Consider the following 55,508-nt stretch of genomic DNA (forward strand, 5'->3'; position numbering starts at 1 on the left):
TGTGATCCTGAGCTTTGCCCCAAAGAAACAGCATGACATTTAGTGTTGGTACGCGCATCTAGATACAGTGAAAAGCTTGTCTTGCATCCACTCACACAGATTAATTCATTACACAGTGCATTAAGGTGGAACAAGGGAGATCATTAGTGATGCACAACAAAGTCCAACAGCTACAGAGAAAGTGCACTGTGAGGTGCATATAATGACGGGGTAGGTTGTGAGACCAAGTATCTGTCTAATCATAGCAGGGAACCGCTCGATAGTCATATCACACTGGGGAGAGGAGAACATATCTGGGGTGGATGAGGTCTTTGATTATGTTAAATAATAACACAAAATGCTGGCAGAACTCAGCAGGCCAGACAGCATCTATGGGAGGAGGTAGTGACGACGTTTCGAGCCGAAACCCTTCATCAGGAGTGAAGTAACATGGGATGGTCGAGGGGGAATAAGAGGTGGGGGGGGGGGAGGGATGAAGCAGAGAGCTGGGAAGTGATAGGCTGGAGGGAAATGGGCTGGGGGAAGGTGGAGAATTATGGGAAATAAAAGAGAAAGAAAGGTAGGGCTGGGGGGAGGTTATAGTGAGGGGGGGGGGGGAGAGAGAAAGAAAACCAGACTAAAATTATAGATAGGGTTGGGGTAAGGGGGGGCAGGGGTATCAACGGAGGTCTGTGAGTTGGATGTTCATGCCGGCAGGTAGGAGGCTACCTAGGTGGGAGATAAGGTATTGCTCCATCGACCTGCGTGTGGCCTCATCTTGACGGTAGAGGAGGCCGTGGACAGACATGTCGGAGTGGTGCTTTACTGAGGCAGAGCGGTTTAGTCAAGAGTCCATAGAGGGACACCAACCTAACTAATTCCATCTGCCTATGTGGTCCCATCATTTCTTCTCTATTCCCGTGTCTGTCTAAAAGCCTCATAAGCATTGCTCTTGCATCTGCTTCTGCCGACTTCCCTGGCAGCGTGCTGCGGGCACCAAGCTTTCCTTGTATATAAATATCTGTCCAGTAAATATATCACACATCTCACTTATCATCCCCCCCCCTCCCCTTAACACCCCGGTTCCCGAGCATTTGCCAATTCCAGCCTGGGGATCGAGGTTCTGACTGTCTCTGAGGTGAAACCTCAGCCCCGAATGCTCCCAAGACAATAATCCAAGTTGGCCCAGCCTCTCCTTATTGACTCCAATCCAAGCAACGACGGAATCAGAATTATTATGACTAATATATATCGTGAAACTTCTTGTTTTGCAGCAGCAAGGCAGAGCAGGACTAGTTATTACAATTAGCCACAAAAAAATAAATAGTGTAAAAGTGAAATGGGACATTCTCCATCCACTTCTAAAGCCTTTACATCCTCCTCCAGTGTGGCGACCTGAACGACACACGATGTCTCAAATGTGTCCAAACCAAAGTTTTGTACAGCGCCGGATGACATGCCAGTTCTGATACCTGGTGCCAGACCGGTGGTGGCCAGCATGCTGTTAGACACTCTTTGCCACCCATCCACTTTCAGGGAGCCACGGACTTGCAAAGAACTGAAGCACTGACATGAGAGAGAGTAAGTTGCCATGAGATTATTAGAGCTAGCATCGCCTCAATCGGCCGAGTGTTGAAGGGATGGAAAATACGAAGTGAGTTTGGTGTGCAGCATCAACTCTCTGAGATGTTTCTTTTTCCCGATGAGAGTTCAGCTTCTACATTTTTAAAAATATTCCTGCCAGCCCACCTCCATCACTGGCTGTTGGTGAAGTGGGTTTTAGAATGATCGGGGGTACAGACACGGCCAGAGATTGCACTCCCTTAAGTGCTTTGTCCCTGGTGCTGCTGAATCCTGACAGGCAATGACGTTAGTTGGGACTGAAACCAAACAAAAGGGACTGAGTTCAGCTCCCAGTAAGTGAAAACCTCTGATTCTGTGTTTGAATGGACTATATGGTTTTATTTTGGCTAGTAATATTGTATAGTATAATAATATGTATTGTATAACAATATAATATTGTATTGTATAGTAACACACTTTTGCACACATCACTCTTGTTCTTCAAACCATAGTGATACACGTATCCTGGCCACTCTTTAATTAACTCTGTCTTTAATGCTTCTCTAGGATTTCCTCTCCACTTAAAGGTAAGACTCAACTTTTCCAGTCTCTCCAGTAACGCATGTCCCACATCCGTTGAATGCTTTTGGAGCCCTGAGGATAAATTCCCAAGTTTGCATCCACCCGCGGTAGAGGATTTGTAAGAATCATGTGGAAGGTGTCATATCAAACAGTGAAGGAATATCGCACTGTGAAAATTAGGCTCAACTTTTCTGCTGAAGATTCTGGAGTTGTCCTCAAATCTGAAACCATTCTGCAGAGATGAGACTGCTTACCGCACAGAACCGAAGGATATGTCTAAGAACATAATGCACAATGGCCACTGTATTTGGCACACCAGTACACCTGCTCATTAATACAAATATCCATTCAGCCAAACACGTAACAGCAATTCAATGCATCAAAAACATTCCGACATGGTCAAGAAGTTCAGTTGTTGTTCAGACCAAACGTCTGAATGGGGAAGAAATGTGATCTAAGTGACCTTGACCATGGAATAATTGTTGGTGCCAGATGGGGTGGTTTGAGTATTTCAGAAACTGCTGATCTCCTGGAATTTCCAATGCACAACAGTCTCTAGAGTTTACAGAGAATTGTGCAAAAAGCTAACAAACAACAGAAAAAGATCTCCTGTGGGCAAAAATGATTTGTTGATGAGAGAGGGCAGAGGAGAATGGCCAGACTGGTTCGAGCTGACAGGAAGGCAACAGTAACTGAAATAACCACACATTACAGCAGCACTGTGCTGGAGAGCATCTAATACAAGCAAGGATGCAATGCTAAGGATTTATTTGGCACAGGTGAGGCCTCCGTTATCGTTGAGAGCAGATTTGGTCCCTTAATCTAAGAAGGGAGGAGCTGACATTGGAGAGAGTTCAGAGGAGGTTCACAAGAATGAAAGGATTATCGTACGAGGAGTGATTGATGACTCTTGGACTTCACTCACTAGAATTTAGAAGAATGAAAGGGGATCTCATTGAAACCTGTCAAGTGTTGAAAGGCCTAGACAGAGCGGATGTGGGGAGGATATTTGCTGTGATGGGGATGTCTTGGTCCAGATGCCTCAGAATGGTGCGGAGGTGGTGGGGATCAGTTAGGATGGAGATGAGGAGGAATTTTTTAGCCATTGGAGGAGGATCTGTGGAATCCATTGCCACAGCTGGCTGTGGACGCCGAGTCATTGGGTGTTTTTGAGACAGAGGTTGATAGGTTGACGTGCTGACCCACCAACATTCACAGACAGTCCGCCAACTCCAGGACAAATCTCCAGTCTCCAAGCTTCAGCCGTCGACCTTTGGGCTATTGACCCCAAAGTGGCCGATGACAGGACCCCAAGCCTGAACGTGGACTCGGACTCTGGGCTCGCTGACTGACGAACCCTAAGGATTCCTGCTTGCATGGACATCTGATCCTGGGACACACCACTGGGGACAGATGTCCATTGTCACCTGTCCACATCACTGGAAGATGCAGTAGAGACCTGGACTAAGAATGGCTTCTGACGCACATCCCCATCAATGGATTTTAAATATGGAATGTGGGGCAGAGTCCTCTAACTCCTCCACATCCTTCCCCCTCAGCCCTCTCCTGAACTCTAACTCCTCCACATCCTTCCCCCTCAGCCCTCTCCTGACCTCTAACTCCTCCACATCCTTCCCCCTCAGCCCTCTCCTGAACTCTAACTCCTCCACATCCTTCCCCCTCAACCCTCACCTGACCTCTACCTCCTCCACATCCTTCCCCCTCAACCCTCACCTGACCTCTACCTCCTCCACATCCTTCCCCCTCAGCCCTCACCTGACCTCTAACTCCTCCACATCCTTCCCCCTCAGCCCTCTCCTGACCTCTAACTCCTCCATATCCTTGCCCCTCAAACATGGTCAGACCTCTAGCTCTCCCCAATCACCCTAATTTGAACGTGAACTTCCCCAAACTGTCCATATCAGCTTAAACTTTTTTTTTGAGTGAAAGTGCGCCGTGATCTCGGCGGAGACGGCAGCTCGACGCCATTTCGGGTTACTCCGCCAGCCTGGCGGCGGCGATGTCTGAAGGTCGTTTTACAGCTGGTTCCGCGGTCTGCTTCACTAGTCCGTCTGCACCTCACCCGTTAAATTAATATCTTTCCGGGGAAAGAGCAGAGGATTCTCTCGCTGGATGTCCAAAATTTGACGTTTGAATATCCTTGTCTTTCGATGACTTGCAGTAGAAGATTACAAAAATCAGGTCTGAATCGGGAACAGGAATTCCGGGCGGTTTTCCCGGCCTCCTCGGTCGGCTGCATCCGTCCCGTCACGAGATGAGTGTTTTAAGCGCAATTCCGAAGAAAGGGGGAAATGGACCCGACAAATTAGCCTGAAACATTAGCGTTGTGTTGAGAGGTGACATAAAAGATATCTGATGCCACTAAACGAACTCTCTCTCTCTGACAGTTTCAGGAAAAGGACCCGGAGGATTACTCTCAGCACCTGCTGATTTTTGCCAGTCAAGATCACAAATAATATTAATCCGATGTTAAATATTGAAGCTTTACGAGTATAAACTATCAAACAGCATAAACGTAGTTAAGCCACGGGATGATTTGAGCATCTGAGGAACTCCTCAAAGGCAGTTTTAAAAATTGGTTGCCACGGGGACAAAGCCTATCCCGAAGTCATCGCGGCCGAGCACAGAGCTTCGCTCCCAGGAGAGCTGAACGCCTTCTGTACTCGCCCTGACCGTCAATTCACGGAGCTCCCAAGTCGCCCGATGACCGCGTGATTTCAGTCTCTGAAGCCACGCGAGAGCAGCCTCCGGGAGGGGGATCCCACGGGCAGCATGCGGCCCAGAAGGGGTACCTGGCCGGGTACGGACAAGCGGCTGGAGTGCTCGCCAATGCCTTTAACCTCTCGCCCCGGCAACCTGAGGCACCCAGCTGCTTCAAGTAGGCTTCAATTGTACCGGTGTCGAAGAAGAGGTGGAACCTGCCGCAATCGCCATCGTCCGGTAGCGCTTACACCCTCTGTGATGAAGTAATTTGGGAGGTTGGAGATGGAACATATCAACTCCTGCCTGAGAAGCGAATTGGATCCTCTTCAGGATCTCCCGGTTGCCACCCACTTCAATTCTGCTTCACATTCCCATTCGGATATGTCCATACGTGGCCTCCTCTACTGCCACGCTGAGGCCAAACTCAGGTTGCAACACCTCATCTACCGTCTGGGTAGTCTCCAGCACCTTGGCATGAACATTGAATTCTCCAACTTCCGGTAATTCCCTCCCTCACCCTTCCCCCATCCCAGTTTCACTCCGCCCCAGAAGGCAGTGGAGGCCAAGTCTCTGGATGCATTCAAGAGAGAGTTAGATAGAGTTATAGATAGCGGGGTCAAGGGATATGGGGAGAGGGCAGGAACGGGGTACTGATTGTGTATGATCAGCCATGATCACAGTGAATGGCGGTGCTGGCTAGAAGGGCTGAATGGCCTACGCATGCACCTATTGTCTATTGCCCCCTCCTCCAGCAGCCTATCACCTCTCTCATGATTCTGCCTTCTTCTACTACCCATAGTGTTTTCCCCTAAACATTCCTTCTGCACCTCTCCTGCCTATCCCCACCCTGCTTCCCCTCCCCCACCCCTTGATCTTTCCTCTGATTGGTTTTTCAACTGGCACCTTCCACCCTCCCCCCACCTTCTTTATGGGGTCCCTGCCCCCTTCCCTCTTCAGTCCTGACGAAGGGTCTCGGCCCGAAACGTTGACTGCTCGTTTCCACGGATGCTGCCCGACCTGCTGAGTTCCTCCAGTTTTTGTACGTCTTGATTTGACCACAGCATCTGCAGTGTACTTTGTGTCGGTTTGTCTACCGGAGCAACGAGTCAACAGCAGACGCCATTTCATTCGCTCTTCGCTCAACCCTGGAAGATCTGGACACAAAGATGCATATATCAGGGTGCTCCTCATTGGCTGAAGCTCTGCACCCAATACCACCCCCCGCTCAGAACTAACCAATAAACTCATGACATCCTTGTCCAATCGGATGCTGGATTTCCTACATGCAGGCCGCAGTCATTTCGGATTGGCAACTGCATCCTCTCCGCGATCTGCACCAGTACAGCGGCACCACGAGGCTGTGCGTTTCGTGCTCCGTTTTACCCGCTGTATACCTACGTCTGTGAGGCTGAGGACGGCTCCAATGTCACATTTAAGTTTTATGTCACTGGCCGAGTCAAAGGTGGTGACGGATCAGCAGGGAGACTGAAAATCTGGCAGAGTCCGGTCCGCTGACTCCTCATTTTCTGTTAATTTCCTTTTCCCCGTGTTCTACCTGGATCCTTGATGAGGGCATCTGATGCTCATCCGAACCGGCAACTTAAAAACTCCGGCTCACATCTACTCGGGGCTGGACCATCACCTCAGACAGGGGTGGGGGGGGGGGGGCAACGCGCGGTCCGGGCAGCCGAGAATGGCGGGTGCTAATTTGCTTCGGGAATTCTGTCTTTTGGTGCCCAGCTGAGATCAGCGGTTCGTTTGCCGCTTCATGAGCTGCCCCGAGTCACGATACGAACTGTCTGTCGTTGTTTGGTCTTGTCGTTATCGTGAGTATTGCCGGCCGTTTGCCGCTACTTCGAGTCTCCAGGTGCCACTTCGCGTCAGGGTAAGAATTGCCTGCAGTTTGTCTGCGCTAATCTGTGCCGAGATGAGGATTACCAGCCATTTACCTTTCCAGTTAATGCCCCATAGCAAGAGGAGTGTTGCCTGCCGCCTGTCTCCAGTTCCACCGATACCCGGGGTCAAGAAGAGCTGACTGCTCCTCTGTTCCCCCGCGCTGTTTGCCCGTGTTTCCGCTGTCTCTCGACCGCCGAGTGTTCTGTATTCCAAGCTCCGTTCCCGCGCCGGTTGCCTGTGGTAATTTCCCCCCGTTTTAATAGAAGCAGGGTATTCCGCCCTCTGTTCTTTCCCGGCCACGCTCATCCCCCTGGTCCGCATCCTCGCTCTGCCCGAGTCCCGCCACTAAACGCCAGAGCCCTGCTGTCGTGACCCGGGTTCGGTCCCCGGTCCGGCTTCGCTCACTCCCCGGCCTTCCTTGCAGCTATTAATAAACACAATTCTGTTAAAAGCCACCGACATGTCGGGGTCCTGCCCCTGGGTTCGCCTCCAACGTCCTTCTAACAGAGTGATGCGATAACAACTCAAAGTCGGCAAACCCCCGGGGCTTCCGGTGGAGGAAACCCGAGTTGCACAGCCAGTTCTCATCGGGTGGGGGGACGGTCAGCAGCTTTAAATTCCGCGGTGTTATTATCTTGGGGGGGGGGGGGTGTTCTCCTGCGCGCCGTTACGAAGAAAGCACGGCGGCAGCTCTGCTTTCTTAGAAGTTTATGAAGATTCGGCGTGAGATCTAAAACTCTGACAGACCTCTCTGGCCGTGTGGCGGAGATCATATACTGACTGGTTGCATCACGGCCTGGTACGGAAACGCCGATGCTCCTGAACGGAAGTGCCTACCAAAAGTAGCGGCGCGGCCCAGTCCGTCTCGGGTAAAGCCCTCGCCACCATTGAGCACATCTGCACGGGGCGCTGTCACAGGAAAGCAGACTCCATCATCAACTCCTCCCTCCGCCTCCGACCATCGCTGCTGTCGTCGAGAAGGTACAGGACCCACACCACGAGGCTCAGGAACTATTAGAGTTAGATAGCGGAGTCAAGGGATATGGGGAGTGGGCAGGAACGGGGGTACTGATTGTGGGTGATCAGCCATGATCACGTCGAATGGCGGTGCTGGCTCGAAGGGCCGAATGGCCTACTCCTGCACCTAATGCGTGATTATTCTCCCCTCAACCACCTGGCTCTTCAGCCAGAGGGAAGTGATCCATTTCCCGCGCTTTCTGTTCTCACTGCCTCTCCCCCCGATACACGACCAGGCCGGTTTCCCCTCGTCCTCGCCTCCGTTCAACAGTAAATTCAGAATAAGGTTTGCTATGCCGTGAAAATTGTCGTTTTGCAGCAGCGATTACAGTATAAGGCGTAAAATCTAAACACATTTCCCCCTCCCCTCCCCCTCAACACTTCGCAAGGGCAGCTCCCTCCGCAATTCTAAGGGCCATCCAACCCCCAGCCCCCCCCCCCCATCCTTGGCGCGTCCTCTAGCAACCTCGGGTTTACCCGGGGATCTAACCAGCCCTCCCGGGGGAAGCAGCGGTTCACTTGCAAATTCATCCCGTCCACTCGCTGCACAGCGTGGCCTCCGCAACGCCAGTGGAAGCAAACGCAGACTGGGGAACCTGATCTCCCGGCGGCCGGCCACTTCAATCCTCCACCCCGACCCGGCGCGAACTTCGGGGACAGCGCCCCATCTGCCTTCCGGGCACGTTGGAGTCTCTCGAACTCGCCGCCGACTGGAGCCGGTACGTGCGGGGTATTTCTGCCGCGTCAGCGGTTGCCCTGCGGTCGACAAGAGGCCGCCAGCTGTGTCCAGTCAAGCGCAGGGTAGAGAGCCGCAATGAGCGGCTGTCGGGGTTTTGGTGGCGGGGATCTGGGCTCGGCTGGAGGAGGCTGCAACTTCAAATGCTGGAGGACTTCAGCGGGTCAGGCAGCTTCTGTGCAGAGGAGTAAACAGTCGATATTTCGGGCGAGGACTCGTCGAGAATGAAATGGAAGAGAGTAGAATAAGAAGGTGGGGGAGGGGGGAAGAGCACACGCTGGCAGGCAGGTGATGGGTGAGACCGGGTGGGTGGGGGCGGGATGAAGTGAGAGGCTAGGAGGTGATATACCAAAGAGGTAAAAGGCTGGAAAAGGATCGCGGTAATTTGTCCAAATCTAAACTATCTCGATTTTACCCTAGCGTTCGTCCGCTCTGTGATAAATGCAAGAGAGGGCGAGGCCTCTCTCATCCATATGTACTGGTTCTGTCCTAGCTTGGAGAAATTCTGGAAAGATGTCTTCACTACGTTATCGTGTATTCTGAATCAGCACCTAGAACCAAACCCCTTAATTGCTCTGTTCGGTTTCTGGGGCGAGACAGATTTATGTCTGGGTCCGACCAAATGCCGAATATTATCCTTTGCCTCTCTCCTGGCTAGACGCTTGATCCTCCTCAGATGGAGAGATGTTGCCCCGCCCACTCGTGCTCAATGGCTTAACGACGTCATGGCCTGTTTGGACCTCGAAAAAATTCATTATTCAGTTCTCAATTCGGATCTAAAGTTCCATAGGGTCTGGGGACCTTTTATCGAGTACTTTCATAACCTTCCTCTTGACCAGGGTTTTTTTTTCTTTTCGGTCCCTTGCTTTCAGCTCCTTTTTATTCTGGTAGAAGGCATTATTATCCTCTGTTGCTGAGTGTATTCACAGTCTGGGAGTTTGGCTGTCCTGACTTATACTCTCTATATTGTGTTGTGGTCGGTTTGGAGTTGCTGTTGTTTTTTCTTGTGTTGTGGGGCTTGGGGAGGACACTAAGCTTACTTGTCTTTAATTCAGGTGCTTTTTCTTTCGTTAAATTATCTTCCTTTGTAGTATATTGTTATTGTATGCTTAATTTTGCACTGTTTTAATGTTCCTCATTGGGATTTGGGGTTTTTAATTTGTAAAATGTTTTGAAAAACTACTGAAATAAAAAGGAGCGCGGTAGACGAGTGGACGGTGGGAGAAGGAGGAGGGGCACCAGAGGCAGGTGAGGGGAAGAGGGGAATCGGAACGGACAACGGGGGAGGGGTGGGGGGGGGATTATAGGAAGCTGGAGGAATCGGTGGTCGTGCCATCAAGTCGGAGGCCACGCAGACCGAACGTGAGGTCCTGCTCCTCCATCTGACCAGAGGCGGCCACGGGCGATCATGTTGAAATGGGAAATGGGGACTGGAATTAAAATCGATGGGCACCGGGAAATCCGCCCTGTCAGGCCGAGTCGAGCGGGCGAACGCTGCTTGCCTCGCGATTGCTGTGGACTGTTAACTTTCTCCGGACGCGACCCTGGTTCCAAGCTTAATCGGTCTGATCATCCGCTGGAATCGAGTCTCACTCGGATACGATCTGGGTTGGAAAGTCCAGCATACAACTAATGGCATGAGAACAACAGGAATTCTTTGTACAAAAATAATCATGATAGTTCTTTATAAACATAAGCAGAGGCAAGAAGCACTGTAATTCTGGTTTCTAACCAGATCACTGGTATTATTTTGAAGGAGATCTGCGGAGCCACTTGCTCCTCCGCCAACGGTTTACAAACACTGCACAGATGTCGAAGGCTCAGACAGTGGCTAACGTTTTCCGCTTTGGATTGGCAATAACTAGCTTCTCTTTAGGAAGGCTTTGGGTTTCAGGGGGCTTGGTTACATTATTGTTACAGTGCCCCTCAAAACAAGTTGGAGCAATAATGGGCCGTGGAAGTTGCTCTTTCAGCGAGCTGTTAAAGATGCCCTGTGCAGGAAAGCACAGAGTCGACTGTACTTCCTCAGAAGGCTGGCTTCATTCAATGTTTATAGACAATAGACAATAGGTGCAGAAGTAGACCATTCGGCCCCTCGAGTCTGCACCGCCATTCTGAGATCATGGCTGATCATTCACTATCAATACCCAGTCCCTGCCTTGTCCCCATATCCCTTGATTCCCCTATCCATCAGATATCTATCTAGCTCCTTCTTGAAAGCATCCAGAGAATTGGCCTCCACTGTCTTCCGAGGCAGTGCATTCCACACCTGCACAACTCTCTGGGAGAAGAAGCTCTTCCTCAACTCTGTTTTAAATAACTGACCTCTTATTCTCAATCCATGCCCTCTGGTACTGGACTCTCCCAACATCTGGAACATATTTCCTGCCTCAATCCTATCAAATCCTTTAATTATCTTGTAGTGAGATGCTGAAGATGTTCTATCGGTCAGTTGTGGAGAGCACCCTCTTCTTTGTGGTGGCGTGCTGGGGAGGCAGCATTAAGAAGAGGGACGCTTCACGTCTTAATAAGCTGGTAAGGAAGGTGGGCTCTGTCGTGGGCACAGAACTGGAGAGTATGACATCGGTGGCAGAGCGGAGGGCGCTGAGTAGGCTACGGTCAATCATGGAAAACCCTGAACATCCTCTGCACAGCACCATCCAGAGACAGAGAAGCAGCTTCAGCGGCAGGTTGCTGTCAATGCAATGCTCCTCAGACAGGATGAAGAGATCATTACTCCCCAACGCCATTCGGCTCTACAATTCAACCACCGGGGCAATACAGGTTAAAGTGCCGGGGTTAGGACTGAGCTTAAGTTACCACTCAATGCACTTTAGTAAACTATTTAAGAACTTTTTAAAAGCTATTTATTAATGCTTTTTGGGAGGGTGATTTTAGATGCATATCATATTTATACTGAGTTAAATACTGTATGTAATTAGTTTTGCTACAATAAGTGTATGGGACACTGGAAAAATGTTGAATTTCCCCTTGGGGATGAATCAAGTATCTGTCTATCTATCTATCTATCTAAGTACCATTGCGGGGGGTAGTGGCAATTCGAAAGCCCCGTGGCACAGAACGCGACCTGTCGGGACGGCAGGAGGCAGAAACCGGAAGCGGTGTCCCGGGCATGCGCGGTGAAGCCCGGACGACCGAGACGGGAGCGGAGAGGACAGGGGGTTCGCTGCCTGCCGGGCTCCGTACCAGGTAGGAGCGCAATGCTGGGCCGAAGGCCAGAGGAGCAGCCCTAATTGGGGGGGGGGGGGGGGGAGAGAATCGGTGCGAACCGCAGCAACTCTCCTGGTCCCCGGCATCTTCCCCTTCGTCCCGGCCGGACTCGCCGTGTTGTCAGCGCCCGATTCAGTCCGCTGACCGGCTGGTCGGCCTTTGATGAAGCGGGTTATTTGTGTACCAGGGACGTCCTGCTCCAGCTGTCCGGGCCCAGGACAGATCGCACCTGGAGGGCTGAGACGAGGTGCTGTCTCTCAGCCGCGGGTATGGAGAGAGGTGGGAGGGGGCGCAGCGAAGGAGCGGAGGGTCCCCGGGTTGATGACGGGGATGGTGCATTTGTCCCGTGCGGAGACTTTAAACACGGTGGGCTGAAATTCCGTCAATTTCACAAGAGAGTGTATAGGAGCATAATTGTTGAGTCCGCTCGGCAGATTTATGTTATCGCTGTCCTCCTGGCTTCTCGCTCCTAATCCGCGTAACAATCAGAAACCGACCAATCTCTGCCCGAAGTACACCCGATGACTTGGACTGCACCGAATTCCTACTCTCTGGCTGAAGAAATCCCCCTTTATCCCAAGCTTGTGCCTTCCGATTCTGAAACCCCTCCTATCTGCCCGTATCCACCCCGTGTCCTGCCCATATCTCAGTATCCAGAAGCTTACACCTCCACCTGACCCCTCCCCCACCCCCACCCTCCTACAAGCTCCACCTCCACCACACCCTCATTCAGGCCTAGAGACATCAAAACATTCTCTCTAGCTGAAACCTTCATTGCTGGGGTCATCCATTTAACCTGTCCAACGAGCGGCGGCTCCCAATTCCGCCCATGTGACTGTCTACTACCCTGTACACCTTTGGGTGCAGGAGGAAACCCACACGGTTATGGGGGGAACGTACAGGCTACTCGCGGGCAGTGGTGCCAATTGAACCCGGGTCACTGGCGTGAACAGCTATCTAACCATGCCGTCCCAATCCTTGCCAACCAGCTCTGGGCCAGTGCACCTTTTCTCAATTACAGGGCCCAACGTTGCTCACAATATCCAAAAGTCATTTGACTGAAACCCTCCAAAGCCTCATCAGTGTATTTATTTGTTGTTTATTCACTGAGGTACAGCGTTGAGGATAGATTGATAGATTGGGGGAATGGGCAAAGAAGTGGCAAATGAATTACAATGACGGAAAGTGTACGGTCATGCACTTTGGTAGAAGAAATAAACGAGCTGACTATTATTTAAATGGGGAGAGAATTCAAAGTTCTAAGATGCAACAGGACTTGGGAATCCTCGTGCAGGTTACCCTTAAGGTTAACCTCCAAGTTGAGTTGGTGGTGAAGAAGGCAAATGCAATGTTGGCATTCATTTCTAGTGGAATAGAGTATAGGAGCAGGGATGTGATGTTGAGGCTCTATAAGGCACTGGTAAGACCTCACTTGGAATACTGTGTGCAGTTTTGAGTTCCTTATTTAAGAAAGGATGTGCTGACATTGGAGAGGGTTCAGAGAAGATTCACTAGAATGATTCCGGGAATGAGAGGGTTAACATATGAGGAACGTTTGACCGCTCTTGGTCTGTACTCCTTGGAGTTTAGAAGAATGAGGGGGGACCTCATAGAAACATTTCGAATGTTGAAAGGCATGGACAGAGTGGATGTGGCAAAGTTGTTTCCCATGGTGGGGGAGTCTAGTACGGGAGGGCATGACTTGAGGATTGAAGAGCGCCCATTCAGAACAGAGATGCGAAGAAATTTTTTTAGCCAGAGGGTGGTGAATCTGTGGAATTTGTTGCCACGGTGGGCAGTGGAGGCCAAGTCATTGGGTGTATTTAAGGCAGAGATTGATAGGTATCTGAGTAGTCAGGGCTTCAAAGGTTATGGTGAGAAGGCGGGGTAGTGGGACTAAATGGGAGAATGGATCAGCTCATGTTGAAATGGCGGAGCAGACTCGATGGGCCGAATGGCCAACTTCTGCTCCTTTGTCTTATGGTTGAGAATTGGTCTTTCAAACCACACAACCCCCCACCCCCCATTTAATCCTTACCTAATTACGGGACAATTTACCAATTAACCTACCAACCGGTACAACCTCGGACTGTGAGAGGTGGTCATTGGGAGAACATGTAAGCTCCTTACAGGCAGCGGCAGGAATTGAACCTGGGTCCCCGTACTGTAAAGCATTTTAGGGGCATTTAAGAAACTATTACATAGGCATATGGACGATAGAAATATGGAGAGTCACGTAGGAGTGAAGGGATAGATTAGGTTCAGAGGTTGGCACAACATTGTGGGCCGAAGGGCCTGTATGCTGTTCTATGAATACTCACAGGCAGCTGGAACAGATCCAGTTAAAGGCAAATGCTTCTTGACTTACACTGTCAGAAGAACTGACACTAAAGGTGGATTACAAGAGTTCAGTGGGGTCCGCCTTCCAAAAATCTAAATGAACGTTGGACAAGGTCCTGAGCATATTGGAGTATAAAAATATTATGGAGTATAAAACTTGTATCATTTGCTGTGCAACTAGTCAGTTTGCTATGCATGTACCCAATTTAGTAGAATGAAATCTTGGGAATGTAGAAGACAATGGTGTGTTAATGAAAGGTAGCTAAAGAAATGTAGATTAGAACATTGCTCAGTTCTGAGTTTATTATGAATGTACCCAATTTGGTAGGAGACTGAAGTCTTAAAAATGTAGAAGACAATGGTATGTTAATGAGAGGTAGCTAAGAGAAGTAGATTAGAACATGATTAAGCCAATTGATAGGAACAATAGGGACATGATGTATGTGTAGTACATGTAATATGCAACTATAGATCGATTACATATGCTAATACAACTGGACCAGGATTTTGCTATAAAAAATGCCATGTCCGAGGATCGGTGGGCAATCAGCGACTAGCTCAATGACTGTCTCAGCTTTGATTTGCAAATTAAAGTTTAACCCTTCTTGAAGAATCTTCTGCGTCTCCTGGTCATTTGCGAGGCACGAAAAACCACAACAAGCACAAGGTTAGTTGGAGTTCAGGCCCATGGAATTAAACTGCGTGGGGAAGCGGAAGGAAATCAGGCCGAGATCCTTCCGCATTTCCCTCTTCTGCAGTGTTTCTCCATTTTCATAATTGCCCATCTTTAGACTTCTCCTGTCAAAATATTGCAGAAGGCTGATTTCCATGGCATTTATGTTGTCATGACAATATTTAAACAATAAACTTGAACGTGGATATCCCTGCACTTTCCCACATTAAACTCCATTTGCCCAACTTTTTGCTCACTCAAGTCAGCCTCTCAGTTTTGAGTTACAGGGTCCAAACGCCCTCGGCCCAGCGTGCTGTCCAAACGTCCTCGGCCCAGCGTGCTGTCTCACCCACCATCAGCACATTTAAACCTCTTAACCCTTCTCCTCTTCTCCAGGTCGTGAACAAACCATGAACGATTGAGGGTGGAGATCAGATCTCTGAGGCACCGCGAGTTGCATCCTTCTAGCCTGTTGAATTTGACTTGTGCGATGACCTAAGGTCAAGGTCAAATATATTATCGAGGTACGTACACACTCGGGATTCATTTTCTTGCAGGCATTTGGGGAAAAGTAAAGAAATACAATAAAAGTTATAGAAAACTATACAAAAGAAGACTCAATTAGTTTGAATAAGACGGTAACTGGGGTCGAGGGCCAATATTTGTCCTGAACAATTACAGTCAGCCCTCCTTATCCGCGAGGGATTGTTTCCGGGATCCCTTATGGATACCAAAATTCGCGGATTTTGAATAAGTCCCTTATTCAACCTGTCTCAGTGCGGTGGACATTAGGACCCAGCGGAACCCCAGACCTTATTTAACCTGTCTCAGTGCGGTGGACATTAGGACCCAGCAGAAGGGAACTGAATCCGCAGTGTTGCTGTTCACAAAAATAACCACAATCATGATTGAAAATAAAGCGATCGGAAAGAGTTGAAACGCCATCGGTCATTGGAAAAGCGTTAGGCTACAGTCGGTCAACGATCGGAACAATTTTAAAGGATAAAGCGAGAAAGGCCCTGCCCCGATGAAAGCTACAATTATTACTAAGCAACACAGTGAATTAATTATTGGGTTTTGGGGTTTTTGATCCTCCACATCAACCCAGCACGGTGGAGAGCGCACTCGGGAACGATCTGTCACTGGATTGAACTCGGGAACTTCCCGAGCCCGGCGCTGAAACATATGTTCTTAAGTGTTTTATATGCATAGAAAGGTAAAATATATACTATATACTAAGACAAACGTTTGACTAACTGACGCTAAATAATACTGGATGTACCTGTTCCAACTTAGTAAGAGAACTTGCGATTTTTTTCGATACCAATCCACAATAACTCACACACATCCTCCCGTATACTTTAAATCATCTCTAGATTACTTATAATGCCTAATACAATGTAAATGCTATGTAAAATAGTTGTTATACTGCATAGCTTAGGGAATAATGACAAGAATAAAAGTCTGCACAACGTGCTGGGAGAGCACTTCCGAGTTTCCGCGATTCGCGGTTGGTTGAATCCGCGGATAAGGAGGGCCGACTGTACGCGTACCAGCTCTGTGCTGTGGTTGTTGGTCAGAGTACAACACGCAATAAAGATCATCATTCACACTGTGAGCAGTCTTGGGGCCCCTTATCTAAGAAAGGATGCACTGGCGTTAGAGAGGGTTACGAGAATGATCCCGGGAACGAAAGGGTTAACATATTAGGAGCATGTGATGGCTCTGGGCCTGAACTAGCTGGAGTTTAGAAGAATGAGGGGGATCACATGGAAACCTATTGGAAGGCCTGGAAAGAGCGGATATGGAGAGGATGCTTCCTGCGGAGCGGGTGGTGGGGTGGGGGGGGGGGGGGGAGACTCGGACTGGAGGGCACACCCTCAAAGTGGGCTGATGACTCTTGAGAACAGAGATAAGCAGAAATTTTCAGATGGAAATGCCAGAGAGTGCCGAATCGTTGCGAGAGACAGCTGTAGAGGGTATATTTGAAGCAGAGGTTGGGAGGTTCCCGGTTTGTCAGGACGTTAAATGTTAATGGGAGAAGGCAGAATAGTGGGGTTCAGAGGAATAATAAATTGGCCATAATTGAATAGCGTAGCAGACTCCATGAACCCAATGGCCTAATTCTGCTCCGATGTCTTATGGTTTTATTAGAAAGAATGAAGAATTATATAAGTTAAATGTTAAATATGGAATAAATTGTAGAAAAATACATAAATAGCAGCAAGTATTTGCATGCAGCGACTGTGGTAGTAGATGGGGGGGGGGGGCTAATTAGAATGGTTGATCGGATCAACTGCCCGGGGTTACAAACTTTACAGATGGCGTGCAGCTCTTGTTATGGTGATTTTCAGAAGGGAACCTTTGCGGAAGGAAGTTTGCTGGGTGAGTAGGAAGTAGATTTAAAGGCGGAAGAGCGGGATGACACAAAACCCAGAAAAGCAACGAAGTAAACCGTGGGCAACACGAGTGAATCTGCAGATGCTGGAAGTAAAGAAGAACAAGTAAACCATGGAGACCGGTTAGGCAGAGGAAGAGACAGGGTTAATGGATTCAGGGCGGGGAGCTTTGCAGAGGGCATGATGGAGCCATTCAGGAGCAGAGGAGGGGTCTGGGTGTGAAAGGGCATCATCACTGAAAAAAGTTGTGTTTGGAGGTGGAGTTGAGGATGGTGGTGTGGAATATGGAGGGTAAGGAAGATGAGATGTTCTTTTCTTTGGTGAAGATTGCTAATGGAGGTGGACAGCGCACAGCATCAAGCTCTGGCTCCCTCCCGCTTTTTCACCTTCGGTCTCTGAAGAAATCAGCAGGACGTTTGCAGTGGTGTGCCAGTCTTCATGTTGGAATGCCCCCCCCCCCCCCGGCCTCGTCTCAAATCTACTTTTCTTGGACGCTGCAGGGCAGTAGGGCAGTGGTTAGCGTGGTGCTTTACAGGGTTCGATTCCCGCTGCTCCCTGTACAGAGTTTGCACATGCTCTCTGTGACCACGTGGGTTTCCGCTGGGAGTCCGGCTTCCTCCCACAGACCTAAAATGTTCGGTGAGGGTTAGTACATCGCGGGCACCGGAAGCACAGTGACTTCTGCAAACGATGCATTTCACTATGTTTTGGCGTACATGTGACAAAGAAAGCTCATCTTTAAAACATTACATAGTACTGTAATAAATTCCATCATGAATGAGGCAAGCTTGATATCAGCAATGGAAATGGACTCGGACAGTCAGAAAAAAACATGGGAATTGGGGCTGGATGAGTGGAAGGAAGTGGAATTCAGAAGAATGAGAGGGAATCTTCCAGAAATATGGAAGGGATAGATAAGATCGAGGCAGCAACGTTGTATTGTTAAGTCTAGGGAATAGCCGCAAGGTTTCGTGGGAATAGATTTAGCTGGAAATGAGGAGAAATTGCTTTTCCCAGAGAGTAGTGGAATTCTCTGCCCAGGGAAGCAGTAGAGGCTGCCTCGTTAAATATATTTAAGATACATTTCAGTAGATTTAGGCATAGCAGGAGAATTAAGGGTTGTGGGGAACAGGCAGGAAGTTTGAGCTGAGTCCAGGGGCAGATCGGCCATGATCTTATTGAAAGGTGGAGCAGGCTCGGTGGGTCAGATGGCCTTATCTTACTCCAATCTCTTATGTTCCTACGCAAGTGTAGGAACGGGAGCAGTGAGTGGAAGGGAGAATGGGAAACACTTCCAGTGCGCCATCAGGGTTTCTGAATGATCAGGTTTCAGATTACTGGAGGTTTCTTTGATATCAACCCCACATTTCCGCCAGCCCTTTCATGCCGTTTTCTGTTTTGAAGCCACTTCACGGGATTTCCACGATGGAGGATTCACAGACAGGAAGCTCACGCCAAACAGTGCGTCAGGGCCTGGCGGAGATGCCCGATTCACCTGCACGTCATCGACCTTGGAAAGGGGAAGCCAAAGCCTCCGCCCGCAGCGGGAAGGAGCCGTTCCCGTGTTCAGAGTGTGGCCGAGGCTTCGCCCGAGCATCCGCACTGTCGAGACACCAGCGCAGCCACAGAGGTACATTGTTATTTCTCTGACCCTTGGGGTTCTTCCCGGGGTCAAGAGAGGCGTTAATTCTTAACGATCGTTCATTTTAAAGTTTAAACAAACAAACACATACTGAGCAAACTAAGTAAAGAGTTGAGAAACAGAGATAAATGAAAGGCAAGGAAGGTGAAGATAAAAAGGGTAACAAGAGAAGATGGCGCCTCTAAAGAATCCATCAACTCTATAATCAAGATAAGAGAAATTCCTTAGATAAAATAAATAAATTACAATTACATCGCATGGGTCATGCGCTAACACTTAGCCAATGAAAAATGAGAAAGGTGAATAAATAGTCAGTTCAGCTGCTATACTGCTTTCTGCCTGCAGGTGGAGATGAACCACCACATACTGTGAAAAATACAGGCTCCCCCCCACCCCCCCAACGCTATCGGAAGGTAGAGAGTTCCTATGAAACCGTTTGTAACCCGACTGTCGTAAAGCGAAGAAGCAATTGCCATTAACTTATACGGGAAAAATTTTTGAGTGTTCCCAGATCCAAAAAAATAACCTACCAAATCATACCAAGTAACCAATAAAACCTAAAATAACACTAACATATAGTAAAAGTGAGAATGATATGGTAAATATACAGCCTATGTAAGGTAGAAATATTGTATTTACGGTGTAGTTTCACTTATCAAAATCGGGAAGACAGTGAGCCAAAGTCGATTCGGAGAAAAATAATCGGCACGTACACACACGCATGCGCAAACAACTGCCCGCAAAAGGCTTCACGGTCATTGTAGTCTTTCCTGGGGTAAACACGCGTATAAAGCGGGCGTCTTTTCTTCGTAAAAGCGAAAATCCTCTTTCGTTAGCAAAAGCAGGTACTAATGTAGGTCTTTCGTAACAGCCAGCTGTCGTAAAGCCAACGTTCGAAAAACGGGGGACACCTGTACTTGAATTTGTTAAAAAGTGCAAATGATAAAACTACAACTTTGGTATTACTTTAATTCATCTAATAACTTATAAAAGGTATTAAAATACAGTGGTTTCTGACAGGTGTGAAGCCCTGGAAATGCGGGGACTGCGGGAAGGGATTCAACTATGCTTCTCAGCTGGAAATTCATTGCCATCGCCACACCAGGGAGCAGCCGTGGAAATGCGGGGACTGTGGGAAGGGATTCAGTTATCCGTCCCAGCTGGAAATCCACCGCCGCAGTCACACCGGGGAGCGGCCGTTCACCTGCGCGGAGTGTGGGATGGGATTCACCCACTCGTCCAGTCTCCTCACACACCAGCGCGTTCACAGTGCCGAGAGGCCGTTCACCTGCTCCGAATGCGGGAGGGGGTTCACGCGCTCCTGCCACCTTCTCAGGCATCGCCAAGTTCACGTCGGGGAGAAACTGTTCACGTGCTCCATGTGCGGGAAGAGGTTCACGCAGTCGTCCTGCCTCCTCAGGCACCAGCGGGTCCACACCGGCGAGAAGCCCTTCACCTGCGTCCTGTGCGGGAAGGCCTTCAGCCAGACCTTCAACCTGCACGCTCACCAGCGGGTCCACACCGGCGAGCGGCCCTTCACCTGCTTCACCTGCGGCAAGGGCTTCACTCAGTCATCCAACCTGCTCACGCACCAGCGAGTGCACACCGGGGAGCGGCCGTTCACCTGTGCCGACTGTGGGAAGGGCTTCGGTGGGCTGTCGAGTCTGCGGAAACACCGACTAATCCACAAGTGACCGCGGGCGCTGGTCTAGTCCAGGTGCACTCTCACCTGGGTTGTTCCTGCTGACACTCACAGCCAGCTCAACTGGACTAGAGCTGAAGTGTTTTAGATACCTGTCAATTAAATCAGCTTGACATTTGTCACGCACTTCGTCTGTTTGATATCTAGGACTGTCTTCAGTGGAAATATCAAGTCAAGTCACTTTTATTGTCATTTCGACCATAACTGCTGGTACAGTACACAGTAAAAATGAGACGACGTTTTTCAGGACCATGGTGTTACATGACTCAGTACAAAAACTAGACTGAACTACATTAAAAAAACACAGAGAAAACTACACTAGACTACAGACCTACACTGGACTGCATAAACTGCACAAAAACAATGCAGGCATTACAATAAATAATAAACAGGACAATAGGGTAGTAAGGTGTCAGTCCAGACTCAGGGTATTGAGGAGTCTGATAGCTTGGGGGAAGAAACTGTTACATAGTCTGGTCGTGAGAGCCCGAATGTTTCGGAGCCTTTTCCCAGACCGCAGGAGGGCGAAGAGTTTGTATGAGGGGTGCTTGGGGTCCTTCATAATGCTGTTTCCTTTGCGGATGCAGCGTGTAGTGTAAATGTCCGTGATGGCGGGAAAAGAGACCCTGATGATCTTCTCAGCTGACCTCACTATCCGCTGCAGGGTCTTGCGATCCGAGATGGTGCAATTTCCGAACCAGGCAGTGATGCAGCTGCTCAGGATGCTCTCAATACAGCCCCTGTAGAATGTGATGAGGATGGGGGATGGGAGATGGACTTTCCTCAGCCTTCACAGAAAGTAGAGACGCTGCTGGGCTTTCTTTGCTATGGAGCTGGTGTTGAGGGACCAGGTGAGATTCTCCGCCAGGTGAACACCAAGAAATTTGGTGCTCTTAACGATCTCTACCGAGGAGCCATCGATGTTCAGCGGGGAGTGGTTGTTCCGTGCCCTCCTGAAGTCAACAACCATCTCTTTTGTTTTGTTCCCATTCAGAGTCAGGTTGTTGGCTCTGCACCAGTCCGTTAGCCGCTGCACCTCCTCTCTGTAAGCTGACTCGTCGTTCTTGCTGATGAGACCCACCATGGTCGTGTCATCGGCGAACTTGATGATGTGGTTCGAGCTGTGTGTTGCAGCACAATAGTGGGTCAGCAGAGTGAACAGCAGTGGACTGAGCACACAGCCCTGGGGACCCCCGTGCTCAGTGTGATGGTGTTGGAGATGCTGCTCCCGATCCGGACTGACTGAGGTCTCCCAGTCAGGAAGTCTAGGATCCAGTTGCAGAGGGAGGTGTTCAGGCCCAGTAGGCTCAGCTTTCCAGTTAGTTTCTGAGGGATGATTGTGTTGAATGCTGAACTGAAGTCTATGAACAGCATCCGAACATACGTGTATTCTTTGTCCAGGTGGGTTAGGGCCAGGTGGAGGGTGATGGCAATGGCGTCGTCTGTTGAGAGGTTGGTACGGTATGCAAACTACAGGGGGTCCAGTGAGGGGGGGGGGGCAGCCGGGTCTTGATATACCTCATGACAATTGGGGGTTATATCAGCCACGGGCAACACCTACAAAGTGCTGGGCAAGTTCTGCAGATTGGGTAGCATCCATGGAGGGAAATGATAGAGTCCTGATGAAGGGTCTCGGCCTGAAGTAACACCTCTGCTTATTCCCCTCCATAGACGCTGCCTGACCTGCACAGTTCCTCCAGAATTCTGTGGGTGTTGCTCCAGATTTCCAGCAGCTGTAGTTTCCTTTGTGCCTTAGTGTCGCCAGGGGTGTAGCTTATTGCAGCGTTGGAGACCGTTCAGCCCATCGGGCCAGTGCTAGCTCCCAGCAGAATGACCCATATTGGTCCCATTCCACTGCACAGTATCCCTGCAACTTTCTCACATGCTCTTCACCTCCTGTTTGATCCTTTCTGCCACTCACCTACGCTCAGGAGATTTTGAGGATATCAGTTAACTTCCTGGCATAACTTTGGGTCAATGGGAAGGAACTGGAGGACTGCTGGGGGCTGGGATGGCAGGGGGTGGGCAGTGAAATTATTGCTATCATTGCAGAGAACATGCACAGATCAGGATTGAAGTTGGATTCAAGGAAAATTACAGCAGAGTACAGGCCCTTCACCCCTTGATGTCGTGCTAACCTTTATAAACCCATTCTACGATCAGTAAACCCTTCCAACACAGCCCATAGCCCTCAATTCTTATTACATCCAGGCAGCTACCTAATAGACTCTTAAATGCTCCGTTTTCAGGGGTTCCCAGCCTGGGGTCCACTGACCCCTCGGTTAATGGTAAGGCTCCATGGCATAAAATAGGTTGTGAACCCCTGCCCTATTGTGTCAGCCTTTACCAGCACGCCCAGCGGCCGGCACCTGCCCCGAACTTTCTTCACTTGATGTCATCAGGTATTGGCTGTAGTCTCCCTGGGGAGTAAGGTGCTGGCTACCCCCTCTGAGATTTGAGGGTCAGCAGCTCTGATGTCAGTATATCTGTGACATTAAAGGCAACTAATAGAACGGGAAGAGAGGCAGTGTGGGGAACAGTACAGTACGTTATCATATAGAAACTTAGAAAATCTACAGCACAATACAGGCCCTTCAGCCCACAAAGTTGTGCCGAACATGTCCCTACCTTAGAAATTACTGGGCTTACCCATAGCCCTCTATTTTTCTAAGCTCCATCTACCTATCTAGAAGTCTCTTAAAAGACCCTATCGTATCCACCTCCACCACCGTTGCCGGCAGCCCATTCCACACACTCACCACTCTCTGAGTAAAAAACTTACCCCTGACATCTCCTCTGTACCTACTCCCCAGCTCCTTAAACCTGTGTCCTCTTGTGGCAACCATTTCAGCCCTGGGAAAAAGCCTCTGACTATCCACATGATCAATGCCTCTCATCATCTTATACACCTCTATCAGGTCACCTCTCATCCTCCGTCGCTCCAAGGAGAAAAGGCTGAGTTCACTCAACCTGTTTTCATAAGGCATGCTCCCTAATCCAGGCAATATCCTTGTAAATCTCCTCTGCACCCTTTCTATGGCTTCCACATCCTTCCTGTAGTGAGGCGACCAGAACTGAGCACAGAACTCCAAGTGGGGTCTGACCAGGGTCCTATATAGCTGCAATATTACCTCTCGGCTCCCAAATTCAATTCTGGTAAATTTCTTCCTCTTCAATCTTTGTCTGCTAGTATATAGTTCGAGCAGTGTTCCAGTGGAAGGAGGGACAGGGGCGGAAAGATAAGGGAACCTTGGATGTACAGGGAGGTGATGAATTTAGTTAAGATAAAAAAGCTATGCAAAGTTTCGAGCATTGGGATCAAATGGAGCACATGTGGATTATAATGAAACCAGAAAAGAACTAGAGAAGGGAATTAGGAAAGCCAGGAGGGGCCTTGGCAAGTAGGAATAATGTGAATTCCAAGGCATTCTATACATAGATCAAGAGCAAACGGATAACTCGGGGGAGGGAGGGACCGTCAAGGATAAAGAGGGTAACATTTGCTTGAATGCAGAAAATATGAGTGAAGTACTTAATGAGTACTTTGCTTCAGTACTTACCAAGGAAAAGGACATGGGGGACCAGGAGATCAGTGTTGTGTGTATAAATACATCAGGACATTCAGAGATCAAGGGGAAGTGTTGGGCCTCCTACGGAGCGCTAAGGTGGATAAGTCCCCAGGGCCTGATGGGATTTATCTCAAGTTATTGAAGAAAGCAAGAGATGAGATTGCTGGGGCCTTGACCAGTCTCCTCGTGTCATCTCTAGGCTCAGGCGAAGCCCCAGACGACTAAAGAGTGGCTAATGTCGCAGCTCTATTTGAGAAGGGAACAAGAGAAAATCTTGGGAGCTATAGACCGGTGAGTTTTACATTCGTTGTAGAGGATTTGCTGGAGAAAATTCTTAGGGGATAGATGAGCGTCTGGAAACCCATGACCTAATTAGAGAGAGCCAACATGGCTTTGTGCAGGTCAGATTGGGTCTTACAAAATTGACTGAGTTTTTTTGACAAGGTGATGAGAGAGGCTGATGAGGGTAGGGCAGAGGATTTCAGTAAGATGTATGACAAGGTCCCCCATGGGAGGCTAATCCAGAAGATTAAGATGCATGGGATTCACGGTGAATTGACTGCATTCAGAACTGGCGTGCGCACAGAGGACAAGGATAGTGGCTGAAGGAAGTTATTCAAACTGGAGGTCTCTAATTAGTGGTGTTCCACAGGGATCTGTGCTGGGACCCCTGCTGTTTGTGACGTATATAAATGGGTGGAAATGTAGATGGGTGGGTTGGTAAATTTGTGGATGATACTAAGATTGGTGGATTTGTGGATAGTGTAGAATACAATGTAATGTAGATCAGTTGCAGATATGGGCCGAGAAATGGCAGGTGGAGTTTAACCCAGATAAATGTGAGGTGTTGCACCTTGGTAGGGCAAAAGCAAGGAGACGGTACACTCTTAAGGGCAAGATCATTAACAGTGTTGCTGAGCAGAGATCTAGGGATCCAAGTTCATAGCTCCTTGAACCCGGCTACGTAGGGTGGGTATGAAGGCTTATGACATGCTTGCTTTTATTAGTCGAGGCACTGAGTTCAAAGGTCAAGAGGTTATGTTGCGACTTTGTAGAATTCTGGCCTCTTCGGGAGTATTGCATACAGCTGTGGTCACCCCACTATAGGAAGGATGTTGAGGCTTTGGAGGGGGTGCAGAAGAGGTTTACCAGGATGTTGTTTGGTTTAGAGGGCATGTGCTATCATGAGAAGCTGAAAAAACTTGGGTTGTTTTCTTTGGAGCAGCGGAGTATAGGGAATTATAGAAGCATGAGAGGGGACCTGGCCAAAGTTGATTGCAAGGGGACACTAGCAGGAATGATGGCAGAGCTGGAGTACCTGGGAGCAATTCAGAAGGTGCAGGATAGATACATCCCAAAGAAGAAGTATTCTGAAATCATGATGACACAAGGGAAGTCAAAGCCAACACTAAAGCTAAGGAGGGGCAAGAATTAGAGCAACATTTAATGGGAAGTTAGAGGACTGGGAAGCTTTTAGAAGGTAAAAAGGCACAAGAAGGGAAAAGCTGAAGTATAAAGGTATGCTAGCCAATAATATCAAAGAAGATTCCAAAAGTATTCTCAGATACATAAAGAGTAAAAGGGAAGCTCGAGTAGCTATTGGACCACAGGAAAATAATGCTGGAGAGGTTGTAATTGGGGACAAACTGAATAAGTACTTTGCATCATTGTGGAAGACACCAGCAGAATACCAAAAGTTCAAGCGTGTCAGGGACAGAAGTGAGTGCAGTTGCTGTCACCAAGGAGAACGACGTGCCTGGGAACCTGGAAGGTCTGAAGTTAGAGAAGTCATCTGGACCAGATGGACTATGCTCCAGGATTTTGAAAGAGGAGGCATTGGTAATGATCTTTCAAGAGTTACTAGATTCTGGCATGGTTCCAGAGGACTGAAAAATAGCAAAAGTCATTCCACTCTTCAAGAAGGGAGGGAGACAGAAGAAAGGAAATTATAGGCCAACTAGTCTGAGCTCAGTGGTTGGTAAGATGTTGGAGTCATTTGATAAGGATGAGGTTTGGAGGTACTTGCGGGAACAGGGTAAAGTCAGCACGTTCCCTCAAGAAAATCTTGCCTGACAGAATTGTTTGGAGAAATGGCAAGCAGGACAGACAAAGGAGAATAGGTGGAAGTTGCTTGACAGATCTGTTGGTATTCTTTGGAGGAATAGCAAGCAGGACAGACAAAGGAGAATAGGTGGCAGTTGTGTACTTGGATTTTTGGAAGGTGCCACACACGAGGCTGCTCAGCAAGATAAGAGCCCACGGTACTACAGGAAAGATACTAGCATGGGTAGATGATTAGCTGATTGGCAGGAAGGAATAAAGGGAGCCTTTTGTGATTGGCTGGTGGTGACTAATTGTGTTCTACAGGGGTCTGTGTTGGAACCGCTTCTTTTTACATTGTGACAATGATTTAGATGATGGGCTGATGGCTTTATGGCCAAGTTTTCAGACAATATGAAGGTAGTGTTCGGGATGCAGGGGGGCTGCAGAAGGACAAGGAGAATGGCTAAAGGTTAATTCCATCAGTCTATTGCACGCATACATACACATGTACATATTTGCCGTTAAAATAGTTACTGTAGGTGGGAGCTTCGATTTGTAATCCCTCCACCTGCAGGCACCACTGACCTCATTTAATAAAGCACTGGATTAGTTGCAAAGGAAGTGCTTTGACTGCACTGGCCATGATCAAACTGAATTGTACACTCTATACACAGCCATGTATTGCCAACTCCTATCTGTGTCTTTAATATTGCTCCGTGATTTTTGATACAAGTAAGTTTGATAGTGATGTATTTCGGAATGTCCAACCACTGTTGGACTTCTACTATGAATGGCAAGTCACTACAGAGTACAATGGTAAAGAGGGACCCTGGAGTGTAAGCGTGAAGATTGTTGAATGCAGCGTCGCAGGCAAACAGTGTGGTGAAGAAAACTATTTAGCACGCTGGCCCTCATCAGCTGAGGAGTGCGGACGTTGGGTTGCAGTTGCTTTAGTGAACAGCGTACAGTTTTCGTCACCCTGTTACAGGAAAGGTGCGATTGAACTGGAAAGGGTGTAGAAGAGGTTCATGAGGATGTTGCCAAGATTAGAGAGCCTGAGTTATAAGGAGACTTTGGCCAGGCTTGGCCTTCATTCCTTGGAATGAAGGAGAACAAGGGACGACCATTCAGAAATGTTTATAATTATGAGGGGCTTCAGTAACAGACTTTCCCCGTGGGTATGGGAGTCCAGAACTAGAGAGCGTAGAGTGAGGGTGAGAGAGGGAAGGCTGAAACTGTGTCTGAGAGTTATTTTATCCACACGGGGTGATTGAGTATATGGACAAGCTGCCAGAGGACTGGGCTGATTAGTATAATTTAAGATGCATTAAGGTACATGGAGGGAAAGCCCAATTCTGGGATTAACTGGGTGGCCAACGTGGTCATCATGGACTTGTTGGGCCGAAGGGCCTACATGCCTATTGTACTGTTCTCTCACTTAGAAGTGGGTCATTCTCCTCCCAGGAAAGCAGCAGCAAAATCAAAATTAAAACACGTTTTGTTCGAACGAGCTGAGAATGACAAGTTCTTTGTCCAGTACGTTTCCTGCCAGGTGGACAAGCGGAAAGGCCCCAGTTTAAGCAGCTTGTTCATTTCCAGTTTTCTCCACTAACACAATCAGAAAGACTTGAATAGGTTTGATTTTCATAGATGTGTTTGAAAGACCGTGTCCAAGTGTAGTACCTTACTTTATTATGGAGAGCCACGCGCATTTTTACTGTGACCAACTAAATTAAACAGGGCGCTTTATTGGAGCAAAGTTTTGTCAAGTGGACCAACACACAAAATTCTGGCAGATCTCTCAGCAGGAGAGGCAGCAGCTATGGAGGCAAATGTAAAGTCAACATTTTGGCTGAGATCCTTCGTCATCTATTGTTAACGAATGAAGAGCGTTTGATGGCTCTGGGACTGTACTCACTGGAGTTTAGAAGAACGGGGGGGGGGGGGATCTGATTGAAACCTATTGAATACTGAAAGGCCTAGATAGAGTTGACATGGAGGATATGTTTCCTACAGTGGAGTCTAGGACCAGAGGGAACAGCCTCAAAATACAGGGCATTCCTTTAGATTAGAGATGAGGAGGGATTTCTTTAGCCAGAGGGTGGTGAGTAAATTGAATTCATTACCACAGACGGCTGTGGAGGTCAAACCAAAGGGTGTATTTAAAGTGGAGGTTGATAGGCTCTTGATTAGTAAGGGTTTGAAAGGTTGCACGGAGGAGGCGGGAGAGTGGGATTGAGAGGGATAATAAATAAGCCACGATGGAGCAGACACGATGGGCCGAATGGTCTAATTCTGCTCCTGTGTCTGAAGGCTAACTGAGGGGGATCTACACTATGAACTGTATACCATGTGTACCGCAGAGTTGGGAGTATCGAGCTGGAGCCGATGTACGTGAGAGAGGAGAGGTGTCAGGGTAGAATGGGAGAGGTGACAATGCTCCGAGAGCTGGGGTCGGCAGACCGGGTTGAACAGGGCTCGCTCCCTCATGTGAAGCGTGTGCGCCAGGGAAACGTCAGTCAGTGGCGGGGCTCCTACCCGATGTCAAGCTCCGAGAACGGATCTTGACCCATTGCGTTCACTGGTTTACGCTGCTGTCCAACTCTCCCGTGCCTCCAAGCCTAACGTCGTGACTGTGGGAAGCACTACAGGAATCAGTGATTGGATGAAATACCAAGGGGTTGGGGGGCGTACAGGGTAGTGTAATCTCTTTCCACTGGCAGTTGTAAGAATGGAGTTCAATTCTCTCTGCTGCGTATGGTACAGGGACGTTCTCCCCACAACCACATGCGTACCCCACTACAGTTCCGGGTTCCTCCCACATCCGTTCTCCCCTTGACTACACGCGTTTCCTCCTGTTGCTTCGGTTTCCTCCCACGCTCCGAAGACGTACGGTTAGGGTCAGCGGGTTGTGGGCGTGCTACGTTGGCGCCGGAGACGAGCCGACTCTTGCCCCCAGCTCAACCCCTGCTGATTTAGTTGATGCAAACAATACATTTCACTGTGTGTTACAGGGCGCTAAGAAAGCTGATCTTCTGTACCCGCCAGCTGACGCTGCAGAGGGTCCCACGCATTCCTGCAGCTCGAATTGGAGGAGATGTGGACTCGACTACATCTTGCAGACATTCCTGCCATAGAGGGAGTACAGAGAAGGTTCACCAGATTGATTCCTGGGATGGCAGGACTTTCATATGAAGAAAGACTGGATCGACTAGGCTTATACTTGCTGGAATTTAGAAGATTGAGGGGGGATCTTATTGAAACGTATAAAATTCTAAAGGGATTGGACAGGCTAGATGCAGGAAGATTGTTCCCGATGTTGGGGAAGTCCAGAACGAGGGGTCACAGTTTAAGGATAAAGGGACCGAGATGAGGAAAAACTTCTTCACACAGAGAGTGGTGAATCTGTGGAATTCTCTGCCATAGGAAACAGTTGAGGCCGGTTCATTGGCTATATTTAAGAGGGAGTTAGATATGGCTAAGGGAAATCCCATTCCCCAACTAACTTTCATTGGAACTTACTCTCTCGCCCCATAATCTCAATGACTTCAGCCAGATCCTCACACACCTTTTAATCAGGGAGAATTTATAATGACCAATTCATGTACTGGCCTACGTGGCAAGACGTTGGGGCACCCGGAAGAAACCCACAGTTACAGGGAGATGGTGCAGACAGATTACCCATAATAAACGCACAACACAGACAGACAGCAAATAGTTACCCGACTCCAGCAGCGACGGTTCCATATCCAGGCAGATTAATGCAACTAGAGCCACGTCTTTTCAAACCCCGGGACATCAGGTTTCAGCTACAGGAGGCGTCCCTGGTTTTACTCCTTCCTGTTTCTCCAGTGTCTGATTGTTTCACTAACAAACATGGAGCTTACAAAAACAGAGGGCTATGGGCAAAGCCTAGGTAGTTCTAAGCTAGGGACATGTCCAGCACAGCTTTGTGGGCCGAAGGGCCTGTATTGTGCTGTATGTTTTCTATGTTTCTATTAAGATCCTTCCTGCCTTTAGATCTTAGCCACCCCTCCATTACTCGCCCCATCATGGACACTGCCTTAGTTCTCCCCATTGCCTCCCCCCTGCAAAGGAAAGCACACCTGTATTCCCACTTCTGACAGAAAGATCGTTGACCTAAAAAGCGACAACTCCCTCCCTCTCTCCAGCGTGGCCGCCTGACTTCTCAAGTCAGCACAACACAGAAAGAGGTCCCTCAGCCAACCGAGTCCGTGGCGAACTATTACTCCGCCTAGTCCCATCGACCCGCACCTCCCTATCCCTCCATCCACGGACATTGAACCTTCTCTTCAATGTTGAAATTGGACCCACATCCACTGGCTCGTTCCACACTCTCACTGCTCTCTAAGTGAAGAAATCCCCTCTCGGGTTCCCCGCAAGTATTTCACCTTTCACCCTTAACCTGGCTCTAGTCTCACCCAACTGCTTGCATCTGCACCTTTCATGGTTTTGCATTCCTCTATCAAATCTCTCCTCATTCTTCTACTGAAGTCCTATCCCATTCCGCTTTTCCCCGTTAACCCAGGTCCTCAGATCCCAGCAGTCCTCGTAAAAGTTCTTGCACCCTTGTCCCTGGCACTTCCTGTTATGGCGACAGTGCGGGGGCATCCATGAACTTGGGAGATGAGGCGAAGGATCAAGAAGAGAGTAGAACCACAGAACATTACAGCACAGAAGCAGGCCTTTTGGCCCTTCTTGGCTGTGCCGAACCATTTCTCTGCCTAGTCCCACCGACCTGCACCCGGCCCATATCCCTCCATACCCCTCTCATCCATGTACCTGCCCAAGTTTTTCTTAAATGTTAAAAGTGAGCCCGCATTTACCACTTCATCTGGCAGCTCATTCCACACTCCCACCACTCTCTGTGTGAAGAACCCCCCCCCCCCATGTTCCCTTTAAACTTTTTTCCCCTTCACCCTTAACCCATGACCTCTGGTTTTTTTCTCCCCTAGCCTCCGTGGAAAAAGCCTGCTTGCATTCACTCTGTCTATACCCATCGTAATTTCATACACCTCTATCAAATCACCCCTCATTCTCCTACGCTCCAGGGAATAAAGTCCTAACCTATTCAACCTTTCTCTGAAACTCAGTTTCTCAAGTCCCGGCAACATCCTTGTAAACCTTCTCTGCACTCTTTCAAACTTATTAATATCCTTCCTGTAATTCGGTGACCAAAATGACTCACAATACTCCAAATTCGGTCTCACCAATGCCTTATACAACCTCACCATAACATTCCAACTCATACATAATACTTTGATTTATAAAGGCCCATGTACCAAAAGCTGTCTTTATGACCCTATCTACTTGTGACACCACTTTTAGGGGATTATGTATCTGTACTCCCAGATCCCTCTGTTCTACTGCACTCCTCAGTGTCCTACCCTTTACCTTGTATGTTCTACCTTGGTTTGTCCTTCCAAAGTGCAATAAAGAGCACAAGTGGAGGGAATTGGAGAAGGAAGGTTTTAGGTGAAGATTGTTGCCACCAGAAAACGTCTGTCGCTTCGGTTGCTCCTGTATCCCCGTTCCTTCTCTCCCCACTGAGGTTGGACCATCCTGGAGGCTCAGATCAAACCAGGTATTGATGTTTCAAATTCAGAACATCTCAGCGGGAGCTGCTGCACAGAAGCGTCCACCCTAGAAACAGGCCTTTCAGCCCATCGAGTGCAGGCTGACCATCAGACATTCACAGCAACCCTGCACTCATCCCCAACTCTCCCCACGCTCAAATCCCAAGATTGCAATTTATTTGCCACGCGTAGGAAAAGCGAGGAGGTCCTGAAGAGAGAATTTTGGGGGGTTGTGTAGAAGGACCTCCAGGGTAGCAACCTCTGCAGTGCCGCCTGTGCCACGCACCAGTGAGGGTGAAAATCGGATAATTTGGCAGGCAAACTGGTGCAGGGGGCAGGGTTTCCTATTTCTGGATCATGTGGGGAAGGTATGACCTGTACACAAGGGACCGTTTACAGGTACCGATATCCTTGCAGACAGGTTTTCTAGAGCTGTTGGGGGAGGGTTTAAACTAATTCGGCAGGGGGTGGGAACCAGAGTGATAGAGCTGAGGATAGGGCTGTTTACAAGCAGTGAGGCTGCCAGGAAGGACAGGCGGGTGATAGAACAAAATTGCAGTCAGTGGGGTGAGCTGCATTGCAAAAGAGGGACAAAACTGAAAAGGGAGACGAATACAGGATTGGGGGTGTTATAAGGGGTCGAGGGAGAGAGGGGGAGAGGAGAGGGACACATACATATTTTCTGGAATTCGGAGTGAACACGCACCTCAAGGACTCGTCATTCAGCAGCTCACCGGCGCCACCTTAAGGATGTTTAGGGATTGGCAATTAACTGCTGGTTCAATCTAAAAAACCCACATCCTTTGAATGATTGTAAACATAGTAGGCCATTCGGCCCTTCGAGCCTGCACCACCATTCAGTATGATCAAGGCTGATCATCCAACTCAGAACTCTGTACTTGCTTTCTCTCCATACCCCCTGATCCCCTTAGCCACAAGGGCCATATCTAACTTCCTCTTAAATATAGCCAATGAACCAGCCTAAAAAGGGGAGAGACAACGGGACCTGGGTGTCATTGTACACCAGTCATTGAAGGTGGGCATGCAGGTACATCAGGCGGTGAAAAAGGCAAATGGTATGTTGGCATTCATAGCAAAAGGATTTGAGTACAGGAGCAGGGAGGTTCTACTGCAGTTGTACAAGGCCTTGGTGAGACCACAGCTGGAATATTGTGTGAAGTTTTCGTCCCCTAATCTGAGGAAAGACATTCTTGCCATAGAGGGAGTACAGAGAAGGTTCACCAGATTGATTCCTGGGATGACAGGACTTTCATATGAAGCAAGACTGGATTGACTAGGCTTATACTCACTGGAATTTAGAAGATTGAGGGGGGATAAAAATGGAGAGTTATACTGGCACAGCCTGATCAAAACACAGTCCATTTTGATAAATACGATGCGGGGATTTTTTAAAAATCACCATGGATGCAATATTGAACTATCCCAAGTGATTGTAAATTTTCAAGATAACTATTAGATCACAGTGCAGAAAACAGAACCTAGAACACATGAACAAAAGCTGGCTGCTTCATCCTGCGCGGCTGACCTGACATGATTATGGTCCTTGCTGGAGCCAATGTCATCTGATATAAATTAACCTGAAATCATTGCTCTGAGGAATCTGCACATTCAGATTTATTTCTCACCTCTACATTTCAGTGAAACTGACCCCAATCAGTGCAGATCGGCAGCAACATCTCCACCACAATCTCCATCAGCACAAGGCTGTCTACCCTGCTCTACTCACTTGACTGTGGGGCTAAGGTCAGCTCCAGTATGATATTTAAGTTTACTGACAATACCACTGTGGTGTTGGTGGGGGCAAATCAGCAGCTTGCGGGGAAATTAAAGACCAGTTTGACTGGTGCCACAGCAACAACCTCCCACGTAATGTCAGCAAGACCAAGGAGCTGATTATTAACTACAGGAGGAGGAAACCAGAGGTCCATGAGCCAGTCCTCATCAGAGACGGAGAGGCTCAGTAACCTTGAAATTATAACGCCAATTAATTTAGAGGATCTGACCCGGGTCCAGCACGTAGGTGCCATTATGAAGAGAGCATGGCAACCTCTACTTCCTTAGGAGTTTGTAAAGATCCAGCGAACTTTGACAAACTTCCAGAGATGCACAGTGGGGAGTATACTGACCGGTTACATCTCAGCCAGGTACGGAAACACTAATGCTCTCGAACGAAAAGCCGACAAAAGGTGGTGGATAAAGGCTGGTCCAGCACAGTTGAAGCCTTCGCCACCATTGAACACAACTATATGGGGCGCTGCCACAGGAGAGCAGCATTCATCATCAAGCACCCCCGCTACCAAGGCAATGCCATCAGGAAGGAAGTACAAGAGCCTCAGGTCCCACACCACCGGGTTCATGAACAGTTATTGGCCCTCAGTCATCAGGCTCCTCACCCCAACATTGAACTGATTCCACAACCTACGGGCTCACTTCCAGGGGCTCTTCAACTTGCGTTCTCAATATTTATTTACTTATTAGTAGTATTTTGTTTTTTTTTAAATTTGCACAATTTGCTTTTGCATATTGGTTGTTCGTCCACCTTTGTCGGTTTCATCAATTCCATTGTGTTTCTTTGTATTTACCGTGAATGTTTGCAAGGAAATGAATCTCAGGCTGACACATATGGGGGGGGGGGGATGATTGATAAATTTGTGGCCTAAGGTAGAAGGAGTCAATTTTAGAAAACCTAGCACATTTATTTTTCAACATAGTCCCCTCCTACATTTACACACTTAGTCCAGCAGTCGTGAAGCATACAGATCCCTTCTTTGTAGAAGTCAGCACCTTGGACCTCCAGAAGTGGTCCCCAGCGGGGCTGATTGATAAGTTCGTGGCCTGAAGGAGCTGAGTTATACAGCTCTTGTTACATGCACATGCAGTTCAACTCTGAGTGATTATGCAGCAAGTTTGAATTTAATAATTTACCTCCTTCTCCCTTAGGCCACGAACATCAATCACCCCTGCTGGGGACCACTTCTGGAAGTCCAAGGTGCCGACTTCTACAAAGAAGGGATCCGTTTGCTCCACGCCCGCTGGATTGAGTGTGTAAATGTAGGAAAAATAAATGCGCTAGGTTTTCTAAAATTGAACCCCTCGTACATACTTTGATAATAAATTTACTTTGGATTTACTGACCTGCTGAGTGTTGTGACACTACTCAACTGGTTTATGGTGACTTTGATCATATGTTTAACTTTGGAATGCACTGTTTTCGATAACAACCAACACAGCCTAATGATGTGGTGAGGGCAGCTGCAAGCATTGCCACAGATACCAATGCCAACATAGCATGCAATCCAAGAATTATGACTGGAAACACGAGGAAATCTGCAGATGCTGGAAATTCAAACAACAATACACACAAAGTGCTGGTGGAACACAGCAGGCCAGGCAGCATCTATAGGGAGAAGCACTGTCAACATTAACAACAACACACACAAAATGCTGGTGGAACACAGCAGGCCGGGGAGCATCTATAGGGAGAAGCACTGTCAACATTAACAACAACACACACAAAATGCTGGTGGAACACTGCAGGCCAGGGAGCATCTATAGGGAGAAGCACTGTCGACATTAACAACAACACACACAAAATGCTGGTGGAACACAGCAGGCCAGGGAGCATCTATAGGGAGAAGCACTGTCAACATTAACAACAACACACACAAAATGCTGGTGGAACACAGCAGGCCAGGCAGCATCTATAGGGAGAAGTGCTACCGACGTTTCCGGCTGAGACCCTTCGTCAGGACTAACTGAAAGGAAAGATAGTAAGAGATTTGAAAGTAGAGGGGGGAGGAAACTTTATTCTAAACAAGCAACACAAAGCACTGGAGGGTCTCAACAGTTAGGCAGTCACAATAGCGAGAAATAGACAATTGACCTATTGGGAATTATCTTTCACCTGGACTGGACAGATCACTGAAAATATTTAAGATGGAGATAGGGAGCTATTTTAAATATTGTGAAATTGAAGGGGCAGGGAAATGGCACAATTGAGGCTGCTGTGGTTCGGCTGTGTTCGCATTGAATGAAACCAGACTACAGCACACAGTGTGGACTGCCGAGCGCATCATTGGAGTCTCCCTGCCCTCTATTGTGGACCTGTATTCTTCCAGGTTGAAGAAGAGGGCGGGGAACATCATAAAGGACTCCTTCCATCCTGCGCATGGACTGTTTGAACTGCTTCCGTCTGGTAGGCGCTTCAGATCCCTCCAGACTAAGACTAATAGGCACTGGAGAAGTTTTTTCCCTACTGCGGTCACTTTGCTGAACAGTTAACTGCCGGTTAACTGTCGGCTAACTATTACTTGGATTGCACTACTTGTATGTATAATCTATATTTTCATTTATATTTATCATTATTATTGTTATGAGCAGATAGACAACATCTGCCGGAAGTAAATTCCTTGTATGTGCACAGGTACTTGGCAATTAAAGTCTGATTCTGATTCTGATTCTGGTGCAGAGCTGGGGGTCCTACTGATAAGATCTCTGCTATTTTCTTGTGTAATATATTTGCATAAATTGAGACCTGAAAGGAGAACAGAAATAGAAGTCATTTTCAGTCTCACAGGTACCTGATGTGGCCTCCAGTGACCCACAGTTTTTGTTCATTACTAATTTCTATAGATGTACTGCAGAGAGCATTCTGAGCAGCCTGGTAGGAGCGCCAGTACACCAAATCACAAGAGGCTGCGAGGGGCTTTATACTCAACTAGCTCCACCGTGGGCACTCACCTCCCCCTCACCCCATCAAAGACATCTTTAAAAAGTGACATCCATCGTGAAGGACCCTCACATACAAGATATGCCCTCTTCTCATTACCACTATCAGGGTGGGGGCACAGGAGCCTGAAGACACATACTCAACGTTTTAAAAAACAGCTTTGTCCCCTCCGCCATTAGAACTCTGAACGGTCCATGAACACTATCTCACTACGTTGCTCTCTTTTTTCTTATTTCTCATTTAAACATAGTTATATATTTCACTGTACTTTTCCACAGAACAACAAATATCGTAGTATATTTCAGTGATAATAAACACGATTCTGAAAGCACAGCGGACAAAGACAAGCATGGGCACAGTAATACCCACAATCCCTCACGGCCCAGAAACCACCCTGCCCAGGACACTTTCGGAGACACCCATACGCTTCTGGGGCTTCAACGGGGCCTGGCCGCGGACGGGGAAAGGCCAAGAGGCACAAGAGTATTTCTGGAGATCTTTCGGCCCAAAACCCGCTCCGACGATTAAAATCGGCAACTCACTTCGGACGTTTTGCTGCCGTCATTCGCGAACGCTCTGGGCGCAATGCGCATGCGGGCCTTCAGCGTTAGGCGCATGCGCCCTTGGCCCCTTCTAGCCCTCTGCCATTTCCGATCGTCACTATGGCAACAGAGCCCAATTTTAAACCCGCTCCTTTACGGAGGGCATTACTGTCATGAATACCCACAAGCGGCAAAATGAGAATGGCCACGATATTAAATATGAAAAGAAAAGAAGCACCCAGCAAAGCAGAGAAAAGACCTGAATGTATCAGGGTCAAAAGTCCTTCTGTCCTGGTCCTAAAGTGGACATCATAAATCATTCATTGGCCCTGCAGCACAAGCAGTGACAGAAACACCCCCTCCTGGGTTTGCTTTTCCTAATGCTGACTGAATGTTAAAAACCTCCAAACTACCTGGGGGAGCCTGGCAATTTTTTTTTTAAAAAGCAGCAAAATATCTTGTAACTTATTCTGTCCATCTCAAAGAACGACAGGCCTTGTATTAAAGTCTCCCGTGGACGCCGTACAAGGCCACAAGCCATAGTTGCAAAATCAGATCATTGGGTCCAGCGGGTCTCCTCCACCATTCCATCTTGTCCGATTTATTATCGAGCCCCATTCTCTTGCCTCTCCTCGTAACCTTTACTAATCAAAAACCTATCCACCACCCCTGTAATGAGCCAAACACTCTTTATGACCCCATCTGCCTGTGATGTCACTTTCAAGGAACTATATTCCCAGGGCCCTACCAGTCACTGTGTGAGACCTACCCTGCTTTGTCCTTACAAAGGCCAACGCCTTACACTGGCCTGCATTAAATTCTATCTGTCATTTTCCAGCTGGTTCAGGTCCCACAAGCTTTGAGAGCTGTCCTTGCTGTCCACTATGCTCCCCCAACTTCACGTCATCCACAAATCTGCTGATCCAGTTTACTACATTATCATCCAGATCACCAGCCACTGGCCTCCAGTCAGAGACGCAGCCATCTACAACCACTCTGTGGCTTCTCCTATGAAACAAATACTCCATCAAACTCACTACTTCATCCTGAACGCCGAGCAAATGAATCTTCCAGACCAGCCTCCCATCGTCAAATACAACATCCACTGCCCTTCCTTCATCACATTCCCTCATAAGGGGAGCATGCCTTACGAGAATAGGTTGTGAACTTGGCCTTTTTTCCTTGGAGCGACGGAGGATGAGAGGTGACCTGATAGAGGTGTATACGATGATGAGAGGCATTGATCGTGTGGATAGTCAGAGGCTTTTTTCCCCAGGGCTGAAATGGCCAGCACAAGTTTTAAGGTGCTTGGAAGTAGGTACAGAGGAGATGTCAGGAGTAAGTTTTTTTTTTAAAAACGCAGAGAATGGTGAGTGCGTGGAATGGGCTGCCGGCGGTGGTGGTGGAGGTGAAAACGATAGGGTCTTTTAAGAGACTCCTGGATGGATACATGGAGCTTAGAAACATAGAGGGCTATGGGTTAAGCCTAGGTCAGGGGTGTCAAACTCATTTTAGGTCGTGGGCCGGATTGGGCAAAATGCAGCTTCATGCGGGCCGGATCAGTCGGGCGCGAGCGAACGCAGCTTTCATTGCCTCCACTTTTTCAGTCTGTTCTCATGTGTCTCAGTCTCTGCTATAACTACAAAGTGTTTCACTTCACAAATTCCGTTTCTTATGAAGAAGACTGCTGAGCAAGCATTATTTTTATGATTGGTATTAACTTACAATCATAGGCTTCATATCGCCGGGCCATTAATAATTAAAATAATAGATCTATCTAAAATGATCTCGTGGGCCGGATATAATTGTACGCCGGGCTGGATATGGCCCACGGGCCTTGAGTTTGACACCTATGGCCTAGGTAGTTCTAAGATAGGGACAGGTTTGGCACAGCTTTGTGGGCTGAAAGGCCTGTATGAGAACTGTATGTTTTCTACATTTCTATAACCTCCTCAAATAACTTCCTATGATTGGTTAGACACTACCAACCATGCACAAAGCCATGTTAACCATCCCTAAGGTAGCCACTTTATCTCAGAATCAGGTTTATTATCACCAGCATGTTTCATGAAATTTGTTAACTTCTAATCTTTCTTCTAATATTTGTAAATCTGTGCATCTGTATTGCTGCTGTGACACAGTAATTTCCTTTGAGATCAATAAAGTATTTGTCTAATCGGGCCCTGCCAATCCAAATTCTAATATATCCTGTCTCTTCGAATACCTTCCAATAACTCACCCATTACTGACGTCAGGCTCACTGGCCCATTGAGGGTCAGGGAAAGGGTTAATGACCTAAGTAGCGAACTTGCATTTTTCTGTTTGAAATTGTAACCCAATGTCTTAAGCTTGGACATGCAGAAAGCTGACAGTCGTTCATAATCGGGATGCAGCACTGAGCGCAAATGGCCGTAAAGAGGAACACGCAAGTCATTGGATGTTCTGTGATTGAAAGTATCTTGTGCGACGGATGAACTTGCATGCTCCTGATTATGTATTTCTGCTTGTGCAACAATCACTAGCCCGCCATATTTGGCCTGTTCATCGTTATAAGCAAATGGCGAAAATGCTCCGTAACTCAGAGACCTGCCCTCTGCGGCGAGCTCTCCATGATGTCACGCTGAATAAAGGTAACACCGCTTGTGGTCTGGTCTCTCGAGTCATTTTTCTTCGACACCGATAGTTTCCCAGATTATTCTAAGAGCCTTTCTTGAACAACCACACAGCATTAGCTGTTCTCCAGTCCTCTGGCATCTCGCACGTGGTAAATATCTCTGCAAGGGCCCCTGCAATTTCTGCACTAGCCTCCCACAATGTCCGACGGGGTTTCACCTGCCCTAATTTGCCTCAAGGCCCCAAGCATCTCAATTTCCGTGGTCCAGATACAGTCCACGACCTCTGCCTCAGTTCTATAAACACTGTGTCTCTCCTGAATAAATTCAGATACAAAAATAAAAATCCATATAGAATTTCCCCATCTCTTTTGGCTCCATGCATGGTGTAAGTGGACAGTTAGTGCAACTCTGGTTCATGAACAATTCTCTTTTTCAGCCTGCAATCTTGTGAACTTCACTGCGGACACACAGGGGACACAATTTCACGATAGAGGTCGGGCGTTATCGATTGAGGTGGGAAATACCTTCACACAAATAAAAGTGGGGACGGACAGTGTCAGACCGAGTGGAAGCTCTCACCGCATGGAAGGGAGGTGCAGGCAGACGCGTTCTCCATTTCCAATGGAGAGGACGGAGAGAAAACAAAGATCACGTTACTTTTGAAACACCGCCAGGACTGAGAACAAGTAGTGCAAAGAGTGGCAGCCCACTCAATGGGCTGAACGGCCACCTCCTGACCATAAGGACAGAATGAGGCCATTCTGCCCAAAGCCTGTACCAAAGCTGATTTACTTTCACTTCTTAACCCCGTTCTTCAGCTTTCGCCTTAACCTTTGGCACCCTGACTAATCGAGAACCTATCAACGTCTGCTTTAAATATACCCAATGACCATCTCCACAGCCACCTGTGGCAACGAACTCCACAGGTTCACCAGCCTCTAGCTAAAGAAATTCCTCATCGCTGTTTTAAAGGGGCATCCCTCCAGTCTGAGGCTGTGCTCTCCGTTTCAGTATTAACCCCCTCCAGCAGGAACACTCGTTCACAGGCATCAAGGCCAAGTTGTGAGCTCACCTCATATCCCTTAATCTCAATAGGTACATTTACTGCCATTCACTTGCTCTGACTGAGGGAAGGGGATCTCACAGTCATCCCACCTGCGTAAACATAGGCTGAGGTGGCCCCTGGGATGAACATTCAGGCAGGGCGGGGAGGAATTCCACCCTGATGTTTGTGGTGTACACACCCCCACCACCTCAGCCTGACCCCTCAGGACAGACACAGAAAGGCTGTTCTCAGTGCTTGGGCTTGGTATGTTTTACCTCCCTGACTACCCCTTCCCACCTCCCTGCAGTGGGCTGGGGACACTCACAGATTAAGACTCTATCAGAGAGTTGGGGTCCTCAAACGGATGCACAGTCTTTCCCACGCGTTTCCCTTCATCGTTGCCAGCATTTCACACAGCTGCTGTGTAGAGGCATATAACAATTACAGCACGGAAACAGGCCATCTCGGCCCTCCTAGTCCGTGCCAAACGCTTACTCTCACCTAGTCCCACCGACCTTCACTCAGCCCTTAACCCTCCATTCCTTTCCTGTCCAAATACCTGTCCAATTTTACTTTAAAAGAACCTACCTCTACCACTTCTACTGGAAGCTCGTTCCACACAGCTACCACTCTCTGAGTAAGGAAATTACCCCTCGTGTTACCCCTAAACTTTGCCCCCTAACTCTCAACTCATGTCCTCTTGTTTGAATCTCCCCTACTCTCAATGGAAAAAGCCCATCCACGTCAACTCTATCTATCCCCCTCATAATTTTAAATACCTCTATCAAGTCCCCCCTCAACCTTCTACGCTTCAAAAAATAAAGACCTAACTTGTTCAACCTTTCTCTGAAACTTAGGTGCTGAAACCCAATTAACATTCTAGTAAATCTCCTCTGTACTCTCTCTATTTTGTTGACATCTTTCCTATAATTCGGTGACCAGAACTGAACACAATACTCCAAATTTGGCCTCACCGTTGCCTGGTACAATTTTAACATTACATCCCAACTCCTATACGTCCTGAAATTCTTTTTCTTCGCAAACATCCACGAAAACGGAGGAGTCCCCCAAAGAACGAACGACAGTTAAATGTTAGAACCCCGAAGCCCCCCCAGCCCCCTCCCGCACACAAGCAGCAGCAAAGCAATGGCAAAGGCAAAACACGCCCCCCCGCCCGAGCGCTCAAGCATGTAACAAAGCATCAATAAAGACACAGACTCAGTACCCCAGAGACAACTCGTTCACCTGGTAATTCAACATATCACAGGAGGGAGGCATAACAAACAACTCACTGACTTATGGCGTTAAAGGTTTGTTGCGTCGCTTTTTCCCAGCTCTGCACCTAAAGAGCTCAGGTCTCTGGGCTGCCTTCCATTTTCTTCCGCAACGCTTCAGGCAGCAGCACCAGCCTCGAATCTGCCTGGCTCTCAGAGTCATGAAAATCTGGAACCTGACGGCGTGCTAGTTTTCCAGCCTGAGACCCCGAGAGCGGGTCCCATTCCCACAAAGACCGGAGTCAGAGTCTTTCACCGAACAGACAAATTAATCTGCGGTCGCTTTATCAGATACACCTGCTTATTAATGCAAATATCTACTTAACCAATCATGTGGCAGCAATTCACTGCAGAAAAGCATGCAGACCTGGTCAAGAGGCTCAGCTGTTGTTCAAACAAACAGAATCTAGAAGAAATGAGATGTAAGTGACATTGACCATGGAAAGATTGTTGGTGCCAGATAGGGTGGCTGGAGTATCTCAGACACTGCTGATCTCCTGGGATTTTCATGCACTACAGCCTCTGGAGCAGGGATTCCCCAACCCAGGGTCCACGGACCCCTTGCTTAATAGCTTTGGTCCATGGCATTAAAATTGTTGGCAAACCCTGTTGTGTTTCTTACACAGAGTGGTGCGAAAAACAAACAAAAAAGTAATCGGTGGGTGAAAATGCCATTTTTTTTTAATGAGAAAGGTGGGAGGAGACTGGCCAGACTGGTTCAAGCTGACGGGAAGGTGACGGTAACGCAAATAACCACGCGTTACAACAGCGGCGTGCAGAAAAGCACCTCTGAATGCACCGCACGTTGAACCTTGAAAAAGGTGAGCTACGAGGGCAGAAGACTAAGTGGGTTCCAGCTCTATACCTAATAAAGTGGCAATCGAGTGCACTTCTTCATTAAAATTCACCCAAAAATCAGACCCCACCCAGGGTCAGCTCACCACTGTGTTCCCGACAGCCAGTTGCCCCCAGTAGCAGAGGAGTTCCACCCTCCCTCGATTTCTCCAACAGCAGTGTTCAAAATCATTTTGAATTAATCTTCAAATTCATACTGAAATTGACTGAACTGCAATCAAATGATCCTCTAAATAATTAAATTGGATGGAGTATGAGCCCCATTAGTAATTAGATAACACACTGAGTGCTTGGGATGAAGGGGATTTATTTGGCATTAAACCCTACACAATGAAATGATCCAACCTGGGGTCTGATTATCAGGAACAACAAGAAGTCACTTGTGAATCCGCCGGTGTGTCCGCAGGTTAGAGGAATGGCTGAACCCCTTCCCGCACTCGGGACAGATGTACGGCCTCTCTCCGGTGTGAACTCGCTGATGCGTCAGCAGCGACGAGGAGCGAGTGAATCGCTTCCCACACTCGGAGCAGGCAAACGGCTTCTCCCCCGTGTGGACTTTCAGGTGCTTCCTCAGGTTAGTCGACTGGCCGAATTCCTTCCCGCACTCGGAGCAGGCGAACGGCCTCTCCCCCGTGTGGACCCGCCGGTGCTTCCGCAGATTGGTCGACTGGCTGAACTCCTTCCCGCAGTCAGAGCAGGCGAACGGCTTTTCCCCGGTGTGAATCCGCTGGTGGATCAGGAGGGAGGATGAGCGGCTGAACCCCTTCCCACACTCGGAGCAGGTGAACGGCCTCTCGCCGGTGTGAACCCGCTCGTGCGTCAGCAGGGAGGAAGAGCGGGTGAATCCTTTCCCGCACACGGGGCAGTTGACGGGCTTCTCCCTGCTGTGAAGCTGCTGGTGTTTCTGTAGCTCTAACGGCAGAGGGAAGCCCTCTCCGCACGTGGTGCAGGTGAACAGCCTCTCCCTGGAGTGGCTGCGGCGATGAATTCCCAGCTGGGTGAGGTAATTGAATCCCTTCCCACAGTCTCCACACTTCCACAGCTTTTCGCCGGTGTGCCTCCGCTGATGTTTCAGCAACTCGGACGCCCGGCTGAAGCCTTGTCCACACTCTGAGCACAGGAACCAGTTCTCCCCGCTGTGAACTGCGCTTTTTGCTTCGGTGCTGCACTCGGATTGCGACGGACTGAGTGATTCTGACAGACCCTCCTCCGGTCTTTGGTTTGATTTCCCCATTTGTGCATCCTCCATTACTAATACCTAGCAAAAAGAACTTTGAACAGTGAAAAGGGAAGTGAGGGGAAGAGCTTCCATAAATGACACCACATAAAACAGCCTTCAAACTATCCACACACAACCTCTAGCATGGCCTTACTCATTGGATAACATATCCCACTAAACAAATTGCTACATTAAAATAAAAAAACAACAGCCTGGGCAGTTATTTAGATCAACCAGTGGATAAAAGCATCCCCAGACTATTTAACTGAATGAACGACGAGGTGATTAATTGACTAAACGACTGAAAGATGAATAAGTGAAATTAACTCACTCCTTTCTTTTCGGGCACGGCCGGAACTTCTGCCGATACTTCCGTCAACTTGACTATCAGACTCCGGAGCACTTACTGGCCGCAGTTTCGTGAATTGAGGGCCGAGCGCTTGACCCCAGCGGAATGGCCGCGTCCCTTACCCAGAACTCCCCCCGCTCGGGAAACCGCTTTACCCGCGGCGTCCCCCCACCCCACGCACAACACGGGCTCACTTCCCTCCGGGCCTCCCGTGTCCCGGCCGGTCTCCGGGTCCAGGATCCGTGGGCGTGTTAACTGCGCCCCCCCCCCCCCACCTCCAGCACCTCCGCCGCCCACCACCTCCTCCGCTCCTTCCGGATCCTGTGTTGGCAGTGCGCATGCTCGGCCCTCCATAACCCGCGCCTGCGCTCTCGGCTCCCGTTGGGTACCAAACACCCAACTATTTCTACGCTGTCATTTAAGTCCATTTTTTTTTTCCGCCGGCCTCGGAGCTCCCAAACTATGTCTGCAGCCAGTCACGGTTGGAAAAGCAAAAGTGAAATTATTCACGCTTTGACGACGGCAGAAAAAAATGCTATTTGTGCCTACTAACCGCACATTTTTTGAGACCATGACGTAGGAACAGAATTAGACCCTTCGGCCCATCGAGTCTCGTCCGCCACTCAACCATGACTGGTTTAGTTTCCCTCTCAACCCCATTCTCCAGTCTCCTTTTAACATTTGACGCACTAACTAATCCACTGATCCGGACAAACCGGGATAATTCCCCAGATTGTTATTCCAAGTTAACCAGAGGATTCCTGGTGAGCCGGTGAGAGATCGGTGCTGCGCTGAAACATCCGGTGGAGCTTCAGTCCACTTAGAGATCAAACAGCGAAGATAAAACAAGATGAGTCTGCATGTGTGTTTTTAATTCATTTTTCTCTATCTGGGTGTCGCCGTCTCGCAGCCAGTGGCACCAGCTCCAGGGACTCGTGCTCCATCCTGCCTGCCGTCGGCACGTTCTCCCTGCGACTGTGAGGGCTTAATCCGGGTGTTTCTGTTCCTTCCCACCTCCCGAGAGCGCGGGGACCAGTGGGTTCATCGTCAGCTGGTGAAACGTGACTGCGGTGGAGGCGAATGGGGAGAGAATGCAATGCGATACCAGTCTGATACCGGAGAGGGAAAACTCGGATTTCAAACCTCCGCTGCCTTGCGGCCAGACCCACTCATGGGAAAGGCTTCGGGAGTAAACCCCGAGGACAAATCCGGAGCTGGAGTCCCTAAGGCAGTCCGACGTTGCCTTCGCTCTGGCAACTCCCGCGACGACACCGGCCCTTGCCCTTCCCTTGGACAACATCGGTGTTGTGGAGAGGGGAGACCTGCTGCATGGGCAACCGCCAGTCTCCCAAATAACCTTGCCCGGGCCTGCGCCCTGGAGACCATTCCAGGCGCAGATGCATGGTCTCGCGAGACTAACGGACGCCAGACGTGCCAGTCTGATTAGTAAATAGTTCAATGGGTCGCCGTAAATTCAAAGTTGAAAGTGGAAATAAATGTATTATCGAAGTGCGTATATGTGAGCATATACAACCCTGAGATCCAGTTTCTCCTGGACATTCACAGTAAGGCAAAGAAGTATAATAGAATCAATGAAAAACTATGCACAAAGTCCGAAGAACGACCGATGTGCAAAGGAAGACAAACGGCGTCAGTACTAAAATGACAAGAAGTTAACTAACTAAATAATAAATAAATAATGCTAAGGACATGAGTTGTAGAATCTTTGAAAGAGTCGGCGGGTTGAAAAACCGTAGTGAATGACTCTGACACCAAGCGCACGAGATTCCGCTTATGCTGGAAATCTAGAGCAATACTATGCAGACAAAAGGTCTTCGGCCCGAAATGGCGACTGTCCATTCCCCTCCATTGCGGCTGCCCGGCCTGCCGAGTTCCTCCAGCAGTTAGTGTGCGTGGGTTAACCGCTGCAGAGAGCGCGGTCGTGGGCCGCCTGCTGGAAACGCCTGCTCAGGTTCAGGACAAGGCCTCTCCGGGGCGGCGAGGTCGGACATCCCGACTGACTTTCAGATCAGGATTGTGCGCCGTCGGCGGATGACTTCAGGAGCGTCCTGCCTCTATTCCAAGGCAAACGGGCGCTGCAGAGCAAACAGAGAGCTGGCGGAACTCAGCGGGCCAGCTGGGAATAAACTGTCGACATTTCGAGCCGAGGCCCTTCAGCGGGACCGGAAAGGAAGGCGGCAGAGGCCAGAATTAAATGGGGTGAGGCTGGGAGAATGGCGCTGGCGGGTGATACGGTGTCCAGATGAGGGAGAAGCTGGAGGGGAGGGATGATATCAGAAGGTGCGAGGTGATACGGTGTCCAGATGAGGGAGAAGCTGGGTGGGGGGGGTTGATATCAGAAGTTGGGAGATGATACTGTGTTCATATGAGGGAGAAACTGGGGGATGGGGGGATATCAGAAGGTGGGAGGTGATACGGTGTTCATATGAGGGAGAAGCTGGGGGGGGGGGTGGGGGTGATATCAGAAGGTGGGAGGTGATACGGTGTCCAGATAAGGGAGAAGCTGGGGGGTGCGGGGTTGATATCAGAAGGTGGGAGGTGATACGGTGTCCAGATGAGGGAGAAGCTGGAGGGGAGGGATGATATCAGAAGCTGGGAGGTGATACGGTGTTCATATGAGGGAGAAGCTGGGGGGGGGTGATATCAGAAGGTGGGAGGTAATACGGTGTTCATATGAGGGAGAAGCTGGGTGGGGTGGTTGATATCAGAAGGTGGGAGATGATACGGTGTTCATATGAGGGAGAAGCTGGGGGGTGGGTGGTGATATCTGAAGGTGGGAGAAAGGGGGATCAAATTGGAGAGGATCGTGGACCGTGAAATAAAGGGAAGGAGGGAAACCGGGGGGGGGGGGAGTTGACGGGCGGGCCATGAACGGTGAGGAGAAAGTGCAAGAGGGCCACCAGAATGTGGAAAAACAAAATTAAAAAAAAGGAGCGGCGGAGGGCGGGGGGGGGGGGGGGGGTGTTGTTACCGGAATTGAGAGAAATCGATGTTAACAGGACATTTCAGGCGGAATGTGATGTCTCGTCCAACCTGCTCATCATAGCAGTAGACAGACATGTCGGCGTGGGGGTGGGAGGTCGAACTGAAACGGCGGCCACCGGGAGATTAACGCCCTTGGCGGCGGACAGAGCGAAGGTGCCCGTGGAAGCGGACCCCGGTCTGCGTCAGCTCTCACCGATGAAGAGGGGGAGCACCGGGTAGAATAAATGATTCCGCAGCGAGCATGCCTCGGAAGTAACGCTCTGCCGGCAGCGAGCACAATGAAGGTCTGGGGCTGTTCGAATTGTCGTAGGTTTCCTTGAGATTTGTAAGAGTTCGAGCTACACGCATCCAGACACGAGGAGAATATTCCAGAACACCCCTGATCTGTGTGAAACCTGGGTGCCGCCCGACCCGCTGAATTCCCCAGTTCCTTGTCTGACGATCCCATCTCCAAGTCTTCCCTCCGCCACACACCCACACCTCCCACCAACCCCTCCTCTACTGCAGTCCACCGCTCCCTCTCCTATCAGATTCCATCAGCTTCGCTTTTGACACTAATCCCACTATTCTTCTCCAGCTGCTTATCAGAACAACCCCCCACCCCCGCCCCGGCCACCTATCACTGCCCCGCTTGCTACACCCCAGCCCCCCACCTTTTCCGCATGCTGGCGATCTCCTCTCTATCTTTCAGTCCGGATAAAAGGTCCCGAAACGAAATGGCATTCGTTTCCAGAGGAGCTCCGTGACCGGCTGAGGCCACGACGAGCAACACGCGCGAAATGGTGGAGCAAGTCAGCCAGCATCGATGGAAATGTACAAACAGTCGACGTTTTGAGCCAAGACCCTTCTTCAGGGCTGGAAAGGAAGCGGGGAGAACCCAGAATAAAAAAGTGGGGGAGGGGGAAGAGGACTAAGTAGAAGGTATAGGAAAGTTGACGAGGGTAAAGCAGTGGATGTTGTCCACATGGACTTCAGTCAGGCCTTTGACAAGGTTCCACACGGAAGGCCAATTCGTTAAGTTCAATCGTTAGGTATTAATATTGAAGTAGTAAAATGGATTCAACAGTGGCTGGATGGGAGATGCCAGAGAGTAGTGGTGGATAACTGTTTGTCAGGTTGGAGGCCGGTGACAAGTGGTGTGCCTCAGTGATCTGTACTGGGTCCAATGTTGTTTGTCATTTACATTAATGATCTGGATGATGGGGTGGTAAATTAGATTAGTAAGTATGCAGATAATACTAAGGTAGGTGGCGTTGTGGATAATGAAGTAGGTTTTCAAAGCTTGCAGAGAGATTTAGGCCAGTTAGAAGAGTGGGCTGAAAGATGGCAGATGGAGTTTAATGCTGATAAGTGTGAGGTGCTACATTTTGGGAAGACTGATCAAAATAGGACACACATGGTAAATGGTAGGGCGTTGAAGAATGCAGTAGAACAGAGTGATATAGGAATAATGGTGCATAGTTCCCTGAAGGTGGAATCTCACGTGGATAGGGTGGTGAAGAAAGCTTTTGGTATGCTGGCCTTTAGAAATCAGAGCATTGAGCATAGGAGTTGGGATTTAATGTTAAAATTGTAGAAGGCACTGGTGAGGCCTCACCTTGAGTATTGTGAACAATTTTGGGCTCCTCATCTAGGAAAAGATGTGCTGGAATTGGAAAGGGTTCAGAGTAGGTTCACAAGGATTATTCCAGGAGTTATCATATGAGGAATGTTGTAATTTACTCGCTGGAATTTACAAGGATGCAGGTGTGGGGGGGGGGGGGTGGGATTTCATTGAAACCTTTCGAATGTTGAAAGGCCTAGACAGAGTAGATGTGGAAAGGATGCTTCCCATGGTGGGGGAGTCTAGGATAAGAAGGCACAGCCTCAGGGTAGAGGGGCGTCCATTTAAAGTAGAGATTTGGAGAATTGTCTTTAGCCAGAAGGTGGTGAGTTTGTGGAAGGTATTACCACAGACAGCTGTGGAGGCCACGTCGCTGGGTGCACTTAAGGCAGAGCCTGATAGGTTCTTGATAGGACACGGCATCAAAGGTTGCGGCGAGAAGGCCGGGGAGTGGGGCTGAGGGGGGGGGGGGGAACGGATCAGCCATGATCGAGCGGTGGAGCAGACTCGATGGGCCAAATGGCTTTATTCTGTCCCTATGTCTTATGGTGTTATGTCGGAACGGTAATGGAAATCGGAATTAAAATGGTTAGTCACCAGGAAATTCCGCTTTTGGTGGATGAAGCGGACGTGCCCGACAAAATGGTCCCCAATTTAAGACGGGTTTCATCAATGTAGAGGAGGCCGCATCGGGAGTACCGGATGCAATAGCCGATCTCAGCAGATTCACAGGTGAAGTGTTGCCTCACCTGGAAGGACAGTTTGGGTCCCTGAATGGGGGTGAATGGGCAGGTTAAGGCTGCTTGCGGGGATAAGTGACCGGAAGATGGCCAGTGGGGAGGGTCAAATGGACGGACAATGGAATCCCGTGCGGAAAACGAGACGTGGCGGGTGTGTGTGTGTTGGGGGGGGGGGGGCAAGTCTGATCGCTTTCAGATGGCGGAAGCAGCGGAGAAGGACTGTTGGATGTGAAGGCTCATGGGGTGGGAGATGAGGGCTCCAACATGTCGCGCCACAAACGGTGGAAGGATTTGGGGGTCATGTGGTAAGTAATTCGCTACACGGGCATAAAACGTCAAAAGTACGGATTAGAGAGAGGGAGAAACAGAGGTACATTCCAGCGTAACACACAAAGCGCTGGCGGTCGGGCAGTGTCTACGGGGGGAAGGGGGTGGAATAAACAGTTGGCGTTTCGGCCCAGACCTTTACTGGGATTCTCGAAGGGTGAGCCGAGAGGACGCTGGAGTGGAGCCGAAAAGCTGAAGGGAAAGGAAGCTACACTTAACACAGGATGCTGACGCAAGCGAATCTGCAGCCGCTGGAAATGTTGAGCAACACACGCATAAAATGCTGGAGGAACTCAGCAGGTCAGGCCCGGCATTAGCATCTGCAGGAACGCGTGGATTCTCGCTCTCTCACTCCCCAGGGTGAACTCACTGGTGCCGCAGCAGCCTGGATATCAGAGTAAAACGCTTGTCACCGCTGGAGCAGGTGAATAACGTCTCCGTTTGTCGGCGTGCCACCAGCTAGAATGACTGGCTGAACCTCTTCACACAATCGGGCAGATGAGAAGCCGCTCACCCCCGCTGGAGGTTCTGGTCAGATTACTGACGCGCTTAAAACATTTCCCGCGGTTGGAGTACAGAACAGAGTTCACGCACACAAAATGCTGGAGGAACTCAGCAGGCCAGGCTGCATTTAAGGAGGGAACTTCATCAGTGTTGAGTTCCTGCAGTATTTTCGTGATGAAGGGTCTTGGCCCGAAACGTTGACTGTTTATCCATTTCCATAGATGCTGCCTGACCTGCTGAGTTCCTCCAGCATTTTGTGTGTGTATGTGTATTTTTGTGTTAGTTGCTTTGGATTCTAACATCTGCAGTTGCTCCTGTTCAGTGAAAGCAGTTAATTAGTGTAGAGTGTCAAGGGCTTTGGACAGGAGGGTAATTCGCCAACTTTCTTCTCAAACCCCGGCGCGACGGAAGCGAGGGGATGATCGTGACACCTGGCGCACACAGGGGGCAGTTTGGCCTTGCCTGCTGGGTCTGGAGAGACGCCTGGATACTGGTGAGGTTCGATTGTTTTGGGGGGGTGCGCTCGATTGTGAGTCGGAGGGCGGCCGTTCATTCAACTGCAAAGAATGTTTGGCTGCCAGTTGGTCAGTTAACGAAGGTGATCATAGCCGGGTGTCTGACGACTCTCCAGTTCCTGGTGAGCTGCTCATTGGAGCGCAGGAACTGATGCACGAACGCCGTGGTCGTCGCACCGTCATTCCAGAATGTACCGCGGCTCCTGAGTGGTTGAGCCTTCGGGCGAGCAGCCGAGTATGCCCAGTGTGGGGTTCACACCGGAGACTAGTGAACGACTTCACAGCTTGATATGAACTGCCTCTGCTGACTCAGACCCCTCAAAATGAAACGAGTAACTGCGCTTGCGTAAAATAAACACATTGAGCCACGCACAGCTCCCTGAACCAACATGGTTTTTTTTCAAAGGGAAATTAATTAAAATACTTTTTTTTCCAGGTCTCAGACCCAAATAACGGCTACTTCCTACAAGATTTGGAAATCGGGAGTATCAGAACCGCCTGAGACTGTAAGTTCAGTCTGCAGAACAGTACGGACTAAATGCTAATGGCCTGTTCTTTACCCACAATCCCCACGCATCAGAAAGCGCTCTACTTACCGCCGTCCCACCGACGCGCCTGCGTGACCCCTCCCCCCTCCCAGGTACGTACTGCATCACGGGTGCGACAAGTCGGGCAGACCTCACCGACAGTGGGTCGGTGCAGCGGGGCTGCCCCGGGGATCCGCTCCGGGACCCTCCGTCGGGGCTGATCGGGCGCAAGATCCTCAACTGCCGCCGTGTCCCGGGAATCTCCGTCAGGGCTGCGGAGGGACCCACGTTCGCTGTGTGACTCGGACATTATTCGTTGATATATCTCGTACCTCGGGAACAATGAACCCCTATCGGTGCGGTGATTGCGGGAAACGCTTTAAACGATCCAGCGATTTAATCAAACACCAGCGGGTTCACACCGGAGAGACGCCGTTCATCTGCTCCGAGTGCGGGAAAGGATTCAATCAGTCCTCCAACCTGCTAACGCATCAACGTGTCCACACCGGGGAAAAGCCGTTCATCTGCTTGGAGTGTGGGAGGGGTTTCAGTCAGTCGTCCTCCTTGCTGACGCACCACCGGGTTCACACCGGGGAGAGGCCGTTCATCTGCTTGCAGTGTGGGAGGGGGTTCGCGGAGTCGGTGAACCTGACCAGGCACCAGCAAGTCCACACCAGGGAGAAGCCATTCACTTGCTCCGAGTGCGGGAAGGAATTCGCCGGGTCAGCCAATCTGATTAGACACCAGCGGGTTCACACCGGGGAGAGGCCGTTCATCTGCTCCGAGTGCGGGAAGGGCTTCACTGAGTCAGCCAATCTCACCAGACACCAGCGAATTCACAGCAGGAAGAAACCTCTCACCTGCTCCAAGTGCGGGAAGGGATTCTCTCGGTCATCCGAACTGGTGATGCATAAGCGAATCCACACCGGGGAGTGGCCGTTCACCTGCCCCATGTGTGGGAAGGGGTTCCACTGGTCATCCCACCTGCGGATACACCAGCGGGTTCACACCGGCGAGAGGCCGTTCACCTGCTCCGAGTGCGGGAAGGGATTTGCCGAGTCGGCCAAACTGACGCGGCACCAGCGAGTTCACAGCGGGCAGAGGCTCTTCACCTGCTCCGACTGCGGGAAGGAATTCACCGAGTCATCCAGCCTGCTGACGCACCGGCGGGTCCACACCGGGGAGAGGCCCTTCACCTGCTCCGAGTGTGGGAAGGGCTTCAGTTGCTCGTCCAACCTGCTGAGACACCAGCGAGCTCATAAGAGAGAGAAAGTTTAAAATCCGCCGGATGTGGAATATTACTGATACACCCGTGAGCTGTTCGGTTCTATGGTAATCACTGCTGCTCATTACACCCGGCCACAGCTCTGCTGATGTTAGTGACCACTATAACTGAACCGGAGTTTAATATTCTCGATCTAAAGCAGTTCTGTTTGAAACTCCTTGTCTGGCAGCCTTCTGATGCCTCCCCTGTATATAGAGCGTACGGTGCAAAGACCATCCATTCAGGCCAGCGGGATAAAATCTGCCACCTCCCCTCCCGCCACTCTCTGTGCTCCGCCGCAGCCTCCCCGCAGCTCACCCTGCCGGAATACCCTTGTCTCCCAGCTTCCACTTACAGGTACCTCTGCTGTTCACCTCAAGCACCTTCCGAGGAGTGCGGCCTGCTTTGTGTCGACGTCGGGGAGGTGCTGGCTGGTGGGGGAGGGAAGCAGTTTATTTTGCTTTGCAAAAATCGGACGGGGTGGACGAAAGCAGGCCGAAGACATTCCGAATCCCTGCAACCGTGAGTTTTTACGGACCTATAGTTGTTTTGGCAGAAGCGAAATAAATTGTTGGTGAAATTAATTTGACCGAATGGCGATACATACCGGGACATGATGCCTTGGGCCCCAACGTGTGGGAAAGGTGCTAGTGAATGGCACACTAATGCAAATCGACAGAACATTAAACTATGAGTGTTGCCATGACATCATAACGAGAGGTAATGACGTCAGTTACTCCAAAGAGTCCAGAATGATTCCCACAGAATAGAGAACAGGAAAGTTAATACCACTAACTAAGGGAGGAGGGAGAAAGGAAGGGAACGCCCGAGATCCGTAGAGGAGAAAGTCCAACAGTAAGCAATTCGCCACAAGGCAACTGTAAATGCGTGCAGGGTTGTCTGGATTTATGAAAGGGGAATCACATCCAACAAACCTGGTGGGGTTTATTGAGAAACGGGAGTTGAAAAGATAATGGGTGAAACCAGCGGTCATTGGGGAATTTTACAAGAAATTTCATGAGGTGCCACACAAGAGGTTCACAAATCGTCCAGGGATTGGGGGTAACACATACATCAGCATGGATTATGGATTGATTACTGGATAGAAAAGGGAACAGGAATAAATTAGGTCACTCGGGACGTGGAATGGTACAGGGATCGGGGTCGGGCTCCCGGCTGCTCACGGAGTGAGCCACTGGAGCAGCCCAATATAACATTGCCGACGGGACAAGGCTGGGTGAGAGGGGCAGCTGTGAGGAAGACGCAGAGAGGCTCCAGGGTGGATACGGAGGTGTCGTGCATCAACAGCAGTCAGAATAAAATTGCTGGCACAGAGCAGGAAAAGGCTCTTCCGCACAACGGCTCCCTGTCGACCAAGGTTCCCATTGAAGCTCGCCCCACTCTCCCACGCTTGGCCCATATCCTTTCCAATCTCTCCTATCCGTGTGCCCGTCCGAGTACCTTTCTCAATGTTGTTAACCGCTAAGTGCTTCAACCGCTCCTATGGCGCCTCTTTCAGTGTCTGGACCACAATCTCAGTGGAACAGTTGCCTCTCCCTGTAAATTCTTTTAAACTTAAACCTGACTGTGGTCAATACTAATGGGATTGGGTTTGTGAAAGAGAAACATGTCCAACATACCTAGCTATACCGTAAGGTCGGCCACTCTGATAGAAATTAATAAGAAAGTAGTTTGAAAATGCTGCTGGCTCTGTACCCATGTATAACGACAATAAAGATCATTCAATTCAATTCAGACACTCGCAGATAAATTACACAACTACTGAAAGGAATTCAGAAGGGTTTTATTTGAAAACGATTTGAGGACAAGTGTTTTCTCCGACTGAAATTGTACTGAGCCCTGCTGAGACCAGATCTAGAGTCCTAAGGACAAGTCGGTCTCCTTACCTTGGTTACTCTGTGGACCAGACCTCGTACCACCCAGGGGAGGAGCAGAGGCGGCGTAGGACAGGACAGAGATGCTGGGGGGCACACTGGAATCTGGGCTGGGCCCCTGCAGGCCAGTTCTCCCGTCGGCGCTGCCCTCCAGTGTTCGCTCCCCGGAAACAAGCTTTATTGCTTTGTCTGCGGATGGTGGGGAACTGCTACGTGCCTGTTCTTGCAGAAGCACGGCTCCTGGACGACACCTCATGCACCATCAGTCCAGGCCATGTCACACAGGGACTTGTGCTAATATTATTTTGTGACCGTATGTGCTGTGTGTGACTATGTGCACTGTACTTTGCACCTTGGCCCTAGAGGAATGATGTTTCGCTTATCTGTATGGTTGAATGACAATTAAACCTGAGCTTGAACTCAAGTGGGAGATTCCTCAGTGGATGGAGTGCAACAAAAGTCCGCCTGCGAAATGACATGAACACGAAGTGATTTCATTGATACAAAAAATACCGGTGGGGCTTGACAAGGCAGATGCAAGTGTTTACTCCCTTGCTGAGGTGTCTGGAACCAGGATTCAGTATCTCAAAATGAATAGTCATCCAGCGTAGAAGCAAGCTTTTGGCCACTGAATCTGTACTAACCACCATTTATACATTAATACCCTTTAAAATGCTTCATACACCCTTTGGCTATTTTATTAGGTACACTTCCACACCCGCTCGTCAATACGGGTATCGGATCAGCCAATCGTGTCAGTAACTGATTGTTGATAAACTTGCAGA

The 55,508-nt window shown here is 49.2% G+C and overlaps 2 protein-coding genes across 3 annotated transcripts; one reads left to right on the forward strand and one right to left on the reverse strand.

Moving 5' to 3' along the window:
• The first annotated feature begins 11,623 nt into the window (after nt 1-11,623).
• Nucleotides 11,624-54,824, forward strand: LOC132381584 (zinc finger protein 420-like). Its single transcript, XM_059951078.1, has 8 exons — nt 11,624-11,707; nt 15,138-15,265; nt 18,545-18,770; nt 19,803-20,472; nt 25,730-25,892; nt 45,253-45,377; nt 47,363-47,563; nt 51,678-54,824. Exons 3-8 carry the CDS (start codon nt 18,566-18,568, stop codon nt 52,840-52,842), a joined length of 2,529 nt encoding a protein of 842 aa, XP_059807061.1. The 5' UTR covers nt 11,624-11,707; nt 15,138-15,265; nt 18,545-18,565; the 3' UTR covers nt 52,843-54,824.
• Nucleotides 43,065-44,598, reverse strand: LOC132381639 (gastrula zinc finger protein XlCGF7.1-like). Of its 2 annotated transcripts, none has more exons than XM_059951220.1 (2): nt 44,325-44,598; nt 43,065-44,045 (listed from the first exon to the last, which is right to left on the reverse strand). In XM_059951220.1, exon 2 carries the CDS (start codon nt 44,021-44,023, stop codon nt 43,151-43,153), a length of 873 nt encoding a protein of 290 aa, XP_059807203.1. In that variant the 5' UTR covers nt 44,024-44,045; nt 44,325-44,598; the 3' UTR covers nt 43,065-43,150. The 2 variants fall into 2 exon arrangements, with proteins under 2 accessions (XP_059807203.1, XP_059807202.1); XM_059951219.1 differs by having other exon boundaries at nt 43,065-44,032; nt 44,325-44,597.
• Nucleotides 54,825-55,508: the final 684 nt, after the last annotated feature.

Source organism: Hypanus sabinus, chromosome 26, assembly GCF_030144855.1.
Source record: "Hypanus sabinus isolate sHypSab1 chromosome 26, sHypSab1.hap1, whole genome shotgun sequence".
Taxonomy (NCBI): domain Eukaryota; kingdom Metazoa; phylum Chordata; class Chondrichthyes; order Myliobatiformes; family Dasyatidae; genus Hypanus; species Hypanus sabinus.

Bases quoted from the DNA above. Each gene is read 5' to 3' on its own strand.
- LOC132381584 (XM_059951078.1), top strand. From the start codon at position 18,566: ATGGAGGATTCACAGACAGGAAGCTCACGCCAAACAGTGCGTCAGGGC. The intron at 45,378-47,362 runs GTGGGTTCATCG...CGATGTTAACAG, and splicing joins TCCCGAGAGCGCGGGGACCA to GACATTTCAGGCGGAATGTG. The intron at 47,564-51,677 runs GTAGAATAAATG...CCCCCCTCCCAG, and splicing joins ATGAAGAGGGGGAGCACCGG to GTACGTACTGCATCACGGGT.
- LOC132381639 (XM_059951220.1), bottom strand. From the start codon at position 44,023: ATGGAGGATGCACAAATGGGGAAATCAAACCAAAGACCGGAGGAGGGT.